Consider the following 70,589-nt stretch of genomic DNA (forward strand, 5'->3'; position numbering starts at 1 on the left):
CTGCTGTTTTCTAAGAAAAAAGTTAACTGATGACATGAACTGCTTACAGTCAGAGCAGAGGGGATGCTTTATTTACAAGAACAACTAATTATGTGAGTTTCTTTGGAAGAGCCTGATGGGTTCATCTTTTGATGAATTGCAAATCATCCCACTATCATGACTTAAAGAAAAAGAAAAAAAAATCGTGCAGCAACCAATACAGTATCTCTACTACAGGAGGTATCTTTTTTACAAAACAAGAAAAGATGACAAAGCAAAACCTCATCAGGAGTTTGCTGATCAAATCAGTTTTCTGTTACTGCTTCAACTCCTCCACTTGCAACCTGGGGGTAATATCCGTTCTCTGTGCCTTCACAGGAAGCATTGCCTCGTGGAATTGTGTAAGGTGACAAGTACCAGGAACTTTCCTCTAACACCCTCTTCACTGCAGGCCCTGGGCATTTGTTTCCTCTGCCCCACAAGGGCATCAACACTTAAGTTCAAGTTTGCTGGGGTCGCCAAGTAACCTCCAGGAAAAGGAATCCCGTGCCTTCTGTATCACTGGCTCGGCCTGGTAAACTCAGTATCTCATTCCCTCTCAACAGCTTTGAACAGGCTGACCCCTGCCTCCTTGAAACACTTTGCTCTGTGGTTGCTGTGACAGCCTGCTCCTCCGCCAAGCCCCTGCTCCTCGGAGCCTGCCGCCTCCCCTGCAAGTCCCAAAGTGCCCTCTTTCTCGAGGTGAGCTCCTCCCATTCCATGGCTTTGAAGGCCATCCAAATGCTGCCTTCCAACTACGCATCTTCAACTTGAACCTGTGCACCAAGCTCCAAACTCATTTATCAGTGCCACTCAAAAGATAGTGCTTGGATTGGGGCCAGTCCGTGAGCTGTTCATCGCCTGGCTGCAGTGACGTCAGTGCAGACATTGAAGGTGAGCATTTAGAGCACGTTATAGCAATCTGACCTTGCCATGACACGCAAGTACAAGGCCATCGGAGTCATCCCTTGAACAAGGGATGGGTTGTTAGATGAGCTGCATGTTACGGGACTTATGCAATAGTTTTTGAGGTCACTTTTTCAACTTTAACTCAAACATGTATTTTAAAAAACTAAGAATGGGGTGGGTGTTTGGCAAAGCAGTTAAGTCACCACTTGGCACATAGGTGTTCCATATGGAGTGCTTGGTTCAGCTTCCAGCTCATGGGCACCCTGGGAGGCGGCAGTTACGGCTCAAGTACTTGGTCCCTGTGGGAGACCTGGATGAAGCTCTGGGCACCCGGCTCTGGGCTGGCCCAGCCCTGACTGTTGCGGGCATTTAGGGAGTGAACCAGCACAACTTCCCTGTCTTTCTCTCTGCCCTTCAAATAAAATGAAAATAAGTAAACAACAACAACAAAAAATTTAAAGAGGCAGATACAGCAGTTAAACAGCCACTTAGGACACCGCATCCCAGGTCCAGAATGCCAGGGACTGAGTCAGGCCTCCACTGCTGATCCATCTTCCTGCCGCTGTGTACCCTGGGAGGCAGCAGGTGAGTGATCAGATTCCTATCACTCACATGGGAGACCCTGATGGAGATCCCGGCTCCTGGCTTCAGCCTGGCCCAGTCTTGTCCATTGCAGGCTTTGAGGGGTGAACCAGCAGATGAAAGATCTCTCTCTCCATCCGTCTGTCTCTTTCAAATAAATGAAAATTAATTAATTTAAATGGGGGGAAGGAAATGTTCGTAAACTGCTGCTTAAAACCAGAAAAAAAATTGATCAATTGTTTCTAAAATACGGTCATTTTGATTAGCAGATTTGTATCTACTAAGTAAGGAAATAAATATGCCTATTTATCTTTAATGTCAATTAACTGGTGGTGCAAAAAGACTGTTTTTGTCAAGAAAATGCACCCCTCTTCTGAATTAAGCACTGGAAGTGAACAGATGATAATGATGGAAGTGAAATGAAGAACAGAACTTCATACGAGTTTTCCTCCAAAATATGATCCCTCATAAGTTGAGATCAGATTTGAGGCCTGAAATATGGAATGCTGAGACCTCAGCGTTGTATTTGGAGATGTGAGCTACTGGCCATGAATCCCAGAAGCCATCACCACTAAAGTAGCAGAGTGGGCATTTAGCCTAGTGGCTGGGACATCGGCTAAGCCAGAGTGCACGGGTTCGATGCCCGGCTGCGGCTCCTGACTCCAGCCTTCTATCAATGCAGACCTTGGGAGGCAGTGATGACAGCTCACATAGCTGGGTTCCCTGCTGTCCATGTGCGAGACCTGGACTGTGTTCCTGGCTCCTGGCTTTGGCCTGGCCGGATCCCCCTCACTGTGGGCATTTGTGAACCAGAGGATGAGAGCTCTCCGTCGGTTGCTCTACCTCTCAAATAAATAATTCAATAGCTTTTTCAAAACCTAAAGCAGGGTACGCATACAAAACATGAAGATGTGCAAAACCAAAGGAATTCTTTAAAAGAATATTGAAGTAGCATCGTCCACGTCATGACGGACCTAGCTCCGAGAAATGCATCGTTAGGCAATTTCACTGTTGTGCAAACATCCCGCAACATGTTCACACAAACCTAGGTGGTTTAGCTCAATCACTGACTGATGTGGCCTTTTGATACAATCAAGCGACACTGCAAACAGGAGCTGGACGAGGTGACCACTGGCAGGACCTGGCCTGATGATGTAAAGTATCATCTAGTAATGACATGAGCCAGGAACATGGTCATCCATTATCATCATCAAGTATGATGGGCTGTACTTTATAGAGCTGACAACCCCAGCGCACAAACACATGGGCAGTCATTGTGCTATGGGGTTAGGATGGCTATAGCATCATTAGGTGACAGGAATATTTAGCTCCATTATAATTTTTATGGTTTATTTATTTATTCAAAAGTCTGAGATACAAATAGAGGGGGAGAGGGAAGGGGAGGAGGAGGGGGAGAGGGAGAATCTTCCATCCACTGGTTCACTGCGCAGATGGGACCAGGCCAGGCTGAAGCCAGGAGCCAGGAGCTTCTTCTGGGTCACCCACATGGGTGGCAGGGGCCACTTGGGCCACCTTCTGCTGCTTTCCCAGGCCACCAGCAGGGAGCTGGAGCAGAAGTGGAGCAGCCAGGACATGACGCAGCACCCATATGGGATGCTGGCATTGCAGGCGGCAGCTTTACCTGCTTTGACATCACAATACAGCCCCTGGATCCATTATAATCTTATGGGACCAATGTCCTCCATGTGGTCTGCTGTTGACCAAAACATCTTTGTGCAATGCCTGACTATGTGACAGATGCTCCACACTTTGTACATAACCATTAGTGCTTTACTAGACTTTAATACCAAAAACAAAACAGAACTAAAAATATGATGGAATTAAATTTATGTACCATGTATAATACCAAGATAAGCCAATGCATGAATTAACAACTTCTCCCCCAAAGTAAGACAAAAAAATTTAAATGGCTCATTGGGTTAAGCCATCCTTTGAAACACCTGCATCCTCTATCAGTCGCAGTTCGAGTCCCGGTTCCTCTGCTTTCAATCCAGCATCCTGCTAATGCATCCTGGGAGACAGCAAACAATGGCTCGAGTGCTTGGGCCCCTGCCATCCCCTTGGGAGGCAGGGATGGAGTTCTGGGCTCCAGGCTTTGACCTGACCTGGCCCTGGCTGTTGGAATCATTTAGAGAGAATCAGAGAAAGATCTCTCTTGTTCTCTTTTCCCACCGCCTCCCCCATTCCATAGCTCTGCCTTTCAAGCAGTGAAAATAAGTAAACAATAAACAAATGGTAGCCGAGCTCCTCCTGTGTGAGGGACTGCTCCCAGGTCTCCCACGTGGGAGCTATGGGCGTCGAGGCCCCAGTGAGGAGCAGAACAGCTCAGGTGGCCCGTTTACACCCTCCCGAGAGGAGCAGCAAGGGGTGAACACAAGTTCAACACAGAAAACCAGGCCGAGTGAGGGGCCAGACGGACAAGCCGAGGGAATGGAAGGCGCTCTACTCAGAGAAGGTCTCTCCTGGGTGCATAAGGTGCGATATTTAGGTGCACAAAGAGCCACTGAGTTCTGTAACCAATGAGCTATTGACTTCATATTCTTTATTTGAAAATATCACTTTTTGGGGTTTTCAGGTATAAAGTTATCTCTTTCAAATAGTGGTGATTTGGATTTTTTAAAAAATTCATTTATTTATTTTACAGAGAGGCAGATACAGAGAGGTCTTCCATCTGACAGCTCACTCCCCAAATGGCCAAAACAAGTAGAGCTGGGCCAATCTGAAGTCAGGAGCCTCTTCCAGGTCTCCCACGAGGGTACAGGGGCCCAAGGACCTGGGCCATCTTCCACTGCTTTCCCAGGCCATAGCAGAGAGCTGGATGGGAAGAGGAGCAGCTGGGCTTTGAACTGGCGCCCATTTGGGATGCCAGCACTGCTGGTGGCAGCTTTACCCAATATGCTACAGTGCTGGTCCTGGGTTGCTTTTTTCTAACATGTATCTGTATGTTCACTGTTTCTACTTTCAATGTCAACCTTTCCAGAACAGTGTTAAATAAAAGGGGAGCTAGTCAGCACCCTGCTCTATTTTGTGTTCAATGGGAATCCTCCAGCACATGACGGTCAGAGCGTGCAGCCTCCACGTTAGGGAAACAGACACCTGTTCCATCAAGAACCTTGGCTTCTCATTTCTGCAGTGAATCTCAGCTGGCAGCGTGCATGATATCTTTGTTCTTAAGATTCCGACATCCATGAATTCAGCCTGTGGTTGACTTTTGTGTGGGAGGGGTGTATCCCAGTCAGGGTAGGCAGGGTGATGCGGTGACAAGAATTTCAAAATGGGCTTGAGTTGCAAGGCTCTAACTCCTGGCCCCACCCATGTGGTGGTATCACCTTCCCTGTCCTCTTGCCTCTGGACTGGGGGGGACACTGCTGGTCATCAGGGCAGAGGGGAGAGCATGAACCACGAGCTGCAGTTTAAGCCTCTGCTCCATTGCAGCTGCCTCATTTCACCAGCACAGCGTTCCTAACTGCAACAGGGTGGGGATATAGATTCCTGCCACAGGGGGGCGCCGCAGCCTGAGGGCAGGCCAGACCCGGAGCGGGATCTCAGGACCCCTGCACCAAACGCTCTGAACAGGCTTGGCAGGTGGATACTCTCGCTTTGCTGCTTGAGAAAACGCTGCTGCAGGGTTTCTTCTCCAGCTTCCAGACCGGTGTAAAGGGCACTAGAATTGTCTGGTCCTTGCAAGTCTGGAAGAATTCGCTAAGCCATAGCTTCCTCCCTGCCTTCTCCACACTTTCTTGGATCTGTGGTCTGTTTCAATGTCCTCTTTGGGGCCTATCTGTTCCTTTGTATTTTTCAGAAAAGCATCCATATAGCCTAACTTTTAAAATACATTTGTATAAAGTTGTCATCTAATAAATGGTTTACATTTCCTCTGTATCTAGGTTACTTCCTATTACTTGTTTCTGATTGTGTTTATTTTCATTAACCTACATAGTATAGAAATATGAGGGTACTTCAAAAAAAATCGTGGGAAATCACAAGCATTTAGCTTAGGAGTTAAGGTGCTGATTAAGATGTGCACATCCCATGAGTGACCAGGTTCCATCCACACCCGGCTCTGGCTCCTGATGCCAGGTTCCTGCTAAAGCAGCTGCTGATGGTTCCCGCCACCCCTGTGGGAGCTGAGGATTGAATTCCTGACGCTCGACTCTGTCCGGGCCCAGTGCCACCAACGTGGGTATTTGGCAGTGAGCCAGTGAATGAGCTCTTGTGCTCTCTCCCAACTCTCTATCTGGAATAAATTAAAAAAGGACATTTATTTTGTTGCAATTTTTAAAAATTGATTTTATCTATTTGAAAGGCAGAGTTAGAGGGTGGGAGAGAGACATCTGCCATCCACTGGTTCACTCCCTACATGGTCACAATGGCCAGGGCTGGGCCAGATCAAAACCAGGAACCAGGAGCTTCTTCTCCCACTTCTCCCCCAGGGGTGCAAGGGCCCAAGCACCTGGACCATCCTCCGTGGCCTTCCCAGGCCATTAGTAGAGAACTGGATCAGAAGTGGAGCAGCCAGGACTCCAAGCAGCACCCATATGGGACACAGGCACCCAGACACAGCTTCACCCACAACACCACAGCGCCAGCCCTACCCTTTACTTTCAAAATTCTTGGCTGCCGGCGCCGCGGCTCAATAGGCTAATCCTCCGCCTGTGGCACCGGCACCCCGGGTTCTAGTCCCTGTCAGGGCGCCAGATTCTGTCCCGGTTGCTCCTCTTCCAGTCCAACTCTCTGCTGTGGCCCGGGAAGGCAGTGGAGGATAGCCCAGGTCCTTGGGCCCTGCACCCGCATGGGAGACCAGGAGCAGCACCTGGCTCCTGGCTTTGGATCGGCGTGGTGCGCCAGCCGCAGCGGCCATTGAGGGGTGAACCACCAGAAAAGGAAGACCTTTTTCTCTGTCTCTCTCTCTTACTGTCCACTCTGCCTGTCAAAAATAAAATAAAATAAAATAATAAAAAAATACAAAATTCTTGGAAGCAGTCATGTTAAATTAGTAATACCCTCACTACATTATTTTAGGAAATTAATTAAGAAAGTATCTTTAATAATACATGTAAAAGAAAACCTCAACTTCACACTGACTTAAGTGACCACAGTGCTATTACTCACTAGGTAAGCTAAGAGAAGCTGCTCATTGCCCCAGCAGAAGTCACCTTTGCATAATCACAAACGTGATACACACAGGACAGCAGGTGAGGCCCGTTCCATTCAGCGTCGCCTTTGTTCTCCCAACAATACCCCAAGGGAGGGCATCTTTGCCCCAGTGACAGATGTGGAAGCTGCTGCCCAGAGCAGCTGGGTCTTTCCCCAGTGTCTAATACAGCTCATGTTCTTTCCATGATTCCATACTGTTGAAAAGTTTAACCTTTACTTCAAATAGAGCCGTGGTGAGATTTACTTCCATATTTTTGCATAGCATCTAAAAATAGCAATAACCAAATACCTTCCTTTTTGTTCTGGGAGAACTCTCATTACTCCCTGGGACACCAGTTTGATCCAAGAAAGGACTGAGGAAAAGCAGGCTTCTCACGGTTGTCAAACATAACACTGCCACCTAGTGTACCATCGGGGCATTTGGGGAGTCAACCAATGGGTGGAAGCTCACCTTCTCTCTCTGCCTAATAAAATGTAAACCAGTATTAAAAAAAAAATGTTCAACTGTCACCCAGCGACGCCCCAACAACTCCATTTAAAACTGCAATCCAGTTCCCATCCCCAGCGCTGCCCACCAAGCGGGCTGACATTATGCAGCACCACCTGACAGCTACATCACAGCTCCTTCACCAAACATCTGTCCCAACTAGATTACTTCCAAGAGAGCACAGAGTATTGTCTATTTTGTTCCTTGCTATAACCCCAAGTTCTTGGTCTCTAACGTGTGTGTCTCAGTAAATATCAGGATTAACTGTCTTCCAAGTTATCTGGTTGGGAACATAAGAAACCCACTCACATTCAACTAAGCAAATTTATTACAAAGATTCCAAAGAAATTCTCAGACTGCCAGGGGAGGAGGTACAGCCAAGACAAAGGACACAGAAAGCCATCAGGACGAGATGGCTTTTTCCCCTCAGTCTGATCTGCCCAGCATGCTGAACTGTTCCTGTGTACTTAGCTTTCAATCTTTCTTTGCAGACCCAAAACAGCATTTTCCCAGATCATGAATTTGACTGTAAATCCCAATCATGAAGGCCCGTTTAGAGAAAGCTTGAGTCAGAGGTACTGTGCTGGCCCAGTTAACTATGGCCAAAAGAATGGGAATGAAGCCATCTCCTTAACAGTAAGCGGTTTTCTTACAGGGTCTCTGAGGGCATTCTGCTCATAGAACAGACCAAATATAGTTGCTTGTTAAAGTGAAGCTGTTTCAAGCTTTCCTTAAGCTTTTCAGCTAAACTTACAAATATTCCATTTAGAACAAATATTCCATTTAGTACATCTTAATAGTCACTTTCAAGGGAGTCTTCAATCAACGTTTGGTAGAATTCATTTAAACTGAACAGACTACATTCCTTGTAACACCCACCTGCATTTAAAATTCAGATTCCTTCAACAACTTAATAGTATTTACACATTTGAGAAATTTCTCCTTTAAACAGCACTTCAAATGCTTGACCCAGCAAAGCAAAACCTTCCCAAGTGCTCAATTCTTATAATAAATTAAACATGTAGTGACTTTCTAAGTTCTCTGAAACATTTCAGTATTTTTGCAGGCTTAGTAACATTTCAAAAATACCTCTCAATTAAGAATCCCAAGTCTAAAACTCCTGTTAGGCACTTTAAAGTTAGAAAAAAGCCAATGCCACATACTGTAAAATGCCAATCTTGTCTAAATATGTATCTCAAACAGTATATAGTTTGTCTCGACAAATATAAAAACTACTTTCGGACTTAACATAAAAGCACTGGTGACCATGGGACCACAGGTAACTACCTTGGTTAATTCAGTGTTGAAGAATGCCAACCTTGGATGGTTGTGGTGAGAAACAAATGAAGTAACGTACAGAAAACTTCATGTCACATCACACGATTGACAGCAATTAAGTTTTAGGTAAAATTTCAATTTCTATCAGTATGCAAATCATCAGCAAGCTTATTATTTAAAAAAAATAACAAGCTTTTGAATATACATTTAATTTAAAAAAAACCTTCAACCTAAAAACACCACTTTGGGTCTTGACTCTTAACCAAGGAAACTGCTGGTTTCTTACGAGCCACTGTGCTGTACAACTGTTTAAACCAATTCATAAAAGGGAAACTAGAGCCTACCTTGGGGCATACGCCTTAACTAGAACATAAAAGTATCCTACTTTTCCCACTAAAAAAGCCCCCAAAATCTAAATTTACAGAACCAAAATCTTACAGTCTTCCTCTGAAGCTTCTTCCTGCTAATGACACACATTTTCTTACAATTAGCTGAGATGGCATGGGACTTGGAGGAAGGTGGGAGAGGTAGTAATTATGAAATCAGTGGAAATCAACTATCTATCAGGAACCGATACAACCAAGAAAGGAATAATCTCTTTATAAAAGAAGTCGGATTCACACCGAACTTTCCACAACACAACTGTTTCTCAAAGCAAGCCGCTCCAGTTTGAGGTTTTGAAACAGAAGATGATTGGGAATGACAGAAGAAATAATATAAATATAGATTAAACAGTTTCAGAAGGTTAGGTAGCTACAAGATAAACTCCAAACGTAAGTACAAGAGTCTGAAAGGCTATTTATTGTAAGAGAAGAGATAAATTTTATCAATCCCTTGAAGTAAGGCAAAAATTGTGTAGAAAAGCTACATCCTGAAGGGAAGAGACAGAGTGGCCTACCAATGGCTACTGTAGACCTTGCCGTGGTGAGGAGTCAGATGAAATACAAACCTGGGATGGAACACGCAGCTTTTAGCTGTCACATCTATCCTCATCACACTCTGAGCACCCAGCCAGCTAGGGCCAGCTACGGCTGACCACTGATACGCTACACAGGTGATCTACAACACAGAGGGGACGCAGAGGGGAAGCAAACCCCGAGGGCACCGACTGGAGTGGACAGAGCTTCTTGGTGTTGCCCTCTGTGCTGCTGTGTGCTTCTCCAGGACAGAAGTAAAGTGGCAGGCTCCGATCCTTTGGTAGGATTCCCAGCTGGAAAAGGCGTTCATATTTGAACTCCCCCATGAATGCCAAGTGTTGATACAGACCTTTGCTGTATTAAAACTTGCATCAGCTCGTCCAAGGTGGACATGTGACACTGACAACTGAGATCTTCAAGCCAAAGATGTCATAAAATAATTTAAACCATTTCACGGAAAAAAACATATTCTGAAACATGTACTTATTGCCCAATCACAATTATTCCAGTCTCTTTCATAGAACTGCTTCTGTAAATAGTTTTTAAAAATGTATCAAATAGGTTCTCTTCCTAATAATTAATAAGAGTCAAATCTATCCCAAGTTAGGAGTTCTTCTATAGTGTCTCATTAAGCAGACACTATGATTCTATCTTCTTGTTATCTAAAAACCCATCAGATGTGTGTTCCAATGTAGAAGTGCTTTCTTTCCTCGTCATGGTAGCAAAAAGCATATCCATCATCCCCAAGGTTTCCAGTAGTTCTCTTTGGTAATCAATCTCTTTTTCTACAAGTCCTTGAAGTATCAAAAACTTCTTATCAACTATGGGGGACTGACCAATCACAGGCAGATATATATCTAAAGAGAGAGAGAAACCACGTTAGCTAGAAACATCCTCCCACCCAGTAAGTAAAAAACAATCACTAGAAAAAACTGTAAAAATAGTAAATACAAAGACACGGAAAAAATCTACTTATTTTAGATATAACATGATTTATAAGGAGCATAGCAATCCCTCTGAATAAATCTACTTCAAAAAACAAGTAAAAGTAACTATAGAAGTACAGGATAGAGGCTCTGATTAATTTTCATTTTCCCACTAAAAAAAGTTAATGGTCAGTATAGATGTCCATGAGAAAGTTTTTGAAAAATAAACCTAGTCTCATGAACTGAAACTTACACCACTGTAAGCATTTTATTCCATTTTAAAATGCATTGATATATTGGTATTATTCTTGGAGTACTGATTAAAACCAGCTATTTCAATCTAACCAATTCCAAATTTGAGTTTATTTGATACCTCTACTTTTGCAAGTATGTTGGAGTTTTCAAGTTTTATCAACTACTTACCAATAATTATTTCAGCAGCATTGATTAAAACAGGGGCAAATCTTGGCTGAGACAGATTCCTATAAAGCAAAATTTCTATTTAATAAAACTTGCATGCTTAAAAAGTTCCTTAAAATAAACTGAATTTTTCCAGCAGCTCTCTGAAAGATCAAACTAAAATAAAAGTCTCCGCGCTGACACTGTGGCGTAGTAGGTCAATGCCCAGGCCTGAAGTGTCGGCATCCCACATGGGCACCGGTTCGAGACCCAGCTGCTCCACTTCCAATCCAGCTCTCTGCTATGGCCAGGGAAAGCAGTAGAAGATGGCACAGGTCCTTGGGCCCCTGCACCCGCGTGAGAGACCCGGAAGAAACTCCTGGCTCCTGGCTTCAGACTGGCACAGCTCTGGCCATTGTAGCCAACTGGGGACTGAACCCTCGGATGGAAGATCTCTCTCTCTCTCTCTCTCTGCCTCTCCTCTCTGTGTGTAACTCTTTCAATTAAATAAATAAATCTTTAAAAAAAAAAAAAAGAAAAAACAATAAAAGTCTCTTAGTGAGAAGACTTCAGACACAAAATACAAGCATTTCATAAAAATAAAACACACCTTATCAAAAAATTAAGAACACGGCTGATTTCCTTTTCATCCCGACCGGCCAGGGCATTGGCGAGCACTCCTCTTCGACTGAGTTCCTTTATGATGGAAACTGTAATCTCGGGTGTCTTTAAGGAACAACTGGGCTAGAAAAATTTTCAGAGCCAACATCAACAGGAAAGACAGCACAAGAAAACAGTCATTATTTGTTGAACAGGTTTTTACCTTCCCCTTTGCAAGTCACAGTAATGTACACAGCAAGGAATGAAGGAATGAATTCTTTTAAAAGTGCTCCTTACTTGGCATCATGCTGTAGCACAAGTGGGTTAACGCCCTGGCCTGAAGCACTGGCATCCCATATGGGCGCCGGTTCTAGTCCCGGCTGCTCCATTTCTGATCCAGCTCTCTGCTATGGCCTGGGAAAGCAGAAGATGGCCCAAGTCCTTGGGCCCCTGCACCCACGTGGGAGACCCGGAAGAAGCTCTGGCTCCTGGCTCCGGATCAGCACAGCTCTGGCCGTTGCGGCCAACTGGGGAGTGAACCCTCGGATGGAAAACCTCTCTCTCTCTGCCTCTCCTCTCTCTCTGTGTAACTCTTTCAAATAAATAAATAAATCTTAAAAAAAAAAAAAGTGCTCCTCACTCACCTCAAGGACTCGGTCAAGCGCTTTAGAGATCCGAAAATTCTTCAGATCCCTATCATACAATTCTAGGTGTTTCTTTGCTGGCCTGTTGATCGAAATGTCATCCTGTATGGAAAAGCAAATTCATAGTGGAGAAAAATCACTATTTGCATGAAGTTCCACTCAAACTAAACTTTCATAATAAAGTAGCATTTCTAAAAATCAGAGTGCCTCTAAACTATATCACATGTCCTTACTCTGTTAGGATTTTAATATACACAAAATACAGTTGCCTCAATTCTGGGCAAAAATGACTCAGTTTCAATCTCTACATGGCAGGCAGTGTGACTTGGTAGAAAGAGAAAAAATATGTTAAAAGACACTGAGATCTCATCCCAACAACTCTGGATACTAGCAACACACCTGGACCAATCACAACATCCTAGTATCTTCATCTTTTCAAGCACCAGATGGGGACATTATTGGCTCTGCCACTTTGCAGGGTTGTTGAGATCAAATCAGAAGGGATGTGAAAGGCACTAGTGTGAGTCTGGTAAAGCACTACAACATTATGCTATGACCCAATAAAGCAATCATATGCCCCATGATGCATCAGGAATGTCCCCAACTCAGCAATCTGTAGACAACTGTGATGTAGAGAAAAGCATCCTTTCCAGGAACATGCAGAGATGGAACTGGCTACACTAAGAAATTTCATTTTGTAAACAAATATGAGACAAACAAAGATACCCGCTGCTTCATGTAATTTTTTCCTTTAATAAAGGTTCGATACGCAGGCCGTCTTCTACTGGGCAGAGACTCCTTCTTTGCTTCAGATTTTCGATGTTTAACATTCAGAATTCCATTGGTCATTCCTACAACTATGGTCTCGTCTTCATGCTAATGGCAATGAGAAAAATTAGTTAGTGTATTCCTAACTCATAATTTGTACTGCCTTTACTTCAAAATAGTGTGTTTTCTGCTTATCTTAAACTGCACCAATAGTTCCATTCAGACAGGGAAACTCTGCCTAACAATGATCTACACAAAATGTTAGCAGAACCAGTTTTTCCTCTAGGATTCCCCTATGTTTTATAGAACTCTAATTATAATTGCTATACAATATCACTGGCAAAGTTTGTAAAACAGATAATATAGCATCTTGGAAAAGTTTCAAAATAATTTTTCTGCTTCCTCATATTAGAAAAAGAATAAAACAGTGGAAATTTTCCCTAGTCTTGTTAAAGAAAACATTTTTAAATTTTAAATTAGCTTTGCCACGGGGCCAGTGCTGTGGCGCAGCAGGTTGACACCCTGGCTTAAAGCGCCGGCATGCTATATGGGACCCGGTTCGAGACCCAGCTGCTCACTTCCGATCCAGCTCTCTGCTATGACCTGGGAAAGCAGTGGAAGATGGCCCAAGTGCTTGGGCTCCTGCACCAGCATGGGAGACCCGGAAGAAGCTCTTGGCTCCTGGCCCTGAATCGGCACAGCTGCAGCCACTGCGGCCAATTGGGGAGTGAATCATCAGATGGAAGACCTCTCTGTCTGTCTGTCTGTCTCTGTGTAACTCTGACTTTCAAATAAATAAGTGAATCTTTAAAAAAAAAAAAAAAAAAAAAGTTAGCTTTGCCTCTTTCCATACAGATTTCTATGAAAAATACGAAAATACCCTCCTGTGTGTAAGCGGCTCCTCACAAAACTTGACAGAAAGAAGTCAGAAAAGAAAAGCAGGTAATTTACTTTGTTGCCCCTCAACATCTCACCGTGGATTCTCGCTCAGTGTCTACTTGCCTTCCTGGAGTTTTACCACACCTGGAGTTAATGAACTGGAAACCCAAAGAAGCCCTAAAATGCCAGTTTTAACTGAAAAGGCTGGTAACATCTTTAAAAAGAGCTAAAGTACTTACCGAAAGTGCAAGGCTCAAAATTGAAGCTGCATAATCGAAACTGTGGACTACTTTGTAGGAAGTTGTGCTATACACTTTCACCTTCCTGATAAGAAAGAAAAGCTTTGTCACAAGTCATCTTGGAAATGAGCATAAAATGCAAAGTTCCTATTTTCTGAAAACTCAAGAATATTAAAATTTATACACTAATAAAAAATGATTAATAATTTTAATCCCAAATTATTTCATCACTAAATTCCCTAAAAAATGAACTGTATTTTAGCACTAACTATAAGATTTGTATTTAAAGATCTTAACTAGCTACTTATAAAAGAAACCAAATGCCGGCGCCGCGGCTCAATAGGCTAATCCTCCGCCTTGCGGCGCCGGCACACCAGGTTCTAGTCCCGGTTGGGGCACCGGATTCTGTCCCGGTTGCCCCTCTTCCAAGCCAGCTCTCTGCTGTGGCCTGGGAAGGCAGTGGAGGATGGCCCAAGTGCTTGGGCCCTGCACCCGCATGGGAGACCAGGAGAAACACCTGGCTCCTGGCTTCGGATCGGCGCAGCGCCGGCCGCAGCGACCATTGGAGGGTGAACCAATGGTAAAGGAAGACCTTTCTCTCTGTCTCTCTCTCTCACTGTCCACTCTGCCTGTCAAAAAATAAAATAAATAAAAAATAAAAAAATAAAAGAAACCAAAGGACACACCAGGAACCACTGAACCACTGTCACTTGGAGATAAAATTCTGGTCTAAAAAAAAGTTTCGGGGCTGGTGCTGAGGTACAGTGGGTTAATGCCCTGGCCTGAAGCCCCGGCATTCCATATGGGCGCCGGTTCGAGACTCAGCTGTTCCACTTCCAATCCAGCTCTCTGCTATGGCCTGGGAAAGCAGTAGAAGATGGCCCAAGTGCTTGGACCCCTGCACCCATGTGGGAGACCCGGAAGAAGCTCCTGGCTCCTGGCTTCAGATCAGTGCAGCTCTGGCCTTTGTGGCAAATTGGGGAGTGAACCAGCAAATGGAAAACCTGTCTCTCTCTCTCTCGCTCTCGCTCTGCCTCTCCTCTCTCTGTAACTCTTGACTTTCAAATAAATAAATAAAGTTTCGATGAAAGCACCCTGGGAAGTCAAAAGAGCAGTGTTTCTCTACCCCAGCACTTAAGACATTTTCAGAGAATTCTTTGTTCATAGGAATCTATTCTGTGTACTGTAGGGCATTTAGCATCATCCCTGGTCTCATAAGCTCAAGTTGTGACAAAACCAAAAATGTCTCCAAATATTGCTCTGGGGAACAGAAACCACTCTGGTTTGAGAACCACTGCAAACAGAGTCAACTAACACTTAGCTTTTTAGGGACACTTCTAAAAACCAAGTCCCAAATCACTAACACTATTTCAGAGAATCTGCCGTATATTTACACAACAAATTCCTAAGAATGATAAAAATTTTCTAGCTTTTAGAATATTTACATTTTTTAATAAACATGCTGAAATCAAATCTTTTCCCAACAGCGGAAAATAAAATAAAATGATTAATAAATGAATATAAGTAAATCCTAGAAGTATGCTATAGTTCTTGCCAAATTGTGGCTACCAGCACTTAAACTTGACTAGCGAGGAAGAGGAACTGAATTTATTTTAATTAAATTTTAAAACTGAAAAAATATAATAGTATAAATTATTATACTTGTTTTAGATACCTAATTTCTATTTTACACTGATTTCATATTGAAATGATATTTTATATATTATACTTATCTTTATATGAGATATTGGGCTAACCCAAATACATTACTGGAATCAATTTTACCTAGATTTTTTTTAATCGTTGTGAATGTGGCTACTAAATGACTTATGTGACTCACATTTTATTTCTACTGGGCTGCACTATTCTAGAATATTAACTAATGGAATAGGAAATGTCTATTTAAAATAGTAAAATCTGTACCACATTAATGTACATAAATATTCACATGAAGTTTTAAATTTTAAACAATATAAACTAGTATACTTGCACTCACAATACAAATTTTAAAATACATACACAATAATTTAAAAAATAGAATAGTTTATTTAAAAAAAGCTCACTGTTCAAATAGTTCAATATCATTGCTTAAGTACATACGTTAAAGCAATGAATTATGCCAAGGAAGGAAACTACTGACTACTTGAAAATGAAAGGTCAAAACTTTTCATCTGAACCTTTTTGCCCCTGGTGGAAATCATCAGAACATTTATCACAAATACTGATGAAATTATTCATTCTCTCAAGCAGTAAATACCTGTACACTAGGAATGCTGAACAAAGAAAATTAAACTGCTAACCTATCCAGCGAGCCAGAGAGCAATCTCTGTCCGGAGCTGCTCAGACATAAGCATGTCACAGTCTTGTGATGATTTTTCAAAGATACTAACAACTGTCCTCCTTTCAGCATGTCCCAGACTTTAACATAACGACCTCCTAGAGAACAAAAGAGCAAGCATTAGTTCAATATTCTGCACATATGTTCAAATTGTGAAAACCTGAAAAGTGGATTCTTCACTGGGCACGCCACAGCACGTGGCTGAGTCAGGGTCTCCCAAGCTGTCCCGCCTATCCCTTGCTGGGTGTGTCAATAACAATAATGATAGCCCCACCTCACAGAAGAAATTCTATAAAGATATGGAAATGATTAATGTAGATCTTATTTACTAAACATTTTGTGAATCCCAACAAAACTGAGAACTTCCCTATAATTTTACTCTGAGTTAGAAGGGTTGTTTCAGGCAATTTAATGCAATGATTTCCAAAGAAGTTTTAAGTTTGCATCTTCTCTCAACAAAATACCAGGTAGAAGTCTGGTAGTAAAAACAGCAAAAGGGGAAAAGAGGAAAGTGAAGTTCTTATCTTCTGTTCTTGGGGGACAGGGACTAGACCAATTCACAATTTGCACTCTCAAACTCACACATACAGTTCAGAGGGATGACAGTCTGAAACCACTGGTCTAGTCTACTCTCTCATTTCTGACACCTAGACACTAAGGATTGCCCATGATCACACAGTTAGGTAGTGGCACAGTGGAGAGCAGCATACAGGTAACTATCTCCCTGTTCAACTCAGTCTTATCTCCATTTCTCAAAATAACAGTAAGAAAGATACATCTGACATTATCAATGTATTTGTAAATCAAACAGGTACTTGGTAATAGAAAAAAACAGGGTAAGCAAAAAGAGAGGGGACACGCAAAGTCATGTATGTAAGTACCAAGTCCACACACTACCCTTACTTTGTTCTAATGTCAACACATTTTTACTTTATTGACAAACAAAAAGTCAAACTTCTGGTTCTGTTACGAATATGAAAATGCACTAATGTTAAACAGAGCAATAACAAAACACTCTTAGTTCCAATCTGAAGAGAGATGAATCAAGCCTTCTTTTGACTGCACATTATCTCCTCCTCTTGCACCACTGGCTATTTGCTGGGTAAGGGCATTTCAATCAAGGAAGTCACACAAAAAAACCCAGCCTGAGTCTAGATCTGAAAGAACCTGCTTTCACAAGCTGCTGCAGATCCCTCAGGCAGGAATACAGAAGGAGCACATACATTTCTGAAGTCAAAAATGACGGCACAGGGGTCAGTACATAACGTAGGTTCTTACAGTTTGGGATATTTCACATCTGCCACTTAGTCTTGGACAAACTAGTTAAAACTTTTTATTGTCTTAGTTGTAAAATTGGACATCTACCTCATGATTGTCTAGAGCATTAGAGAGAATATATATGTAACAGTACAGTCTCTGGCTTAGGTTGGGTACTCAATAAACGTTTCCCTGTACCTTTTATCAGTTGTTTATATATAACACATGCAAGTTAGGTATACACTGAGAAACTATAAATAGTAACTGGTAAGGACTTATCTGATTCAAGACCAACGATACTGATGAAAGCCACTTTTAAAAGAAATACCTGAAGATACAAGAAGACCTCCAGAAGGGAAAAGCAGAACACTCTCCACTGGCTGCCCGTGCTCCACAGAGAGAACACTCTCATTTGTTCGTGCATCAAATATCTTCACAGTATGATCATATGACCCTAAAACAACAATTTTGGTATGATGTGAGTTTCCCTGTTTAAAACAACAAAAATAACACTTGTGTGTATCCAGATAAAAACTTTATTTTTTTAAGATTTATTTATTTGAAAAGCAGAATTAAAAAGAGAGGAACACATACAGAGATCTTCCATCAGCTTGTTTACTCCCCAAATGGCCACAATGCCAGGGATGGACAAGGCCAAAGCCAGGAGCCTGGAACTCTACCCAGATCTCCTAAGTGGGTGGCAGGGACCCAGCACTCAGGCCATCCTCCACTGCCCTCCCAGGTGCATTAGCAGGAAGCTGGATCAGAAGTGGAGCAACCAGCACTTGAACCAGTGTTCATAAAAAATGTTGGCATCAGAGGTGGTAACTTAACCTGCTATGCCACAATGCTAGCCCCAAGATAAAAATTTTGTTTATTTTTACCATTGTTTTTTATTATTAATATATAACACTGCTTCTTAAAAACTTTTTAGTTAGTTTTTAACATTCAATATAGTTCACAGATACAATTTTTTTAAAAAGATTTATTTATTCACTTGAAAGGCACAATTAAGAGAAAGAGAGACAGAGAGATCTTCCACTCACTGGTTCACTCCCCAATGGCCTCAATGACTAAAGCTGGGCCAGGCATGTTGGGGCAGGGGTCCAAGGACTTGGGCCATCCTGCACTGCCCTCCCAGGCATACCAGCAGGGAGTCAGATTGGAAGTGGAGCAGCTGGGACCAGAACTGGCAGCCCACCCAAATGGGTGATGGCGCCGCAGCCATAACCCATTGCACTATAGTGCCAGTCCACATAAATACAATTCTAAGAATACAACGATATTCCTTTCTTCTACCCTCTCTCTTTTTCCCTTTTTTAGTTTTTGAGATAATATAAATTTACCTTACAGTAAAAAGGCTTAAAGCTTCACCTGATATGAAGTTTAACAAGCAGAAAGCAAAAAAGACTTGAGTTTAGGGGGACTATGGACAATGGCTATAAATAATAAGTGAATGGAAAAATGACCATTTCATCCATATACAGTAAATTTTAAAGTAATCACAGATCATTAAAACTATTGTAGTATAACACTGTTAACCACTGGTTTGACAAAGGTATAAAACAAAGGTTTCTTTTTTTTTTTTTTTTAAGATTTATTTTATTTATTTCAAAGACAGAGTTACAGAGAGGGAGAGGGAGAGGGAGAGGGAGAGGGAGAGGGAGAGGGAGAGGGAGAGGGAGAGGGAGAGGGAGAGGGAGAGGGAGAGGGAGAGGGAGAGGGAGAGGGAGAGGGAGAGGGAGAGGGAGAGGGAGAGGGAGAGGGAGAGGGAGAGGGAGAGGGAGAGGGAGAGGGAGAGGGAGAGGGAGAGGGAGAGGGAGAGGGAGAGGGAGAGGGAGAGGGAGAGGGAGAGGGAGAGGGAGAGGGAGAGGGAGAGGGAGAGGGAGAGGGAGAGGGAGAGGGAGAGGGAGAGGGAGAGGGAGAGGGAGAGGGAGAGGGAGAGGGAGAGGGAGAGGGAGAGGGAGAGGGAGAGGGAGAGGGAGAGGGAGAGGGAGAGGGAGAGGGAGAGGGAGAGGGAGAGGGAGAGGGAGAGGGAGAGGGAGAGGGAGAGGGAGAAAGAGGTCTTCCATCCACTGGTTCATTCCCCCAAATGACCGCAACAGCCAGAGCTGAGCTGATCTGAAGCCAGGAGCCAGGAGCTTCTTCCAGGTCTCCCATGTGGGTGCAGGGGCCCAAGGACTTGGTCCATCTTCTACTGCTTTTCCAGGCCATAGCAGAGGGCTGGGTCAAAAAGTTGAGCAGCCAACACTTGAACCAGAGCCCATATGGGATGCTAGCACTGCAGGACATGGCTTTAACCTGCTGGGCACAGCACCGGCCCCCAACTAAGCTTTCTACAAAACTATATTTGCAGCAATACTGATACATACAGGTATTTCTTTATTTTATTTTTATTTTTGTTTTCTTTTTGCTTTTTTAAAAAATTTTAGCTCCCACATATAAGAGAGAACATGTAGTATTTGTGTTGAGTCTGTTTCACTCAAAACGATGTCCTCTAGTTGCATCCATTTTAACGCAAATGGTCAAATTTCATTCTTTTTTAATAGCTCAATAATATTCCAATGTGTATATATACCACATTTTCTTTATTCATCCATCTGATAATGGGCACCTTGGCTGATTCCACATTTTGGCTACTGTAAAGAGTGCTGCTACAAACATGGTGGTGCTGGGGCCAGCGCTGTGGCACAGTGGGTAAAGCTGCCACTTGTGGTGCTGGCATCCCATATGGGTGTCAGTTCCTATCCTGGCTGCTCCACTTCCAGTTCAGCTCCCTGTTAATGGCCTGGGAAAAGCAGTGGAAGATGGCCCACGTACTTGGGACCCTTGTCAAACACATGGGAAATGTAGATGAAGCTCCTGGCTCAGCCCTGGCCAATATGGCCAATTGAGGAGTGAACTGGTAGATGGAAGACTTCTCTCCCTCTGTGTAACTCCTTGAACTAAACAAAATATTCTTCAAAAAATAATACAAATAAAAATAAACATGGTGGTAAAGGCATCTCTTTGATACAATGTGCTCATGTACTTTGGGTATATACCCAGTAGTGGGGTTGCTGCATCAAACAGCATGTCCACTTCTAGTTTTTTAAGAAATCTCCAGTGTTGCAGCAAGTTAAGCTGCCACCTGCAGTGCCACCATCCTAAATGAACACCAATTTAAATCCTGGCTACTCCATTTCTGACCCAGCTCCCTGCTGGATGTGCCTGGGAAAGCAGTGGAGGATGCCCCAAGTGCTTGGATCCCTGCTACCCCTGCCACCCATGTGGGAGACCTGAATGAAGCTCTTGGCTCCTGGCTTAGGTCTGGCTCAGCCCCATTTATTGCAGCCATTTGGGGAGTAAACCAGCAGATGAAGATCTCTCTCTCTCTCTCCTTCTCTCTAACTCTGCCTTCCAAAGAAACAAGTAAGTTAAAAAAAAGGGGGGGGGGGGGATCTCCATACTATTTTCCACAGTGGCTACACTAATTTAAATTTCCAAAAGAAAACCTTCCATGGAATTTTAAAGACACACATATACCCATGAAGACAGAGTACCTCCAAATGTAAAAGCACTGAACTTTACTCCAGAATCTATCCTGCTCTGATCTTAAACTATTCCTCTCGGGCCGGCGCCACGGCTCAATAGGCTAATCCTCCACCTAGCGGCACCGGCACACCGGGTTCTAGTCCCGGTCGGGGCGCTGGATTCTGTCCCGGTTGCCCCTCTTCCAGGCCAGCTCTCTGCTGTGGCCCGGGAGGGCAGTGGAGGATGGCCCAAATGCTTGGGCCCTGCACCCCATGGGAGACCAGAAGCACCTGGCTCCTGGCTTCGGATCAGCGCGGTGCACCGGCTGCAGCGTGCCGGCCGCGGTGGCATTGGAAGACCTTTCTCTCTGTCTCTTACTGTCCACTCTGCCTGTATAAAAAAAAAAAAAAAGAAAGAAAAAAAAAACTATTCCTCTCTTCAGACTACCATCCCTGCTAAATCACGGGTAAGCACAGGCACTCAGAAAGACCGTGATGTCTGCTTCCCGGCTGCTAGAACCAGGGTCCTAAGCTGTTAGGTTCTGATAGTCTATGAAGTCTTCAAGACAGCCTCAGGTTTCCAAAGACATCTGGTGGACAAGAATCACCACCAAGAGGAGAATATGAAAAACTACATGGATAATTAATCAAAAACATATTCCTTTGTAAAAACAACTGCAAAGCCTTCCACCCAAGAGTCCCATAGCTGCATTCAAGTGTATCCTTATGAGATTATCTACTTCAGGAGGGAAGAGTTCACCAACCTGTCACAAAGAGATCTGGATTCAGTTTACTGGCACAGCCACATCTCACATAATCAGAATGTTCTCTGAATGTCAGGATTTCTTTGGAGTTTGGAATATCCCATAATTTGACTGTATAGTCATCCGCCCCAGAGATCACATGGTATTTGTCAGCCGTAAAATCTACAGTATGAACTGCTCTGAAAGATCAAGGATCAGCGTATTAAAAAGCAAGAAAAAATTATAGTTCTGAAGCCGCCTAACATAGAACACTTCTTTTTCCCAAATAACTAAAAACATAGCTCAGTTTCCATAAGTGTTTATAGAGAGAAAGTATGAGAGAAAAGAAAAATCTTTAAAATGGATGTTTCTCCAGAGCCAATTAAGAAAGGTTCAATGAAGTTATTAAGAATACTAAAGAGTAGGGCCGGCGCTGTGGCTCACTTGGCTAATTCTCCGCCTGCGGCGCCGGCACCCGGGGTTCTAGTTCCGGTTGGGGTGCCGGATTCTGTCCTGGCTGCTCCTCTTCCAGTCCAGCTCTCTGCTGTGGCCCGGGAGGGCAGTGGAAGATGGCCCAAGTGCTTGGGCCCTGCACCCACATGGGAGACCAGGAGGAAGCACCTGGCTCCTGGCTTCGGATCGGCGCAGCGCTGGCCATAGTGGCCACTTGGGGGGTGAACCAACGGAAGGAAGACCTTTCTCTCTGTCTCTCTCTCTCACTGTCTAACTCTGCCTGTCAAAAAAAAAAAAAGAATACTAAACAGTAGCCTTAGAATTGTATTTTCTAACACGTTATTAATTCTACTTAGCTGTTTAATGAAAGTAAATGTTCTAAATGCTGTAGCAAAGTCACTTTTAATTTAAAAAAAAATTTTTTTTGAGTGAACTAACGGAAGGAAGACCTTTCTCTCTGACTCTTACTCTCACTATCTAACTCTGTCAAATAATAAAAAAATAGAAACAGAAAATCCAGCTTCTACAGTGACTTCCACCTGAGAGCCTCTCTGACAGCCCCAGCCTGACAGAGAGCTCATTCCTACAGGAGGGTGCTGCCCCTTCAGATCAGCGAGTCACAGCCTCAACTGCACCACGGGCCCACTGGGAAGTTAACCAAAGTGACACATTTCTCTAAATGTCCATTTCCAAAAATGCCGCATACAATTCTAGAGAATTCGTGTGTCCCATGAAACTGAACCACAAAGTTAAAAGCTGTCTTCGGACAACCAGGGAATCAAGTATAAGTAGGCACAGAACCTGCACTGAGCTGCGTTTATGCTTTTACTCACAGCCCAAACAAGAGAGCTTACAACAGAACACACAAGAGCACATGAAAACCAGCTGCCTCATACTTTGTGTGGCCTTCAAACTGTCTGAGCGGAGCCCTCCCACCGATGTCAAACAGCTGAACTCCACCGTCTTCGCCGCCAGCCACCAGCAACCTGCCGTCCTGCCGAAAAGTGGCACAGTAGGCTGTGTCTTTAAATCGGGAAAAAGTTTTTATGGGTTCTTGGGAATATCGGCCATAAATGTGTATCTACAAGATAAAAAAGCAGTATGTCATCAGACGGCTCAAGACAGGTAGTGAATACACAAAAGAAAAGAAATGGAAATGGAATACGGTACTTACTCTCGAGGAAGCCGTGACAGCATAATTATACGGAGGCTGCGGAGAAAAGTCTACTTTTGTCACTGCACCAAACTCCTTAATCTGAACAGGGGTCTTAATGAAAAAGAACAGAGTATTAAGAGAATTGCAGCTGCTAAGACCTATTCAGACATTATATAATTTCTCACTGACCATTCCTTTTGGTTCTTAGTAATATTTATTAAGTGGTATTTAAGTACAGAATGAAAGCAAAAAGGTTCATATCCCATCATCCAGACCATCCCTACTGCCATTAAAGCAAATTTTAAAATGGCTAGAAAGCCACACCCAATTGTCTCTTCAGCTGTTGAGCTTTCTGCAATCCCTACCAGACCAAGAAGCAATTCCTACCAGACCAAGAAAATGTTATGCCCATACCAGTGTACATTTAAACACGCATTTTTTTTCTTGTTATTTATGGATTTGAAAGTCAGAGTTACAGAGAGTGAGAGAGAGAGACAGAGAGAGGTCCTCCATCCACTGGTTCATTCACCAGATGGCCACAACTGCCAGGGTTGGGCCAAGCCAGAGCCAGGAGCCAGGATCTTCTTCTAGGTCTCCCATGTGGGTGACAGGGGCCCAAGCACTTGAGCCATCTGCTGCTGCTTTTCCAGGCACATTAGTAGGGAGCTCGACTAGAAGAGGAGTAGCTGGGACAGGAACGGGCACCCATATTGGATGCCAGCACTGCAGGCAGCGGCTTAACCTGCTATGCCACAATACCAGTCCTAAACACACATTTTTAAATGACAAAAAATGATTGCCTCATGCAGACCATTGCACATCTTGCATCTTTTTGTAACTTAATAACATGTCTCAGCTAATTTTTCATATGCGCAAGAGATTCCCCACTGTGACACATCATCAATCCACTACCAATGAACATAGATTTTTCAAGATTTCTATTACAAGTAACACCTCAATGAACATTTTTACACATACATTTTAGCAAACTTGGAGAGTATATCCACTGAATATATTTCAAGTTGTGAAAGGAGAAGGCCTAAGTGTATGTGCCTCTTAAAATCCTGACACATATTGCCAAACTGCCTCTCCACAGTCTGTATGAATTGCCCTCTGTCAGGTAACGATTAAAATGTTTCAATTATGCCACTAAGATAGATGCAAAATAGTATCTGAATTATTGTCTTAACTTGCATGTCTTTATTTGTGAGTGAAGTTGAGGCTTTTTCAATATATTTATTGGTCATTTATGTTTCTTTTCTTTTTTTTTTCACAAACCTATCAGTCCTAAGCTTTGTCCATTTTTCTACTGAAATGTTCACTTTTCAAAAAAAATTATTTGTAAGGCTTTTTAGATGCTAAGAACTGGGGCCGGCATTCTGATGTGAAGGTTAAGCCACGGCCTGCAATGTCAGCATCCCATATGGGTGCTGGTTCAAGTCCCTGCTGTTCCACTTCTGATCCAGCTCCCTGCTAATTTGCCTAGGAAAGCAGAGGAAGATGGCCCAAGTGCTTGGGCCTCTGTACCCACGTGGGAGACCCAGAAGAAGCTCTGAGCTCCTGGCTTTGGAATGGCCTAGCCCCAGCTGGCCATTTGGTGAGTGAACCCAGCAGATGAAAGATCTGTCTGTCTCTCCCTCTCTGTAACTCTGCCTTTCAAATAAATAAAATAAATCTTAAAAAAGAAAAAAAATGCTAAGAACTAATTCTACACCACTTCTTCATTTCTTCCTTAGATTAACAAAGGCTTGAAAATATCTTCTTACAAAGATTCAAATTCTAAAATGTAATTCACTTGGCACTGTTTAATCATCCGTTCTGTGTCAGGTACTTATATGGTTAAACTGATCAGGCAGTTTGGACTTATATATAAAATTCCAGGAAAAACAGGTATCAAATTATCTGCCCCAACTATAAGCTGATAGACTGCTTTTAATAACCCATTCTGTCAGAGCACCCAAAGCATGGAATACTGCTGAGGAACTGCATAAACACAAACCCCCTCTTCCTTCATCACCTCCCGTACTCACCTTATAGTTGTTCCAGTACAGGGTGTCCTGAGTGATTTTTTCACCAAGTATAGGGTAAGTCTGAATAGCTACAGGCTTATAACCAGCCATGATTTCATATATCTGCACTGTTGTCCAGGGTCAATAGTTTGGAACTAATGTTAGAAATAATTATAGTGATTGCCTTAAGTCTGAAAGAGAAGACAATTTATATGAACATATTATTTATAAACTTTTACAGTTACAATATTCACTATGCCTTCCTTCACCTCTGAATGGAAGTTTACAGATGAGTACCCACAAACCATTTCAGCATAGCCCAGAAGAGACTGTCTGCAGCTGGAAGCGGGAATAATACAAGCAAGGGCTACCACACGGCATCATCTACTCAGTCACACACTGAGGCTGCACACAGCGTTCTCACCTAACAACCAGCTTACAACACTTGAGAACAAGGCTGGCTCAACCTTGCAGCAGCTAAACTAGAGAGAAGCACACTGGATTACTGTTCACTTTTTTTTAGTTTTTATTTAACTATTTGGAAGCAGAATGAAACACAGAAAGAGAGAGAGAGATAAAGACAGGGAGAGAGTGCGCCACCATCCACTGTCTTCCAGGTGTATTAGCAGGAAGCAGGAGCAGAGGGGAGGCAGGACTGGACCTCAGGCACTGAGGTAAGGGATGCTGGTATGCAGCAGCTTAACTCACTGTACCACAACATCTGCCCCTACTGTTCATAGTTTTGACAACAGGAAACATTGAGGTAAAGCTGCAAATACAAAAACATCCCGAAACTAAGCTAAAGATGGCATTTAATCTGTAAGAGGATGGTCCAGGACTTGATTTACCAAAAATCTAAAGATGGTACAAGAGGAAAGCAAAGTTAATATTCTTTTTTTTTTTTTTTTTAAGATCTATTTTATTTATTTCAAAGAGTTACAGAGAGATGTAGAGAGAGGTCTTCCATCTGCTGGTTCACTCCCCAGAGAGCCACAACAGCCAGAGCTGGGTAGATCCAAAGCCAGGAGCCTCTTCTGGGTCTTCCACATGGGTGCAGGGACCCAAGGGCTTGGGCCAACTTGCACAGCTTTCCCAGGCCATAGCAGAGAGCTTGATCGGAAGTGGAGCAGCTGGGACACAAACCAGTGTCCACATGGGATGCCAGTGCCACAGGCAGAGCCTTAACCTACTATGCCACAGCACCCGACCTGCAGGGTCAATATTCTAATGTAGATGTTTAAATTAAATTTAAGGATCCAGCACTTGTGGTGCAGGGGGTTAAGCTGCTGCTTTCAAAGTCAGCATCCGATACTGAGTCACAGTTGCTCTGCTTCCTACCCAGCTCCCTGCTAACACACCTGGGGAAGGCAGTGGAAGATGGCCCAAGTGCTTGGACCCCTGCCATCCATGTGGGAAATCAGGGTAGTAGTTCCTGGCTCCTGGCTTCAGCCTGGTCCAGATCTGGCTTTTGCAGCCACTTGGCAGTAAACCAACAGATGGAAGATTTCTCTCTCTCTCTCACTCTGCCTTTCAAATTAATAAATATGTTTTTAAAATAAAATTTCAAGCTTAAAATGAAAAGGTAATGTTTTGCTATAGGACCTTAAAACTAGGTTAATTTAAAAATAGGACACAAAACAGTAATAAAGCAATTCTGAAATTAAATTCTAAATTAAAGTGACAGAATAGGATAAAAATAAAACTTTGAACAAATGTGTAATTAAGTCAAATCATCTTTCAGAACTATTTGATTGCAAAAGAGATTCAATGTTATCAAGTAAATAATTGCAATGATGCTACTCCTCATCTATTCCCAAAAGCCTGAAAAGATCAGTAACATCAAAACAGGGGCCGCCGCCTGCAGTGCTGGCATACCATATGGGCGTCAGTTCAAGTCCCAGCTGCTCCACTTCCGATCCAGCTCTCTGCTATGTCCTGGGAAAGCAGTAGAGAATGGTCCAAGTTCTTGGGCCCCTGCATCCATGTGGGAGACCCAGAAGAATCTCCTGTCTCCTGGCTTCAGATCGGCACAGTTCCAGCCGCTGTGGCCAACTGGGGAGTGAACCAGTGGATGGAAGACCTCCACCTCTCTGCCTCTCTGTAACTCTGCCTTTCAAATAAATAAAATAAACCTTTGGGAAAAAAAATCAAAACAGCAGGCAGTTGAGTTTTTGACCATTCAAGCACCTGTAACATGCAGGACACACCAGTCTAGGCTCTAGGGATACAATGGTGAGGGAGAGACCGGCGGGTACACTCACACTCCACAGTAGACTCCGAGCCAGGCATCTAGACTCAGCTTTGACCTCCTCAGCCCTAGCAGCCAGAGTGCTAACAAGATCTGCTAATTTCACCTCCTGACTTCCTCTCTCCTGCCAGGGCCTTAACTCAGTGGAACTGCACATCCACTGGAACAGCACAAGGCCACTGCAAGGTCTCCCGGACTCCTCCATCTGCCTTCCACAGTCACCACTTGGCCTCTGCTTTGTTACAAAATCTACCACTGCTCAGAAAAACGGGCCAAGCCCTCAACATGACGCTAAGGCCCTCTGTGGCCCGGCCCTGGCTGCACTTCCCAGCCTCATGTCTTCTTCCCAACAGATTACAGTTCCCTTTACACAGAGCATTCTTTCTGATCTCATGTCTTTGCTCACCTGTGGCTCTCTGCCAGGAATGTCCTTTCCTTTCCTTTGTATCATCTAAGGTCCCATTCAGGGTCACATCCTCCAGGAAACCACCTTGGACCCATAGTAAATATTATAGACCTTGCCAACAAGCAAAATGGAGAATATTGGGAAATTATCCATATGGCAAGAAAGGAAAAAAATCTTTCTGAATCTTTATTAATGACCTCCCTAAAATAAGTAATTTATGACGGAGAATGAATTCTTTTAGGGAAAAGGATAACATTTTACTTAACTCAAGTTCAAAGTCAGTGTTTTCTTTCCTTTTCTAAGATTTACCCATTCATTTGAAAGCAGAGTTACAGAGAGGCAGAGAGAGAGAGAGAGAGAGAGAGAGGTCTTCCATCCGCTGGTTCACTCCCCAACTGGCCACAACGGACATAGCTGTGCCGATCTTAAGCCAGGAGCCAGGAGCTTCCTCCAGGTATCACACGCGGGTGCAGGGGCCCAAGGACTTGGACCATCTTCTGCATTCCCAGGCCATAGTAAAACTGGTTCGGAAGTGGAGCAGCTGGGACCCAACCCGGCGCCCATATGGGATGCCGACACTGCAGGCGGCGGCCCCCAAAGTTAGTGTTTTCCATCATCAAACAGATTACAAAAGCTCGTCTTTAATTTCATTCTTGGCTCACTGGACACACAGAAAACACTCACCGGGCCAGACCTGCGCCCCCTCCATCTCCACCCGGCCTGTCACTGTAGAAAGTGGATAAACAACGGGCACCTAACTGCCTGGTGAGAAGTACTTGAAGACTTCCCAGGAACAAGTGAGAAGCGGGAGCAGCGGTCTGCAGGTTACAACGCCACGATCAGGAGCGGGGACGGGAGGACCGCACAGTGCAAACAGCAGGATCGGGGAGCGGTCCACACAAGGCAGCACCGAACACAAGCCGTGAGGAACCAACTCAAAGTGCAGAAGAGGAAGGTTTTTAATTCTACCGCACAGGCTTCCGAAAACCGGACCTGGAAGTATCACAGGGAAACCGTCTCATCTCATCGGCGCGAGGGCAGGGAAGGGGCCATTCGCAACTCAAGGACCTCCCAAGCCAAGATAGGAAACTATCCCGTGCCTCGAAGAAGTGCCGACTGCTCCAGGGACTAAGAACGATGGACGAGACGGCGTGATAGCGGAGGAAAACCTAGGTCCAAGCTAAACTGCAAGGGTTCCCAGAAGCCGGGGAAGGAGTGCGAGCTGCTCTCGTGCGCCGCCTCGGAAGCCCCAGGGGAGCATGCCAGATGCCACAGCAAGGCCCGGGGTACATCTGGGCTACTCTCGATGGCAGCCGCCTTCACCTACCTCCGCTGGGCCCCCACGGTCCGCCGACGCACCCGGGCTCCAAAGACAACTTTTCGGTCCCTGCAAGTTCCCTACCCGAACGGTTCTGGAGAGCTTGCGCAAAATCACGCGGATCCACCAGGAGTCGCCGACACGCACGGCACACCCGGCGTCGCGCGAAGATGACGTAAGCGGCGCATGCTCCCGAGCAGCTCGCAGGCCGCCAGACGCGGAGGCGGGGCGGGGAGGCGGGGCGATCGGGAGGAGGAGGCGTAACCGGAGGCCGAGACGGAGGCCTGGCGCTGGCGACCCAGAGTCGCCTCCCGAAGTGACCCTGGCTCCGTAGCATTGTAGCGGGACGGAGCGCGGAGCTGAAAGGCCGCGTAACCACAGCAAAACCCGGACCTCCTTCAGGCTCCACTGATGCGGAACATGCTTTTGCCAGAAGGCGAAGGAAGAATTCGGAAGTGACGTCGCGGCCAAAACAAGCCGGAGCCTGCCCTGGCTCCGTGGCCGCAGATGGAAAGGCCCAACTTGCTGTCTGCCGTCGAAGGCGGTCGCGAGGCCCTGCGCGCACCCCCGCTCGGCCTCCCGCCCCTGTCCCCGGCGTCCGCTCGCCGCGGATGAGCGAGCGTTTCCCCCCAGGACTCTCGGAGCACTGCTGGCCGCGGCGACGGAGCGGACGTCCTCTCCCGCGAGTGTGCCCTGCAGCGAGTTCCTGGCCCGGGACGCCCGCCGCCTGTGAGGCTTCATTCATCTGCTGAGCACCTTGCTCTCTCCCTGTGGGACAATTCCAGGAGCGGGAGGACTCGGGGGCTTCCGTGGCTGGCGTCCCCCGGGAACCAGCGGGCTTGCTCGCTTCGCCTTTCTCGGGGCGCGCGCGTTCTCTCTGTGCCTGGGTCTGGCAGGTGGGGTGACCCGAGCACCCTCTTATGGGTCAAGTCCTTTCCCCGCCCCTATCTCTGCTATTCAAAATGTTGGTCTACCTGTCAGCTTCCTTCTCCGCTCTGCCTTCCCACCCCCAGCACGTGTGCTGCTGTTCTCTCCTCTGAAACCCTAATTTGCAATGTTCAAGCTGTAGCGGGCTGGAATTAGTATTAGAGACGCCTTCATTGATGACTGAATCTCGGAGAGTGTACGCGAGCCGTGCATCCGGGATTGCACAGCTCGGTGTTGGGAATGGGATGCCAGTGAGGAGTAGGAAGGAATGTGAAAAAAGTTGCCGGAGTTCCATCAGAAAACATTTGACGGAACCTGGTAGTACTGTGCGGTGGGCAGAGATGGGTGTGAGCGGGTCCCCATCCTGGAGTTACCAACTTCAGAGTCTAAATGGAAAATCTCAGGAGCGTTGTTCCTGCCCGATAAAGATCTATGCAGGCTGCTGGGAGCGCTCTGGGTGTTGCGGGGAGCCCGCGCTTGGCTGGGAGAATGAAGGAGGTGTTTCGTGCTTGCCATCTCGGGGAGCTCCCTTTGACTCGCTGAACTAATTTCCTGCCCTCTTTTCCTTTGCTAAAATCTGTGATTGTTTTCTTACCATGTGTCATTTCTTCCAACTCTTTCTTCGGTGGGAGTTTTGGATGTGTTGAGTACCATCGCTTTTCTTTGGTTCTTTTATAATTTTTATTTGACAGCAGAAACAGAGAGACAGAGATCTTCCCAGATGCCTTGCAACAGCCAGGGCTGGGCCAGGCTGAAGCCAGGAGCTCAGAACTCCATCCAGGTCTCCCTCCTGGGTGACAGGAACCCAAGAACTTGAGCCATCATCTGCTGCCTGATGCTCCGTACGTCGGCAGGGCCTCAGACCAGGCACTCTGATATGGGGTGTGGGTGCCCCAAGCCGCATCTTAACCATTGTGCCAGGTGCTCGCCCCTGCTGCTGCTGACTTTAATTGGTCAGGATGATGGAGTCAGAAGTGCACGCCTTTTTCTCTTCTCTATGGTGGGCTTAATGATCACCTGCTCTGCCTACTCAAAGAACTGTAAAAAGGATCAGTCTTTGGAAATGTTTTTGAAACTGTAAACAGTGCTTATCGATAAATGTGTGGTCCTCCAATCCCTGCTCCACTGTGCTCTCAGTGCATTTTTTTCTCTTTTACTTCCAGTTAATTCCAATTTTAAAACATCCTGCACCCTCTCAAAATTTCTAAGAGGCAGTAAACCATAGCATGAGAAAATTAACTAGATGCTAATTTTCTCTCTGTCTCAAATTGATTTTATATCTGAAAGTTACATATCTTGGGAAGCCAATCAATCTGCATACTTTATTTTTCATTTAAAAAACCTACATTTAAGTTGCTATTGCTTGATCTGAACAAAAACTGATAAATATAAAGTCTTTCAGTACCTAGGAGTCACAGGTGTTATAGGTAACAATGCTAATAAACTTGGGTACAATAGGAATTATGTTTCTTCTTAAATTCAAACTGAGGGCCGCTTAAATGAACATAACATGTTAAAGAAATGAACCTTAAGTGAAAGATTAAAGTTTTAAAATGGGAGAGTTTATTTTCATTATTTCTTTGATCTTTTATCCACTTGACAATATTTGGATGTAGGAAAGGGCAGTTAATGGGTACAAGGTGGTGACTGTGAGAATGTTGCTCTTTTCCTTCTGCTCTTTACCAGGGTCTTGAACGGTTGGTGGTGGTAGCCAGGTATCCATAGTTTACAGCTGAGACTGAGGCACAGAGAGGTTGAATAACTCGTCTGCGTTTGTGTTTATACTCAGGTTTTCCTGCCTCTGGAAATTGTATGTGTTGCTGTCTTTCATGTGTAGGAACATTTGTAGGTGTGTAAAAACATTGTTTGAACACTTGACCAAAAAGTTTTTTTAATGCTTAAGTCGATGTAATACTTTCTTCTGTTTTTTTTCTTTCAGATTTTTTAAAAATCCAAATTTCCAGAATACACTGGATATCACTCATCATGAAGAAATGTTTTAACTAGTGAAACTACAGTTGGAATCATGGCCACATCAGCAAATCTGGATATTGGAGCACAGCTGGTAGTGGAAGAGTGTCCCAGCAGTTACAGTCTCCCAAGCATGCCAGACATTAAGCTAGAACATCCACTGGACCCAAACTCAGAAGAGGGGTCCGCTCAGGGTGTTGCCATGGGAATGAAATTCATTTTGCCAAACCGATTTGATATGAATGTGTGTTCCCGATTTGTGAAGTCCTTAAATGAAGAGGATAGTAAAAATATTCAAGATCAAGTTAATTCTGACCTGGAAGTGGCATCTGTCCTATTTAAAGGTTGAAAGTTATGGTATAAATATATCTGCATTTGTTTTAGTTTATTTGGGTGTGTGTGTGTGTGTTCGTTCGTGTGTTCCATCATGAGATTTTCAGTTTGGAAGTCATCTCAAACTGATTTTCTAGAGTCACGCAAAAACCAAAATTAAATAACTTTATATAATATCCATCTTAAAGGAAGTGCATGTTGACTTTTTAGAATTTCTTGCCTGTTGTTTTTTTAATTTACAAATTCACTAATGAAGTTCTTTACTTTTTTAAATGAGAGGAGAAAAATGTCCTTGGCCTTTTAGAAGCAAATCAGCTTCATATAAGGGTACTTCAGATAGTTCCTAGAGGTGCTGGTGCCATGGCACAGTAGGTTAATCCTCCGCCTGTGGCGCCGGTATCCCATATGGGCGCCAGTTCGAGTCCCGGCTGTTCCACTTCAGACCCAGCTCTCCGCCATGGCCTGGGAAAGCAGTAGAAGTTGGCCCAAGTTCTTGGGCTGCCGCACCCGCATGGGAGACGAGGAGGAAGCTCCTGGCTCCTGGCTTTGGATTGGTGGCCAGTTGGGGAGTGAACCAATGGAAGGAAGACCTTTCTCTCTGTCTCTTCCTCTCACTGTAACTCTACCTCTCAAATAGTTCCTGGATAAATGAAACCAGAGGAGTTTATTTTGGTGCAAAAAAATTTTGAATTTGTGGTTTTTCTTAATGTGGATGTTCCATGAACTTTTTGAAAAGATTTATTTATTTACTTAAACGACAGAGTTACAGATAAGAGGCAAAGGGAGAGAGAGAGGGGTCTTCTGTTCACTGGTTCACTCCCCAGGTGGCCGCAACGCCCAGAGCTGCTTGGATCAGGAGCCAGGAGCCTCCCTTGGGTCTCCCGCATGGGTGCAGGGGCTCAAGCACTGGGGCCTTCTTCTACTGCTTTTACCACAGGGGAGCTGGATCAGAGTGGAGCAGCTGGGATGGTGCCCGCATGGATGATGGCTCTGCAGGTGGCAGCTTCATCCACTTTGCCACAGCACCAGCCCCTCAAGAACTTTTTAAAGACCTCATATATTCTGTATTCCATAACTATTTAATCTGCATTAGTTTCTTATGTTACAATATAATAAAGTCTTTCACCATGCTGCAGATTTGCTTTTATGATGCCTGTTAATGATAAAATATTATCCTAGGATATTATTAGGAGATATTAGGATAATATCACTCAAGGTAAATACATTTCTGGAACTTTCATTATGGTAGTGTAGACTTTATGACAAAAACAATATCATTTGATAGTTACAAGTTGAAGCTGTTATACCTCACATTTCCTTTTTATTGTCAATATTAAGATAGAGTTTTTATTGGAAAGCTTTGTCATTAAAATACTGTTACTGTGTTTAAATTTGTTTGCCCTAGCCGAATGCAATATCCACACATCTGCTTCTCCGGGAATTCAAGTAAGGCACGTTTACACTCCCTCCACAACGAAGCATTTCTCACCCATAAAACAGTCAACCACGTTGACCAACAAACACAGAGGAAATGAGGTCTCGACCACACCTTTGTTAGCAAATTGTAAGTATTTGCTGCTGGTGCTTTAAAATGCTCCTACTAGTTTCACAAGTTTGGCTTTGAAATATTTTCATTAAATGCATATTCTTTGTGCAAGCTTAAATGATATCCTAGTAGTTGTAATAATTTAAAACTTTTTCATACACTATTGCATATTTAAATATTTCATGTCTTATGTTACTCTATTGAGGACCAATACAAATTGAAATATTAATAATCTTTATAATCTCATTGTAAAAACAATCTGTTCTTCTGAACTTTTTGCAAATTAAGATAATGTCCATGTTTTTATGTTTTTGGTGTACAAAGCTTCTTGTTTTACTTGTAAACTGGATCACTGATCGACAAATGATTTTGTAACAGAAGCTGAGTGATTTATCTCACAGTGTTAAATTTGAACATAATATGAATATGAAACCACAGTTTTTCAAATTTGAATCCACAATTTTAAAAATGTAGACTCACTCTAGAGGAGATAAGATGAATTAAGTTTCTCTGCTTAAACTAGAAGACATTTTACATAATATGGGTGTATTAATGAAAGAAAACTGACTAGCAGTTTGATATTAGTAACTGCATTGGAGAATATTATGTAAATGTATCTCTATTCTATAGCATGGGGAAATCTCTGTCTTTAGGAAACACTGACTCCCTCCTGGTTTCTGAGTCATATGCTGTAACAGTTGAGCCTCTCTTCCTGTACAACTCTCACTCTGCCAGTTTTGGTCTACTACATAAATTTGCCCGTGCCTTCTCATTGGTTTCCTTTGTATATTAAAGCTACCCAATCATATTACTGAAGTCAATGACCAAGCAATACTAACTTTTTTTAAGAAGAACTCTGCTAAAACAATGAAATAATGAGATTATCCTAAAATATTCAATCAGAACTTGTGAGTTGAAAAGAAAGAGAGGGACAGGTGTTGTGGCATAATGGATTAAACCACCACCTGCAATACCAGCATCCCATATGGGTGCTGGTTTGAGTCCCAGCTGCTCCATTTTCAGTCCAGCTCCTTGGTGATGGCCTGGGAAAGCAGTGGAAGATGGCCCAAGTGCTTGGGGACCCACCACCCACATGGGAGCCCAGATGAAGCTCCTGCCTCCTGGCTTCAGCCTGGCCCAGCCCTGGCTATTGTGACCATCTGGGGAATGATCCCTCTCTCCCTCTCTCCCTCTAACTCTGCCTTTCACATAAATAAAATAATCTTTAAAAAACAAAAAAAGTAGAGATCGTCTGGTTTACATCCCTCATGTTAGAGAAATGTTTAATCCATCATCCGGGATCATGCAGCCAATTAGCCACAGCCAGGCCTAAACTCAAGAAGTTGCTTTCAAAGCCAGTTTTTCATTTACAACCTCACTCCTTCTAATGTTAGGAAAACCATGAAATCTTGAATAAAAATATTTAGGACTTTAATGGAGTCAAATAATCAGAAACAAAGGGAGTAGTATCTCTGTGTCTTTTGGGCCTGTCTTCCTCATATGTTTGGATACAGAGGTAGTATTTTAAAAATTAAATAGCTAAACCATTTCTTCAGAGTAAATTTCATTAATAATGACAAAAAATTTGAAAATGTTGAATTACCTTAAATATATGTATAAAAGTGAATTCTCTGATATGTAATGGGTTCTTGTAAAGTTAGGATGTACTTTGTTAGGCTTTTAAAATGATAGCATGCTTTTGAAAAAAGAACGTAGCTTCATGAACGTGAACCATGGGGCGATGAACATTACCTTTCCGATAGACATGAGCATTGATGTATTGTTTCAGCTTTGTCTGTTCACCAGTTGGCAGCTCAGGGAGAGATGCTCTATTTGGCTACTCGTATCGAACAAGGTAATAGCCTATTTTTAAATATTTTGTTCAAAACTTTCAGTGGTATTTATTAGACTTGTTATTGTTTTTCTTTAATACAGGAAAGTATAAAGACAAAAACAAATAGTTGCATAATCTCACCAGGCAGATAACTCAACAGATAGCTCCAAAAATAAGATAAAGTGTTAAAGTTATAACTTCCTGTAACACCCTGTTCTTTCCTCCAGAAGCAAACATTATTTCCTGTTTTTCAGAAAAATTTTCTAGAAAGCATTTCTACAGTATTCTGGATTATGAGAAAGGATATGTTGCTTTTGTTATTTACATGAGGGAAAATGCTATACACACTGCATAGCACTTTATTTTTATTTTTTTACTTAATGTTCTGGAGACCTTTCCATATAAACACATAAAGATCTATTTCATTTCTTTTAATAATTCCATGATTTTGCGTTGTATCACATACATGGATAGTATGTTGTTTATTTTTTAACTCTGCCCTGTGGTTGCCATTGACAACTAACAGTATTGTTGACACCGTGGTATCAGTAGAGTAAATTTGTGCAGGTGGGTTTTCTGAGTCAAAGGCTATGTTAATTGTTGTTGTTCCAGGTGTTATCAGCTGCTTGTCCTCACGACACAGCTAGTGTTCTGATTTCCTCTTACCCTCATTCACACAAGATGTTATCAGTCTTCAATTTTTACTGATCTTTAAGTGAAAATGGTTTCTCATAGTAGTTTTATTTTTAATTTTTGAATTATGGTCTGTTCGAACTTTGTTGTGTGAACTGTCTTCCATAGATTGATTTATGTGAAGTCTGTGTGAATTAAGGAAATGAGCTTTTTGGATTTTATGTTGCACATAGTTTTTTCCCCTATTTTTGCTTTTTCCTTTGACTTTGTTTATAATATTTTCAAACAAAGGCTTAACATTTTTAAGTGCTAAATGTATTTTTTTCTTGGTATCTTTTGGGTTTTTTTTATTTTACTTAGAAAGGATTTCTCCAGGGTAATAGATAAATTTACCTGTTCCCTTATTATGGCACTTTTGTGGGTTTTTTTGCTTGTTTTTATATTTCAATCTGTGACTCACATGGAATATGTTTTGGTGTAATGATGTAAAGATCAGGTTTACTTTAATTTTAATTTTTTAAAAAGTTAGCCAGTTGTTCCAATATTGTTTATTGATTCCAGGGAGTTTTTTTTTTTTTAATCATGCTATTCTTTCATAAGAAAGCCATAATCATTATATCCTGATTGTCAATATATGGAGATTTCATTCTCACTCTAGTAAATAAATTCAAGGAAAATGCTGTGAGTTTTGGAACTATGGACGAAGCCCAGGAAACATAATGGGTTTCAAGTAGAATTGTGTGGTGCTTCTGTATTTCACACTATCCAGTCACATTGTATTGTTAGCCAGCCACAGGAATGGGAGAAATTCAAAGTCAGGAATGTTAGCTATAGAGTGGAAGATAGCTTTAGTAAGATTTTTGGAGTTTTATATATTTATGTAATGCTAAGGGCTCTCATGTAATCGTATTCTTTATTGTGGCATCCTCCTGCCTACACATCAAACTGAACAAAGTACTATTCATTGTATTGGAGAAATTGAAGGACTTGCCTGGTCACAACGCTGCAGAGTGACAGAGCAGGATTCAGACGCTGGTCCCTGGAGTCTGAGGCCAGTGTCCTGTGGACTGCCTGTGCTTGGCATTACACCCTGTCTGGTAGTGTCTGTGGTAAATAGCCTGCTCTGCGAGCCCAGCTGTGTGCGTTGAGGCACAGGTGCATACATTCAGACAGCCAGTGCAGCAACACACAGTAGTACTTCAGCAAACAAAACTCGCACCGAGAGAACTGCACTGCGTAATAGGATCAACTTTTTGGAATGCCAGTATTTTCATAGTGATATTAATATGTGGTTGTTAAATTAGATCACAAAAATTGCTTTTCTTTTAAATAGAAAATGTTATCAATCACACGGATGAAGAAGGATTTACCCCTCTGATGTGGGCTGCAGCACACGGGCAAATAGCTGTGGTAGAGTTTCTACTTCAGAATGTAAGGAAAATGCCTCAGAAACTGTATATGTAAAGTTACTTAAGTTCAGTTAAGTCCTCAATAAAGTTTTGATATCTCCAGCCAGCTAGATGTAATGATGGTGGATACAAAAAAAAAAAAAAATCAATGCTGTTCATATTCTGGTGGAACTTGGATCTTGTTAGGAAGACAGTGCTAATGGCCCCTGAAACAGTGGGAAATGATGTTATGTGCAGACACTTCTAAGTGCAGCAGGAACAGGAGCACTGTCAGCCCTGTAGGAGAAGTCTTCACGGAGGTGCTGTGACGCGACTGTGGAGGGAAAGCGTAGTCAGCCTTGAGGTAGACAGAGGGAGGAAAGAAGCAGCAGACGAGCTTGGTAACAAGAGCATCCATGGATAAAAGTTTCCACTGTGTGTGTTAACCCCAGAACGTGACCTGACTCCAGTGCTGACCTGTAGTTACTGCTGACAGATAGGACAGCAGGCTCCTTGCAAGTCATTTAAAGGTCTTTTTTCTCCACTCCTCGCACGGCAGGGTGCTGACCCCCAACTTTTAGGAAAAGGTCGAGAAAGCGCGCTGTCGCTGGCCTGCAGCAAGGGCTACACAGACATTGTCAAAATGCTGCTTGACTGTGGAGTTGATGTCAACGAGTATGACTGGGTGAGTCCGGGGCACGGAACTTAGAATCACTCGCATGGGGGGGTATTTCCCTAGCAGCTGACGCTTGTGTCCCTGTCGGAGTACCTGGGTTCCATGTCTGCCTCTGGAGGTAATTGGGTTCCTGCCACCCATCTGGGAGACCTGGATTAGGCTCCTGGCTCCTGGCTCCTGGCTCCCTCCTGGCCTCGTCCCAGGCATTGTAGGTATCTGGGGACTGAACTAGCAGATGGGAGTGCACTCTTGCCCGCTCTCCACCTCCCTCATTAGCTCTGTCTGTGTCTGTCGCTCAAGTAAATATTTTAAAATTTTAATTACTGAAACATTCTATATTTGGTTTTGGGGAAACATAATGAATTGTGTTAAATACCAAGAAGATTCATTAATTTACTTAGAAGAAAAAGTTAATGTCATAAATTCAATTATTAGTTCTGATTTAAGTCTTCCTCACAAAATGTTAAAATTATCTTAAATTGCTTTCACAAGCCCAATTTGTGGTAAAACGTCTCACAGCAACATTAAATGGCTGACTCTTGCTCACCCTACGGAGCCCTAAGTGACGTTTTCCTCTTGCAGAATGGAGGGACACCTCTGCTGTACGCTGTCCATGGAAATCATGTGAAGTGCGTAAAGATGCTCTTAGGTAAGCGGGTAGAAGTCACATTGCAGAAGGTGCCACGTCAGGTCGTCACATGGTGAGCCCGGCCTTCCCGTTCTGTCTCAGGAGAGTCGGCGACGTGTTAAACACTCAGGCGTGCTGCTCTTCCCCACAGCACCGGCAGCTGTGGAGCTGCCCGTGTGGAAAGCAGCTCCATCGCTCGCTGGACCCCTAGTGGCGTGTTCATCCTTGGTGCTTTCGTTTTGGGGTCACGCCTGTCCTCTCCGCCTATAATGTCTTTATGCGTGAGTTTTGTCCTTAGCTGTTTATGAATTTCAGCTGCTGTAAAGGACCCCTGTTTGTTGCCGGTGGCCTCCTTCCAGCCCAGCAGAGCGGGTTCTGTGCCCTCCGTGTCCTCTGCGTTTGGTTTTGCCTCAAACACCGCTCTCCACATTTGCTGAAAATCTGCCTGTGGTTTGCACTTGAGCCAGCGATAGGCAAACACATGCATGTTTTCCCTGTATTTATATAGATCTTTCTATTCTGGTGTAGAAAATGGAGCTGACCCGACAATTGAAACTGACTCTGGATATAATTCTATGGATTTAGCTGTAGCCCTGGGCTATAGAAGTGGTGAGTATTTTAAAACACTCGGGTTTCATTTTAGTGAAGATTTATAAATAGTATAGGCCAGTGGCCCAAGCCATTTTCATCACTTAGAGTCATAAAACAGTGTGTTATCCTGACTCCTGACATGCTTATTAACTGTGGGCAGACAGGTTCCTGCACAGTCCGGAAGTGACTTTGTTACTATGCTTTCCATCAAATACAGTGACGGTAGGATAAGCAGACCCCTGTTTACAAGGTTTATTTAATGTTCCCATAGCAAACTACTGTACTGTGGACTCTCCCCATTTTCAAAAATATAAAAACCAAGATCTTTGGGTAATTGCTAAGATGGACCCAGGTTTTGTTTTTGAAGTACTGCATTTTATTACTGCCCCCAGCCCGTGAGCATATACTGTTAGAAATAATATAAAGAAAGTTTCCTCAAATAAATTTAGAAAAAAAATTGGGACGCTGAATTGAGTTTGATCATTTTTAAATTTTGTTGTCATTGGCTGTGATGTTGATGACCTGTCTGTTCTAGTCCAACAGGTTATTGAGTCCCATTTGTTGAAGCTGCTTCAAAATATCAAGGAGTGACGCAGCCCTCAGAGAATGTCTCCTGCCCTTCCGTTTACTTCTTGGTCCTTATAAATGATAGTTTTGTTTACTTATAAATTTTTACCTCAGTTGCAATATTTACTGATTTTTAGTAAATTTTAATAAATATTCCTTGAGTAACTCACTGGTTTATAATAAAATTAATGTTGATGCTTTTTTTTTATAAATGTGTATACTGTATATTTAAAATTATAAATTAATGTTTCATGGCATGTACATTTTTATGGTACAGATGGTTATATGTCTTTGTATCGAGTGTTGTAATTTTGACATTTGCATAAATTCTTCTCTCTTCATCTTCATTCTTGTTTTAACTCATTGACTTTACATAAAGTTTGGGGAAAAGCTTGTTGTTGTTGAATTAAAAAGTGCACAGTGTGATTGTTTACGAGATGATATTAAGTAAATAAGTACTTTTTCTGTCAGTTTACATGCCAGTCTTAAGATTATATAAGATTATTAAAAAAATTTTAGAACTTTTGGTTTAATCCATCTGTCCAGCTAGGACACTTCATTATATTAAACAGTATAATTGAAATAAATTAAATATAACTAAATCAATGAAGACTGATTGATTGTCATTTTTAGAAGTATATCTAGAATATTTTTCTTTTTTTTAAGAGTTATTTTATTTGAAAGGCAGAGTTACAGAGAGAGAGGGAGGGAGAGACACAGAGAGGTCTTCCATCCACTAGTTCACTCCCCAGATGGCCACAATGGCCAGGGCTGGGCCAAACCAAAGCCAGGAGTCAAGATCTTCTTCTGGATCGCCCATGTGGTGCAGGGGAAGCATCCTCTATGAAAGAGAAGTCAGTTCTTCAGTCTAAATGAGATGCTCTTTAATTCTTCTAAAGGAGCACAGTAAACTCATGTTTCACCAGACTGTAGAAGGGAGAGCCACAGGGCAGAAGTTAACTTTAGCAGTGTGGGACTTGAATCACTTCATCTGGAAAACCAGAGTTCTGTCAGTCGCGATACTTTAGGTATAAGCCACCCAAGTCTGGGTAGATGCAGAATGGAAGGCACAGCTGAAGGAGCAGACAGTCCGAGGAATGGAAGGTGGCTGGGATCTCGACCAGGAGAACATTGTGCCATTTGGGGCGCTGCTGTCAGGTTAAGCTTCAGATCCTTGTTTATCATTTTGCCCAGGCTTTAGACTCCCAGATGGCAGAAGTCTGTTTATCAGGGGATATAAATGTGTTGTTATGCAGAGTTAGGGGTGTAAGGGATGGCTGGATTGAACAACCATCAGTCAGACTGCCTAAAAGAAAACCAGAGAGGAGAGAAACATGACAGATGTTCACTCCAGATGCAACCCAGGCACTACAGTATAGGAGACAGTACTAAGGAGGTCATACACGTGAGATGATTTTTTAGATTTCTTTTTTATACTTTTAGAAGATTTTATTTGAAAGGTGGGAATGGGGGTGTATGAGAAGAGATAGGTATCTTCCACCTGCGTATACTTCTCAAATGGCTGCTGGGGCTGGACCAGGCTGAAGCCAGGATCCAGGAGCTCCACCCAGGTCTCTCTCATGGGTGGCCAGGGCCCAAGTACTTGGGTCATCTTCAGCTGCTTTCCAGGTGCATTAGTAGGAGCTGCGTTGGAGGCAAACTGGAGCTCAAAGCAGCAGTCCAGTATGGGTTGCCAGTGTTGCAAGCAGTGGCTTAACTCACCGACTGGACCACAACACTGGACTCAGATTTTTTTTTTTTTTTTAGATTTTTATTTATTTACTTGAAAGAGTTACACACACACACAGAGAGAGAGAGAGAGAGAGAGAGAGCGCGCTTTTATTGGCTGGTTCACTCCCTAATTGGCCAGAGCTGTGCTGATCTGAAGCCAGGAACCAGGAGCTTCTTCTGGGTCTCCCACATGGGCGCAGGGGCCCAAGGACCTGTGCCATCTTCTATTGCTTTCCCAGGCCATAGCAGAGAGCTGGATTTGAAGTAGAGCAGCCAGGACTAGAACCGGCGCCCATTTGGGATACCGGCACTGCAGGTGGCTAGCTGCTTTACCCGCTACACCACAGCGCTGGCCCCTGGTCTCAGATTTGATAGATATTTAGGTGGACAGTGGATGGGTTGGACAGGTGGGTTTTAGAGGTTCCTGGGTAGCTGATAAGCAGACATTAAAATTTTTGTATTTGTGTCGCTCCCCCTCTTTGTGGAGGAACGACACAGGACCCTGCGCTGTTCTTTCATCTGCTCGGCCCTCCCCGGGTTTGCTGCTGGTTCTTCCCGGGTTGGCTACTATCCCTTCCACCTCCGTGGAAGGGCAGTTCCCCCTGGCCACATTCCCCACTTCCGCAGGGGAGCGGCACACCGCCGGCCGGGTCTCTCGGGGGCTGCACGGGTGTTCCTTCAGCTAGATGTTCCCCTTAGATGTTCCTGGTGCATGCCGTCTCTCTCCTCCTTTATAGTCCTCCTCCGCCAATCCCAACTCGGCTGCCCACACGCCGAGTACGCTGCTCTCCTCCAATCAGGAGCAAGTCCTACAGTTTATTAGCTGAACTGGAGGCAGCTGTGTGGAAGCTGTTTACTTCTCTCCCAGCGCCATATTGTGGGAGAGCAGATGCATAGAATAAGTCTTAATTCCAGTAACTCAGTCCAGTCCGGGCTGCTCCCCACAATTTGTACAGTGAATTTGGGTTGTACCCCCTTAGGACACAGTGTTATATTCCAATATATACCTAGGATAGTTTTCCCAACTGAGGCAAACAGATTTTCTAGTACTCTTGATGGATTTACCTCGAACCATTCACCTATTTGGTTCCTTGTCACCAGTTGCAAATCCCTTATCCAAAAAGCTTGGGACCAGATGTGTTTCAGATTTCAGATTTATTTGGACTTTGAAATATCTGCACGAACATAATGAGATATCCTGGGGATGGGACCCAAATGAAAACAAGAAATTCATTTATATTTCATAGATACCTTACACACATAGAGGCAATTTTATATAATTATATAATATTTTTAATACTTTTATACGTGAAACAATTTCACACATGAAGTCAGGCGTGGCATTTTCCATTTGTGGTCTGACTGCTTAAACTATTTTCAGTTTTAGAATATTTTGGATTTCAGGTTTGCAGAATTGTGCTGCTGGTATATATCCATGAAGTGTTCAGAAAGTGAGCTGTTTAAAGTTCATCTGGACTGAAAAGAATGGGATCTTTGAATCTACAAATTCTGACTGAGCCTTTGCCTGCGGAGGGGCCCAAGGCTCTTGCTGTGGTCCACGGTGTCGGGAATCGGCAGTGTCTGGTTCCCACCACTTTTCCACCTCTCGGAAGCTGAGACATCTGTAGGCTCTGAGCTTAGAGAATTACCCTCAGCCAAGAGCCCAATAGAAGTAGAGATGATAATGAGACTGAAAATGCATTAAAATTCTTCTAATATTAAAAAGGAAGAGAGCCAAATTCTGTCTTGTATTCTACATATTTCATTAAAAAAAACTATCAATATTTTCCCCTAGGGGTAAGAGTGTATTAATAGAGTGTATTTACAAATCTCTGGGGCCTTTCCATAAGTTTCTAATATCTGAAGTAGTGCATTAATTTCTTACCCACACACTTCACCTCAGGAAGGCTGAGCATCAGTTCCTCGCCTGCTCCTCCTCCAGGGAGACTGAGCTACTGAGACAGAGAGCGCCACGCAGGCCTGCCTGTGTGGGCCTCCCCTGCTTCACAAGTGAAACCACGGATCTCTGCGAGCTTCCAAGTGCTCCCTGGGACATCTCAGAGATCGACGTAGGTACACATACGTTTCTAAAATAAAACGATCAGAGAAGTTAGAGACGTGTTGGTTGCCTTTTTAGCCAAAATGACAGTAAAATATTCTGAGATACACATGGAAGACAGCACAGTTTTAAGAAACTTGGCTCTTGCAACTGAGGAGACTTTGTGTGTTTTCACATAATCAAGGGCATGATAAAGGCAACACAAAGCAGAGAAGGTATTCTGGTGAGACGTGGAACTTTCTACAGATCACACAAATGATACAGAAGGAACGTTTCCTGGGGTGAGAGCTCCAAGACCCACTTAGTATTTTAACAGAAAGAAAGCCACACTCTAACTTTGTCCTTTTTTTAAAAAGATTTATTTATTTATTTGAAAGTCAGAGTTACACAGAGAGAGAAGGAGAAGCAGAGAGAGAGGTCTTCCATCTGCTGGTTCACTCCCCAAAGAGCTGCGATGGCGAGAGCTGCACAGATCCAAAGCCAGGATCCAGGAGCTTCCTGGGGGTCTTCCCACGTGGAGCAGCCTGGACTCGAACTGGCGCCCACATCGGATGCCAGCACTGCAGGCTGCAGCTTTACTTGCTATGCCACAGCGCTGGCCCCATAGCTTTGTCTTAATGTAAAATGTATTAGTAAAGCTTTTGTGGGCTCCTTTATTTTCTCTCAAATCACCTCGTATTAGGCGTCTTTAAAAAATTCATGGACAGGGGCCGGCATTGTGGCGTGGCAGGTTAAAGCCCTGGCCTGAAGCGCTGGCATCCCATATGGACACCGGTTCTAGTCATGGCTGCTCCACTTCTGATCCAGCTCTCTGCTGTGGCCTGGGAAAGCAGTGGAAGATGGCCCAAGTCCTCGGGCCCCTCTGCACCCATGTGGGAGACCCGGAAGAAGCTCCTGGCTCCTGGCTTCGGATCAGCGCAGCTCTGGCTGTTGCGGCCATCTGGGGAGTGAACCAGTAGATGGAAGACCTCTCACTGTGTCTCTACCCCTCTCTGTAACTCTGTCTTTCAAATAAATAAAATAAATCTTTAAAAAAAATTCATGGACAATACACATTATGAATAAACCATGCCTGGATTCCAATTTTTTTTGCAGCAAAATAAGCTTTTCTTTTATTCCATGTTTCCATAACCTTTCTAAAGTATCCTCTTATATAAGACCATCAAAACAGAGAGGGACCAGCACTGTGGCACAGTAGATTACACTGCCACTTGGGATGCCAGCATCCCATATCAGATCTCGGGTTCGAATCCCAGAGCACAGGTTCGAATCCTGGCTGCTCTGCTTTAGATCCAGCTTCCTGCTAATGGCCTGGGAAAGCAGCTGAAGATGGCCCAAGTGCTTGGGTCTGTGCCACCCATGTGGGAGAAAGATAGAAGTCCTGGCTCCTGGATTTGGCTTAGCTCAACCCCAGCCATTGTGGCCATTTAGGGAGTGAACCAGCAGATAGAAAATCTCTCTGTCTCTCTGTCTCTCTGTGTCTCTCTCACTCTGCCTTTCAAATGAACCAGAAGAAGGAGAAGAGAAGGAGAAGGAGAAAAGGGAAAGAGGTTTTCCCAAATTCTACCACGCTTGTATAGCTTCTTTTCAGACTGAGGTGCTATTAAACCCAAAGAATTTAGGAGAGGAATTTGATTCCCTCACCTCCTTCCCTCTCCAATTCTACGCCCTCTAGGTTTATATTTCCCTCTGTTATTTCATATTCTGAAACAAGCTGACAATTTAGTTTAGGTCAAAACTATTGTCATTTCTTTTAAAAAAAATGGCATGTACACAGTTGCATTTCTCTGCCATTAATTTTAATATAATTTCAATCAGCATATTACAATTTTAACTACTAACTCCATCTTATGATGTAAGCTTGAAGGTGAGAATTGTCTGTCATATACAATCGTTTTAGCATAGTTTAGAAGGTCATGAATAAACATACAAGTTTTGATAGTGACATACATTCCTTTTATTCACTAAAGTAAACACGAACACTCATTTATAATGTATACCAAAAATGTGGCAAATTATAGCAAACGAAAATGAGAAGTGAGGGGCCTCATGTTGTGGCACAGTGGGTGAAACTGCCACCTGCTTACTGGCATCGGGCGCTGGTTGGAGCCCCAGCTGCTCTACTTCTGATGCAGCTCCCTGCTAATGCACCTGGGAAAGCAGCAGAGGATGGTCCAAGTACTTGGGTCCCTGCACCCATGTGGGAGACCTAGAAGAAGCTCCTGGCTCCCAGCTCCAGCCTGGCCCAGTCCTGGCTGTTGTGGCCATTTGGAGAGGGAACCAGCAGATGGAAGATCTTTTCTATGAAACAGGAATGTGATGTCGCTAAGCCTGGGACCTCTCACAACCAGAAAATACTGAATCAGACTCTTCTTCGGAGAGTCTTTGTCTCCCGTGACATGGAAAGAACGTGTCCCCACCACGGCCTGGCTGGGGTTCAGGCGATCGCCCTGTCATTAGCCTCTCTCCTGCCATCAGCTGAGAAGTAAACTCACGCAGAGTTGGTGACAACGCTTTGCTCACAGCACCCTGCTGTCCAGACCACACCGTTCATCCGGAGTCGCCCCCAGCGAGCAAGCTAGACCCGGACACCTGCAGGAGAAAGTTTCATGCGTTTAACTTTCTTGATTTTTACAACAGTGCCAACGCCTTAGATGAAAGTCTGTGTTTTAAAGAGAAATGTAATGAATGCTGAACAATAAACATTTTTTCAAGTCCGTAGATTTTAACTTTCTCTGGAATGCAGCTTAGCTTCCTGGTCTTTAGTAAGATTTTGCTGCCACGCCTGTTTATTTTCAGATAAGGGTCCTGCAGAACATTGGTGGAAAACAGGTTAAAAGATCATTCTATTTTGGTGCAAAAAGATTCAAAATCCATGCACACAAGAAGTCTTCAACAAGCTTAAAAAAATGCATGTGATGAAAAACTATGCATGGATTTCAAACTTTTTGCACATATATATATATATATTTAAAGATTTATTTCTTTATTTGAAAATCAGAGTTACACAGAAGGAGAAGGAGAGGCAGAGAAAGAGAGAGAGAGAGAGCAAAGGCCTCTATCTGCGGTTCACTCCCCAGCTGGCCACAACAGCCGGAGCTTCTTCGGGTCTCTCACGTGGGTGCAGGGGCCCAAGGACTTGGGCCATCTTCCACTGCTTTCCCAGGCTGTAGCAGAGAGCTGGATCAGAAGTGGAGTAGCCGGGACTCGAACCAGTGCCCATATGGGATGTTGGCACTGTAGGCAACACCTTTACTGACTATAACCACAGTGCCGGTCCCTAAACTTATATTTTAATTTCATGTTCCCACAAACCTTTAGACGTACCCTCATATATATATATATAAATATATATAATATATTATATATAAAGTTATTTTACATTCTTCCATTACACTAACAACATGACTCTGTATACATCTCCCTTATATATGTAGGTAAGTTTTGTGCAAGTTATATCATTGAGTGTTTATGTTTCCATAGGTGGCATTGAATGTATTCATATCTTTTAAATGATTTGCTGTGTGATACATAAAATGTTTACAAATCTGAGTGTTCTAAACTGGCTAAAATGAGAACAACAGGAAGAACAAACTCTGCCTATACAAAAGTCTTGAATTAGGTATACTTTTTTTTTTAACTTTTATTTAACGAATATAAATTTCCAAAGTATGGCTTATGGATTACAATGGCTTCCCCCCCATAACGTCCCTCCCACCCGCAACCCTCCCCTTTCCCACTCCCTCTCCCCTTCCATTCACATCAAGATTCATTTTTGATTCTCTTTATATACAGAAGATCAGTTTAGCATACATTAAGTAAAGATTTCAACAGTTTGCTCCCACACAGAAACATAAAGTGAAAAATAATAGATGATTTTTTAAATGATGATGAAATCAGATCAGACCTATTGTCATGTTTAATCCCAGTGAGAGTCAAGTTGGGAATTGATAATTTCTTTTTTTTTTTTTTTTACAGAAGATCAGTTTAGTATACATTAAGTAAAGATTTCAACAGTTTGCACCTCCATAGAAACACAAAGTGAAATATACTGTTTGAGTACTCGTTATAGCATTAAGTCTCAATGTACAGCATATTAAGGACAGAGATCCTACATGAGGAGTAAGTGCACAGTGACTCCTGTTGTTGACTTTACAAATTGACACTCCTGTTTATGGCATCAGTAATCTCCCTATGCTCCAGTCATGAGTTTCCAAGGCTATGGAAGCCTTTTGAGTTCTACGACTCTTCTCTTGTTTAGACAAGGTCATAGTCAAAGTGGAGGTTCTCTCCTCCCTTCAGAGAAAGGTAGAATTAGGTATACTTTTTAACATTTAAATGTTTCTTTTGGGGCTGGTGAGTAAAGCCAATGCCTTCATCCCACATGGGCACTGGTTTTGAGTCCTGGCTGCTCCACTTCCGATCCAGTTCCCTGCTGATGGCCTGGGAAAACCAACAGAAGATGGCCCAAGGGCTTGGGACCCTGCACCCATGTGGGAAACCCAGAAGCAGCTCCTGGCTGCTGGCTTCAGCTTGGTCATCCCTGGCCATCGTGGCCATTTGGGGAGGGATCCAACAGAAGGAAGAGCTCTCTCTCTCTCTCTCTTTCTCTCTCTCTCTCTGTCTCTCTCTCTTCTCTCCTTGTAAAAGTAACTTTCAAATAAATAAATCTTTAAAATTTTTTTCTTTGGTAGGCCTTCCGTTGTCATGTTTATATACCTAACAAGAGCTTGAGAAGTTTGCCACCATATTTCTTGCTGGTGGGTACTACTCATACAGTTCAAATGGTAGCAGAAGTCTTCCCATTTCCTACCATTCATAAGTGTTATGATGCGTGTATTTTGGTCTCATTATACAAAACAACAAAACAGCATGACAAGGATGTAAATGATTGTAACTGTTTTTAGGTGTACAGTTTTACAGGAAGTACAACCAATTAAGAAGAGGTACAACCCAAAGAGAATCGTGTGAGTAACCTTTGATTAAACTCCAAGTGTGTATTCTGTCCTTTTAAACTGTTATTTATTTATTCAGGAAAGAGAGAGAAAGAGAGAGAAAGAGAGAGAGAGAGAGAGAGATCCCATTTGCTGGTTTACTCCTCAAATTCTGGAAATGGCCGGGACGGGGCCAGGGCTGAAGCCAGGAGCCAGGAACCCAACCGAGGTCATCTGTGTGGGTGGAAGGAACCCAATACTTGAACCATCTCTGTGGCCTCCCAGAGTGGGAGTTCGCAGGAATCTGGGGGCAGGAGCCAGACGCAGATTCCCAGCCTTGGCACTCTGCTCCGGGACAAGGGTGTCCCAGCTGGCATCTCAGCAGCCAGGCCCAAGGCCTCCCCCGCACCCCCATTCTGTCTCCGGCACTGATTTCCTGCCTGGGGGTAAAGCCCTCTCCGTTGGAGCGACAGCCGTGTGATGCCAACCGCATGTCCAGGACCGCAGTCTGCCCAGGTACTGCCACTTCAGGGACCGGAAACATGAGGCGTTCCTGAGGGAAGCTATGCTTCATGGGATGGAAGTTAGAACTGGGTACAGAAATATGAGACTGGCAGGGCAGGGCCCGCGGAGCAACAGGCCAATGCATTATATGTCTGTGCCATGCCATACTTTTTAAAAAGTTTAAATTTTATTTATTTTCATTGTATTTCACAGAAATAGAATCTTTCATTGCATCCATGCCCCTAATGCTTGCTTCAGCCAGGGTGGATGAGGCCACAGCCAGAACTCATTCGGGGTTTCCACATGGGTGGCAAGGACCCATGTCCTTGTGTCTTCCAGAGCGCGCATTAGCAGGAAGCTGGAATCAGAACTGGAGTGAGACTCGCGTTAAGGCACTCCGATATGTGATGCAGGTGTCCCAGTGGCTTTTTAAAAGAAACCAACACAGTTATTTATTTATTTATTTGGCAAAGTAATAGAGAGAGAGGAAGAGATCTTCCATCTGCTGGTTTAGTCCCCAGATGGCCACAGTAAGCAGGACTGGTCAGGCTGAAGCTAGGAACCAGCAGCTTCATCTGCGTCTCCCAAGCACTTGGGCCATCTTCCACTGCTTTTCCCAGGCGCATCAGCAGGGAGCTGGATCAGAAATGGGAGCAGCCAGGACTCAAACTGGTGCCCATATGGGATGCTGGCATTGCAGGCGGCGGCTTCACCTGCTACCCCACGAAGCTGCTACCACCACCCTCCCCACAGCTGGCTTCTTAAGCAGTGTGACAAGCACCCACCTCTTTCACTTTTTAATCAGAAACTTACTGAGTTGTTCTCCGTTTGACAAATTCCGAATGTGATGCAAAGCAACAGACTTGCTCCTGCGATTTGTGCATCCGGGTGGGGGTGGGCAGTTCCATGTTTAACTATTTCTGTTCTCTGACCTCTTCCCACCCACGGAAGAGGGGTTGCAATCAGATGGATTCCATCTGCCACCGTCAGCCGTGGAGAGCGCCATCAGTTCCTTCCTGGTGCTCAGTTGATCTTCCGTTTACCCCTGCTGCTCTGAAAGGTTAAGGAGACTTCTCCCACAAGCCGCTCACTCCTTCCACACACACTTACAGAGCTCGTACTCTGGGCCTCCAACAGAGGGGGGCCTGGGAAAGCTGTGGATCCACGTGGGGGTGGCTCCTGTCCCCTGGCCTTACGTAGTCAGCCTGCTGCCCAGGCTACCGGATTGGCTCAGAATGGTCTCCCTTGGTCCATACCTCCTAGGGGCAAGTCTGCAGCTCTGACACACCCACAGCTGGGTTTCCTGCTCTACAACAGTCCTCTTGATTGACACAGCCGAAGCCCGTCTCCTGAGGGGACTCACAGGACCCAGGACCTTCGGGTGGTGCTCAGGAGCAACCAGTTCTCAGCGGAGGGTGCACAGTGGAACCATGCCAGAAGCCAGAAGGGAATAGATCACAAGGGTCTGATTTCATTAGCCTGGGTGGTCTCAATAAAAGGGGTGGTGGTCTCATGGGTGCTGGCAATAGCTTCCCTGGTGATTCTAAGGTGATGTCATGGCTGAGAACCATTGTTCTGGGAGCAAGTGGCTTTGGGTCGTAAGTCTGGGCCACATGCTAACATTTGCTTTTCGCTTTGTCGCCTTGTCTACCAAAAAACCTTTCAAAAGGATCAAGTCACTTATCCTTTGTCCCCGGCTTGTTGGTTCCTGCTACGATGCTGTTGTCACCATCCATGCCTACCCTGTAAGCCTAGATGGCAAAATAAAGAGATTTCAAAACACTGTGTGACCTTCTGAGAGTGGGCAATTCACCTTGCGTGACCAGCCTTTCTTCTCCTGTGTTGGGGAGTCGGAGCCGGCTTCCGAAGCCACGTGTGTTGGCTTAGCTTGTTTACCGTGAGGACAAAGAGGAGCGCTGATCACCCAGTAAAGCACCGCGCACCCACAGATGCTGGCGAGCTCGTCTTGCTCTCGCTTTGCCCCAAGGTTGCCCGGAACCCGAGCTGCGGGACTCATGCCGGCTCACAGGGTGCATCTGCGAGACCAGGTAACCCCTTCTCCACCACTCGGGTCTCTGGTGAAGTTTTCTTCTCTCTCCTCTTGCTTCAGTGTCCTGGTGTCTGTCCCTCAGCAACCGAGGTCAAGTGTTGGTGCCCCTGCCTCAGTGGTGCCCTGGCTGTGCTTAAGAAAGAACCAGGGGGCCGGCGCTGTGGCGTGGGGGGTAAAACCACCGCCTGCAGTGCCAGCATCCAATATGGGACTGGTTTGTGTCCCAGCTGCTCCACTTCTGATTCAGCTCTCTGCTGTGGCCTGGGAAAGCAGTAGAAGACGGCCCAAGTCCTTGGGCCCCTGCCCTCCTGTGGGAGACCCAGAGGAAGCTCCTGGCTCCTGGCTTTGGATGGGCACAGCTCTGGCTGTTGCGGCCAATTGGGGAGTGAACCCGAGGATGGAAGACCTCTCTCTCTCTCTCTCTCTCTCTCTCTCTGTCTCTGCTTCTCTGTAACTCTGCCTTTCAAATAAATAAATAAATCTTTGAAAAAAAAAAAAAAAAAGAACCAAACCACCCACTGAGCCAGAGTTTGGCTTCCCCGCCCACCCCTGAGGGCGAGCCACTCTGCACCCTTCTAGATTCATCCGTGGGGCCCTTCCTCCCCAGAGGGCACTGGACACTGGATCAGTTTTCTCGGTATCCTCCTTGGGTAGAAATCCAAACACCAACCGATGTGGTTACCTCCAAAAGCGGAGTGGTCTCCTGCCCGGAAAGGCACCAGAGGAAGCCTCCGAGGCCTGGAATGTTCTGGATTTTGAGCTGGGAGTGGTTACAAGGGTGTATACGTGTGCAGAAATCCCCCTAGCTGTACAGGTCAGATTGGTATGATGTACTATATGCGTATTTTTTAAAGATGTATTTATTTGACAGAGTTACAGAGAGAGATAGACACACTCAGAGACAAAGAGACAGAGAAAGGTCTTCCATCTGTTGGTTCACTCCCCAAGTGGCTGCAATGGGTGGAGTTGAGCCGATCTGAAGTCAGGAGCCAGGAGCTTCTGCCAGGTCTCCCACATGGGTGCAGGGGCCCGAGGACTTGGGCCATCTTCTACTGCTTTCCCAGGCCATAGCAGAGAGCTGGATCAGAAGTGGAGCAGCTGGATCTTGAACTGGCACCCATATGGGATACCGGCTCTGCAGACTGGGGCTTTAAGCTGCTGTGCCACAGCGCCAGCCTCTATACGCGTATTTTTGAAAGTAACTTTTTAATCAGAAACAAAATGAAAAGTAGTCATCCTCTGTAGCAGCTAGCACTACGGAAAACAGAGAGCTCATTGACAGTGGAGCTGCGACTTGGGCAATTCTGCAGCAGGCCATAGTAGAGTGGCCGCGACAAGGTGTTTGTTTAACTAACAGCAGCCAAGGGTCCTTTGGGTGGAGGCGAGGAGCCCAGCTCGTACCCAGAGCTTGTCTGGCCAGGTCCCCTCTGGGGAGCCAAGGAAACTGTACTGCACGTGCTTGGCCATTGGCTGGAGTTCCTCTGTGAGATAAATTCCTAGAAGAGGAATTGCCTGATCCTAGGATGTGGCTCCATGAAATCTTGGTTGGTTGCGCCAGCTGCTCTCCAGTGTAGGCTCTGTGACCCGCCGCCTGCACAGCGCTCTGCGCACGGCCCCTGCTCTTCAGTGACTTGTGCTTTCTCTCTTGGTCCTCATCCTTCCAACCGACAGTGGTGGCTCCTCCCACTCCTTCAATCTCCGCAGCACTGAACACCTTTGGACACGCGGAGAAGCCATTTCTGCTTAAGCAGTCATCCGTACTCTCTGTTCACGTCTATTAATTAGTGTCCTTTAACTTACTACTTTTTAAAAAGATTTACTTTATTTATGTGAAAGGCAGAGTTACACAGAGAGAGAAGGAGAGAGAGAGAGAGAGAGAGGTCTTCCACCTGCTGGTTCACTCCCCAGGTGACTGTGACAGCCGGGGCTGGGCCAAAGCCAGGAGCCAGGAGCTTCTTCCAGGTCTCCCAGGCAGGTGCAGTGGCCCAAGCACTTGAGCCATCTTCCGCTGCTTCCCCCTCCCCCGCAAAAATGAGTCACTGTGTCTCTGTGTAGCTAAGACTTTCTCTTCTCTCCTAGGTGACAGGCACCGCCTCTCTTCCCACCACAAAGGAAGTGCCTTCAGAGCAGAATCATAAAGGTGACACTTCTATTTTATTTCCTAAAGTAAATAAAAACCCTGCCAAGCAAGGCATGGTTGGGTCATGTCCCAGGACCCATCCTGGGACAGCTGCATCAGCTGCAGTCCAAAGGCGGCGACCATGCGGGTGGGCACCTCCGACGCTGGCTCAGGGAGTTCCGCGGGAGGCAGAAAAACTCCGAGCCTGGAGCCGGCGGGGGCAAAGCCTGCTTCCAGCGCTGCGCTCGCTCCTTCCACGTCCCCAGGGCACAGGCGGCCGGCAGTCACCTCGCACACACTCACATCCGCAGTTTCCAATGGCGATGAACAGGCTGCTTCTTAATTCCTGCCCCACCAATTCTAAATAGTCCAAACCATTCACACAAGTAAAATGCAGCATTTTCTTTGGTTTGTTTTAAAAAATATATATATATTTTAAATTTGGTGTGTGCTCTCCAATTTAAATTTGGTGGTTTGCTCTCCAATGCCGGCACCAGCTGGGGCTGAGCCAGTAGAACCCAGGTTCCAGGAACTCAACCCCTGTGTCCCACGTGGGTGGCAGGGAACTGCATGCTGAGCCGTCACTGCCCCTCAGGGCCTGCATTAGCAGGAATGCTGGGATTGGACTCACATCCAAACCGCGGATGCTGGCGTGCCAAGCAACAGCTTAATAATCTTTATTCCCGCTGAAGACCACTTTCTGGGACTTTTTTGGGGGGAGGGGAAAGATTTATTTATTTTAAAGTCAGCATTACACAGAGAGAGGAAGAGGGACAGAGAGAGAGGTCTTCCATCCGTTGGTTCACTCCTCAGATGGCCACAAAGGTCAGGGCTGGGCCAGGGGTAGCCAGGAGCTTCTTCCAGGTCTCCCACATGGGTGCAGGGGCCTCAGCAGTTGGGCCATCTTCCACTGCTTTCCCTGGTGCATTAGCAGGGAGCCGGAGGGAAAGTGCACCAGCCGGGACTGGAACCACAGGGGGAGGCTTAAGCCACTAACGCCACAGCACCAGCCCCTCGTCATCACTTTAAAAGCCTGAAAGTGAGCTAGGTTCTTTATCCTGCACAGATTCAGATCTAACCTTTTGATTTTGCTCCAAGATATGTAGAAGTTAAAGGAAAGGGGTGTGGGGGGTACCTGGAGGATTAGTCTCAGCCACAGCACAGGCCCGGGTGTCTCCAAGCATCCCTCCTGCGAATCACACCTGGCGCAGGTGCGGGGCTTGGTAGAGGCCTCCGCCAGGGGCGCCTTGGAGAGGCTCGGCGCGGGAAGCAGCCTGACAAGGGGGGAGCCCGGGAGCCGTGGGACCCGCATCGCGGGCCTCCAGCACTGCGCTCAGCTCAGGCTCAGGCACAGCAGCGAAGCCCGGAAGCTGAAAGGCTAACTCCCTCCCCCCACAAAAGCCACGGAGCCGCCCGTAGAACGCCTGCTTTTCATGTTTCAATTGAAAGCGAGGGTGCCAACTGCAGATAATTGTCTATTACCTGCATTTTCCAAACAGGAAAAGAAAAAAGTCAAAAAATAAAAGGACTAAATGCACGCGCGGGCGCAGGAACCCTGCGTGTCGGCCGCGTGCGCTGCAGCGGCGAGAACTGCCCCCTTGTGGCTGTCCTGTGTAACAGCGCTTTTCGTCCACACTGCGCCCGGAGCTCGGAAGCAAGGGCCAGTATCGAGATTTAAGTCCATACTATAAAATTTATGTAAAGAATTTATCCCCACTTTTGTTTTACTCAAGAAAAACCCCATGTCCGTAATTCTCAAGTGCTCTCTCATTTTAACCTCGCTGAAATCAGGATGCAGTCGATGCTGTCATACACTGAAACTCCACCAGGTGGCAGTCACTATGTGATAAAATAAAATCTCCATTGACACCCGTTAAATACAAAAGAGTCAACCGCAAAGCACTCAGGAGGTTGTTTTTTTTTTTTTTAAGATTTTATTTATTTATTTGAGAGGCAGATCTATAGAGAGAGTAAGAGCAACAGACAGAGACAAAGGCCTTCCATACACTGGTCCACTCCCCAATAGCCCAAATAGACTTGGGCCTATCTAAAACCAACAGCCAGGTGCTGCTTCTACGTGGGTGCAGGGGCCCACGGAGTTGGTCCATCGTTTGATGCTTTCCTAAGCCATCAGCGGAGAGTTGGATCGGGAGAGGAGCAGCCGGGACATAAAGCGGCTGGTGCCGCAGACGGAGGTTTACGCCATGACATGGATCCCAGCACCCAAGATTTTAGGGATTCTGTAGGGGCACATGCATCCAAATCGTAGCAAGTGCTGTGTTAACTGCAGAACAGTGCTGAAAATGGACACCTTAAAACATAAAATTCAGGTGTTTGATGCTTATTTAATGTGACAGGTCAACGCACCCCCTTGTTTTACCCAAACTCACTTCCCACCGCAGGGTAGACAATGTAGCCAGTTGAAGGTGCTTAAACAGCGTCATCGCATTTGGCAGGGACAAGTGGCTGGAGATGTACCTCCAGGCCCTTTCAGTATGCTGACCCGTCACCCTGAGTGGATGGGACACACAGGACTGCCTCCTGGCCCTTCCAGTCTGGACACTCCTGAGCCCGCAGCAGGGTGGCAGTGGGATGCTTCCTGGGGAGAGAGGAAAGAACCTGGCTGACCCAGGGCGCATTTGCGGCTCTCTGCTGCCCTCTCGAGGAAGGAAGTTGGCATTGCATCGAGTGGGGTCTCAGCAGCCAGGCTGGAAGCACAGCGCGCAGGTCCGCTGCTGGCGTGGGCAGCTCAGCTCAGCATCCCTCTACAGCCCTCTGTGTGTGCGTGCATGTGTGTGCTCCTCTGTCCCTGCCCAAAGATCGGAGAGTGAGGCCCTGCCCCCAATCCCTCCCAGTTTCCCAGCCCCGTCCCTCCTGGGGACTCCCTGGCCCAGCATGGTCTCCTACAACCTGCTTGGAAAAGCTGTGCCTTTGTGGCTGATGACTTGATGAAGAGGAATTTCAGGGCCAGACACCCCATCTGGTTTTCCCAAGGCTCCGACCTGCAGGCCCATGTTTCCACTGCGGTAACTAAGGCTGGCTTTGCTGAACTAACTCCGTGCTGCCGTCACAGGTCCATTTTAGTGTCCAAATCTATTTTAAGAGGTTGTTCTGTTTTAGTTACTAGTGCGTGCATTGGGATTTTGAACACCTGAGGGGCTGCGGTGCTCCGTGAGTGGTGACTTTGCAAATGCGGGCACCTTTCTCACCGGTAGACAAAGACAGCAATTTCCAAATGAACCGCATGGGGTGAAGGAGAGCACCTAGTAGGTTCAGGGAGAACACAGTAGGATCTCGACGTTTACCTAGTACACTTAACCTCACCCTGCTTAAATTTCAGCTTTGGACAAGATTTTTCAATATACCTGTCAACAGACTCACGCATAATATATAAATAGGAGTATTTCAGAAAGTTCGTGGGAGAATGGAATTAAAAGATGGTTATCTGGTGCAAAAAAAAGAAGTTTCAGATCCATGCATACAAAAGGCCTTTAAAAAGTTCACAGGAAGTGAGTGTTATGAAAAAGCTATGAAAAAAAAAGAAAAAGCTATGAGTAGTTTTCAAAAACAATTTTGTACCAACATAAATTTATCTTTTCATTCCTATTATTCACATATTGTGGAAGAATGCTAATAGTTCATTAGTTCCTTTGTTTCTGAAGGGATATGCACTCTCAAAAGTGTGGCGAGCTCTGCCCCGAAGAAGACTGTTTTCCTGGCTGTGTTTGCCCATCGCAAAGGGAAGATTTTTTTTTTTAAGATTTTATTTATTTAGTTGAGAGGTAGAGTCCAGACAGAGGGAAAGACAGAGAGAAAGGTCTTCCTTCCGTTGGTTCACTCTCCAGATGGCCACAACAGCCGGAGCTGCGCCAGTCCGAAGCCAGGAGCCAGGTGTTTCCTCCCAGTCTCCCATGTGGGTGCAGGGGGCCATCCTCCACTGCCTTCCTGGGCCACAGCAGAGAGCTGGACTGGAAGAGGGCAGCCAGGACTAGAACCCGGTGCCCATATGGGATGCTGGCGCTGCAGGTGGAGGATTAACACAGTGCTAGCCCTGGAAGATTTTTTTTTTTGACAGGCAGAGTGGACAGTGAGAGAGAGAGACAGAGAGAAAGGTCTTCCTTTGCCGTTGGTTCACCCTCCAATGGCCGCTGCGACCGGCGCACTGCGGCAGGTGCACCGCGCTGATCCGAAGGTGCTTATCCTGGGGTGCAGGGCCCAAGCACTTGGGCCATCCTCCACTGCCTTCCCAGGCCACAGCAGAGAGCTGGCCTGGAAGAGGGGCAGCCGGGACTAGAACCTGGTGCCCATATGGGATGCTGGCGCTGCAGGTGGAGGATTAACCTACTGCGCCACAGTGCTAGCCCTGGAAGATGGTTTTAAATATTACATCATGCCCCTCTCCGCACCAGGCTCCCAGGCGTGAGATATGGGACACTTTTTTTAACTGTAAAATGTTTTAAGAATATATTTGAGGGGGCAGGTGTTGTGGCACAGTGGCTTGTGCTGCCACCTGTGATGCTGGCATCCTATGTTGGAGTGATGGTTTGAGCCCCTGCTGCTCTGTTTTCTATCCAGCTCCCTGCCAGTGCACCTGGGAAACCAGCAGAAGATGGCTCAAGCACTCGGGCCCCATGTGGGAGATCCAAAATGGAGTTTAAGGCCCTGGCTTCAGCCTGGCCCAGCCCTGGCTGTTGCCACCATTTGGGAGAATGAACCCACAGATGGCAGATCTTGCCCTCTCTCTGTCTTTCTCTCTCTCTCTCTCTCTGTCATTCTGCCTTTCAAATAAATACATAAATCTTAAAAAAAAAAAAAAACAGAATAGAATCATTGTGTTAGGCTCTGCTAAGATAATAAAAAAAATTCTTACTCTTCTATGGCAGAGGGAAAAGATAAAAAATAAGCTAAGCTTAATTCAAAAAGGAGTCTGGATGCTGGTTCCTTAGGTGCGGACTCAAGAGATCCTCAGTTGCAGGGCCAGCCCCCGAGAGAAGTAAGGAGAGATTTGGGAACTCTGGCCGGTGAGTCACCGCAGAAACAGCCAAGGTGCACAGTCCCTCTTTCCAAAAGGCGGAGTCGCTGAGAAACCCCCATCACACGTGGTCTGGGCACTGCTTTTGTCTTCCTGGGAAACCAATAAAACTGGTCAGGTGAGTTCCTGCAGGGCCACAGTGAGGGCAGCCCCTCCTCCTTCCACACTGCTCCTCCAGTGCCCCTAGTGCCAGCCCAGGACCTTGCTCTGCGTCATCTCAGCCACAAGACTTCTCTAAGATGTTGGCGTGTGTGAGAACCACCCGTGGTGCTCACAAAAAGCAGTTGAAGATGGCCCAGATGCTTGGGCCCCTGCACCCGCGTGGGAGACCTGGATGGGACCCCTGGCTCTTGACTTTGGGCCGGCCCGGTCCTGGCCACTGGGGCCATTTGGGGAGTGAACCAGCCGATGGAAAATCTCTCTCTCTCTCTCTCTCTCTGTCTCTCCCTCTTTGTAATTCTGACTTTCAAATAAATAAATAAATCTTTAAAAAAAAAAAAAAAGGAATCTGTAGACAGGAAAAGCTTCCAACAATGAAAAGCGTTACATTTCAGGTTCTGAGATTTTGACTTCCGCTGTTCACACTGAGAAAGCCAGGAACTACACCTGTGTGGTTGGTCAGCACGGTGTCCCCGGCACAAGCCGCTGCTGAAGTCACGTTCTCTGTGTTTGTGTGTTTTGTGTGACAGATGGCAGCTGGCCTCCCACGCGGCGGTGTCTACTGGTTTCCTGCACGGTGTTCCTTGCGCTGGGAGTTGTCGCTGCTGCGATCGGTCTTGGGATCACCTTTGGAAGCCCAGTGAAGCCTGCAGGTGTGGGTGGCTCAGGGGTGACTGATCCCACCAGCTTTCACCCCACCAGCACGAGAGCTTCTGCACTCTGTGGATTTCCAGACTGGGTGCGTGGATCCCAGTCCGGGTGGGTGGCGAGTGCTGGGTGCCAGCGGTTGCTCTGAACGTCTTCCAGATCTCCAGATCACATCTTTATTCTTTTTTTTTTTTTGGACAGGCAGAGTGGACAGTGAGAGAGAGAGAGAGAGAGAGAGAGAGAAAGGTCTTCCTTTGCCGTTGGTTTACCCTCCAATGGCCGCCGCGGCCGGCACACCGCGCTGATCCGAAGGCAGGAGCCAGGTACTTATCCTGGTCTCCCATGGGGTGCAGGGCCCAAGGACTTGGGCCATCCTCCACTGCACTCCCTGGCCACAGCAGAGAGCTGGCCTGGAAGAGGCGCAACCGGGAAAGAATCCGGCGCCCCGACCGGGACTAGAACCCGGTGTGCCGGCGCCGCAAGGCGGAGGATTAGCCTAGTGAGCCGCGGCGCCGGCCTGATCACATCTTTATTCTTTGTGGTAGCTTTGCAGGGTGCTGTCACTATTATGGCAGAGACGCAGGGAAGCTAGCTGACTCGCGCAGGACCACGTGGCCAGTCTGTAGACAAGCCAGGTTTCCCATCCAGGCCAGCCTGACTCCGATGCAAATGAAGGTTGCGACTTCCACCTCGAAGGGACTTTGTAACCAGGGAGACCCGTGACATCGCAGCACACAATACTGAACAGCCTACACTGAGTTCAGTTGTCGGGCGAGATGGTAACTGCAGAGAGAGTAACGAGGGAGATGGGCCTGGGGCTGACGCTTGCAAGGCAGTTACGGATTTGGGACTGAGAGGGACACTGCATGCTCTGGGTGGGACATAAAGGGGAGGACGTGTCCTTGCATCACACTTGAGATACGTGCAGACGACGTGGGTAGCTCGGAGTTGGGGGTCAGGTAAAAGCTAAGGGGACTCCTGCGGCCCCCGCAGCACTGTCTGCAGTTACACACGCACATTTACACACACGTGCATGCACACACTCACATATACACATATGCAAGCACAAATGCTCATACACACACACATGCACCGTACACACGTGCACATACTGACACAATGTGCACACACTCACACATGCACACATACACATTCGACACATGTGCTCACACATTCACATATGCGCATACATATGCACACAAATTCACACATGGGCACACACATTCACATATGTGAACACACAGCAACCATGTTCTCTCTGTCCACCTCAAACCTGTGCTCTCCAGTTTGTTATACTTTTTAAAAAAGATTTTGGGCCCATGCTGTGGCATAACGGGTAAAGCCACCATCTTCAGTGCTGGCATCCCATATGGGTGCTGGTTCAAGTCCCGGCTGCTCCACTTCCAATCCAGCTCTCTGCTATGGCCTGGGAAAGCAGTAGAAGATGGCCCAAGTCCTTGGGCCCCTGCACCCACGTGGGAGACCTGGGAGAATCTCCTGGCTCCTGGCTTCAGATCAGCCCAGCTCTGGCCATTACAGTCATTCAGGGAGTGAACCAGCAGATGGAAGACCCTCTCTCTGTCTCTGCCTCTGTCTCTCTGTAACTCTGCCTTTCAAATAAATAAATAAATCTTTTTTTTATTTATGTATTTATTTGAAAAGCAGAGCATCAGAGAGGGAGAGAGAGTTCTTCCATTTGCTGATTCACTCCCCAAATAGCCTTGACACATGGGGTTGGGCCAGGCTGAAGCCAGGAGTTAGGAACCCCATCTGGCTCTCCCACATGAGTGGTAGGTGCCCTAAGCACTTGGGCCATCTTCTGCTGCCTTCCCAGACGCATTAGCAGGGAGCTGGATCTGAAGTGGAGCAGCTAGGACTAGAACTGGCACTCCAGTATAGGAAGTGGGTGTCTCAGGTGGTGGCCTAACCTGCTATGCTGTAACACAGACCCCTTGGGTGCCCTTCCGCCGTCACTCCTGTGGCTGACTTGTGAGGGGTTTAACACTACGCTCCAGTGCCCCAGACTGAGTGAGGCGTGCCCCCGCTGTGCTTCTGCAGGCCCAGTGTAAACTCCAACCCAGCTGTTAATCCCATTGTGTGATAATCTTTGGTTCTGGAATGTGCCTTGGAGGCGAGAATTGCGGCCCTGGTACACAGCTGGCCTTTTAACTACACAGCTTGGACAAGGCATTGAGGCTTGATGCTTCTAGAAGTGGAGCCACAGGGGACTCATGAGCAGGGAGATGAGAAAAGCAAGCAACCCTCGCGTGGTTTCAGTGAAGAAATGGGCCGGAGAGGAAGCCATAGGGAAACTAACTGATGAAGCTGTCGGGGAAGAAGTGGGACTTGGGGCCGCTCTGGATCACACAGTCCCTGCCAAGCTTCGCAGTTAGCACGCGAACAGTAGGAGGTTGCCTAATGACAGGATGTAAGGGCAGGATCTGGAGTCTCATGAACTCATCTGATTTTTCTCTTGCATGACCTGAGACAAACCTCTTTAACTGCAATGCTTCAAATACCGCGTGTGACTCAGCTTTCACTGCCTGTGGTCTATCAGCACGTGTATCTTAAATGCTCCCTGCCTCGTTGTTTGGAGCCAGAGTTTGGAAATGATCTAGTGCCAATAAGGGCAATGGTAAAACACACTGGGGCATGTCCACACCACGGGGTGCTAAGACACTGTGCGGCCTCTAGGAGGTGTAAGGCAAACCTTGAAGGATCAGTACGGAACCTCCAGACTCTCGGAAGAGTGAGTGACTAACCCAGCACCATGTGAGTGGCTGCGTGTAAAATACGTCTGTGGAGTAGCTGGGGAGGGTGAAGACACGCACACACCCCGTGGGAGCTACAGTGAAATGTGCCCTCCGAGGAAGCAGATTTTGATAAACACACACGCACTCAGGAAGTTCGTTGGGAAGTTCCTGGTACCAACACTGACCTTGTTGGCGTGAGGGAAGTGGGATGGTCAACGGAAGGCAGCAGCTGGGCTGCCACGGAGCCCCCACGAAGACCCGGGGCCGCCCCCATAGGGAGCCCGGGGAGCAGGGCTGGCCTGCAGAGTTGTTCCCACCTAAGATGCCAGAGTCAGACCTTTTAAATTCGCCATCTACCAATCACTGGATGTGGATTGCTGGGAAAGGAGTGTGGCTATGTTCAGCAAAGAGTTATTTCTCCATGGTTAAAGCTGGCCTGTTTGCTTTCTAAATAGATTCACCTTCTAAATGAGCCATACATGGTTTGTTACTCAATCTGGATCTTGTGACTGCCCACTCACTTGCTACAGATTAGAAAGTGACTCAGGTCAACATTCTACACTTCTACTACATTGGTATAAAGGACCAATCTAACCTATTATTTCCTTCCAAAAAAAAAAAAAAAAAAAAAAAAAAAAACCACAAGCGCAAGTGCTTGGGACCCTGCACCTGTGTGAGAGACCTGGCGGAAGCTCTGGCTCCTGGCTCCGGATCAGCACAGCTCCAGTAGTGGCTGCCAATTGTGGAGTGGAAGACTTCTCTTTCTCCCTCTGCTTCTCCTTATCTCTCTGTGTAACTCTGACTTTCAAATAAATAATAAATCTTAAAAAAAGAGAGAGAAAAAAAGAAAATGGCCCAAGTGTTTGGGTCCCTGCCAGCCATGTAGAAGACCCCAATGAAGCTCCTGGCTTTGTCCTGGCCCAGCCCTGGCCATTGCGACCATCTGGGGAGTGAACCCGTGGATGGAAGATCTCTGTCTCTTTTGTCTGTAGCTCTAGCTCTCAAATAAACAAATCTTTTTAACAAATCTATCTCTCCCTTTCTCTCTGTAACTCTGCCTTTCAAATAAACAAGTTAATTTTTTTTTTTTTTGACAGGCAGAGTGGATAGTGAGAGAGAGAGACAGAGAGAAAGGTCTTCCTTTTTGCCGTTGGTTCACCCTCCAATGGCTGCCACGGCTGGCGCGCTGTGGCCGGCACACCATGCTGATCCGAAGGCAGGAGCCAGGTGCTTCTCCTGGTCTCCCATAGGGTGCAGGGCCCAAGCACTTGGGCCATCCTCCACTGCCTTCCCAGGCCACAGGAGAGCTGGATTGGGAGAGGAGCAGCCAGGACTAGAACCGGCGCCCATATGGGATTCCAGCACTTCAGGCCAGGGCTTAACCCACCGTGCCACAGCACCAGCCCCTCCTTATGCTTTTTTAAAGATTTATTTATTTGAAAGGCAGAGGTACAGAAAGACATAATCTTCCATGTGCTAGTTCACTCCCCCCGAAATGGCCACAACAGTCAGGACTGGGCCAGGCTGAAGTCAGGAGCCAGGAGCTCCATCTGGGTCTCTCTCATGGTGGGTGGTAGCAGGGCCATCATCTGCTGCTTTCCCAGACACACTCTCAGGGAACTGGATCAGAAGTGGAGCAGCTGGGACTTGAACCAGCACTCCTGTATGGGAAGCTGGTGTCACAGCTGGTGGCTCAACCTGCTGCACCACAACGCCCGCCCCTCTTTCTCACTTTTCCTTTCACTCTCCAAGTTTTCCTGCCCACTCTGGCTTCCCCCTCTTTATCCTTCGTAGGCATTTCCCCCAAGCCATAACCCTTCCAAATTAGAATTACAGCCAATCCTCTCTTGGCACTGATTTCTCAGGGAATCTGCACATGCTGAGCCTAACAGGTGCTTTTCCTGAAAACCATGATGCTAAGCACCTTCTGAGATAGGGGACACCTGCTGTGGTGCTATTTGCTGACCACCAGCTCAGTCCTAACTACGAAACATTCAAGACACCAAGTGCACCTTCACCACGCCCTCGCCAACTCTCAACTAGGTACCACTCTACACACCAAGTAGGAATTTTGTAAGGATACTTATTTTTAGGCATAGATATATATCAGATACAGCTGCTACCAATATAGATGTACTCATATGTATATACACGAATTTAGATATATCTCAGATACAGCTGCTGTGAATTTGCTATTTACATCTTCCATCAAGTTTTTCTAACACTTCAAATTTTAAAAAATACCATCACCTTGGTATTTTTGCATCTGCCAGAGCAGTTAAGGTGCTATTTCAGGGGGGCTGATGCTGTGTTGCGGGCATCCCATATGCTCCTCTTCCAATCCAGCTCTCTGCTTATGGCCTGGGAAAGCAGTGGAAGATGGCCCAAGTGCTTGGGCCCCTGCTCCCAAGAGACCTGGATGAAGCACCGGGCTCCTGGCTTCAGATCGGCCCAGCTCTGCCCTTTGCAGCCATTTGAGGAGTGAACCAGCAGATGGAGGACCTTTCTCTCTGTCTCTCCCTTTCTCTGTCTCTGGCTCTACCTGTCAAGTACATAAGTGAAATCTTAAAAAAAAAAAAAATGCTACTTGGGATGCCCACATTCTTATTGGAGTGCCTGGGTTCAAGTTCCTGCTAACGCACACCATGGGAGACAACAGGTAGTAGTCGGATCCCTGCCACCTGTTAGTAAATTGGTGCCGTCTTATCTGTGGCGCCAGTCTATGCCCTGGACACCCTGCTAGGCTCTGGCCCGCACTGCCATTGCTGGAAGCCAGGTGACCGGATGGCCCAGCCACAGGTGTCAGCTCCACCCCCACCCTAATGGGATTTGCTGCTCCTACTTCCTCCCTCCCCCACTCCCCGTAAAAGTATAACAGGACCCGCTTTCCACACACTGCTCTCTCTCTTGATCTCTCTCTCTCTCTCAACCCCTCTCTCTCTCTCTTCTTCGCCCCTTCCCTCTGATGTATGGGACCCCCCACCCCCCACCCCACCCCCGGTCAACAAACCCTTTCCCTTAATTCCGGTGTTTGGTGTGGGAGACCCGGATTGAGTTCCAGGCTCCTGGCTTCCACCTGGTCCAGCATCAGTTGTTGCTGGGGTTGGGGGAGTGAACCAGTGATGACAGCTCCCTGTGTATCTTTCTGCCTTTCGAATAAAAAGGGAAAAAAAAATACTGTCATATTATTCTGACCATGTGCCATCACAGTTCTGAGAGGGTAGATTCATTGCACTTAATAAAATCGATTTAACTCACAGAATCCCCAAGACATGGGTGTGATAAGTCCCCTTCAATCTCCTTTCCAGCAAAACATATAAGGGAGGGGGCTCCATCCACACCTGCCCTGTGGACTCCCTCCCACACACCTTCTGTGCTGTCTCTCAACCAGAACATGTCCAGATGCCAGAGGTGTTGCCCCAAATGCAAGCTAAGAAAGCCTAGGAGAATGAGAGAGAATACAAAAGAAAAGGGGGAGATGAACTAATGGGGAAAGAACCATGGCAAGAAGCAGAGGAGGAAGGAGGGGGCCCGGTGGTCCATTAGTGAGGCTGGGAGTTCACTCTCCTGGGTGCGTGGGTGAACACGCGGCATTTGTCTCCTAAATCCTGCAGATGTACCACGCCGGCCGTGTAAAGCAGCTCCCCAGCTCCCAGGCTTCCTGTGCGAGGACCTCACTACGTGCCCACCCCCGTCCACACTTTGTAACGGCAAGGCAGATTGCAGTGACGGCGAGGATGAGTCTGCCACCTACTGCGGTGAGAGGGGCAGGTCGTCACAGTTACGGGAATAGCGGCCAGTGGTTAACAGTGGACATGCAGAATGGTCATTAAAACCTCATCATGCATCAGTGCTTTCTAGTAGCAATAATGCTTTTGTCCAAAAGAGGCCAAATGCCCAACAGTCTCCCGCAAAACTTCATATTCCAGTGTTCCAGCCATAAGACTTGGATATATGTGGACAAGGTGTGTGACACAAGAAATGACTGTGGCGATTGCTCGGATGAATCAGGTAAAAATGAATATGTGTAGCTGATTTTCTAAAGGGTTCTTAGAGGAGCTACCCTTACTCTTCAAGCACAGAAGTTGACTCAGAAAATTTCCTTACTAAATTTGCATTTGGGGCTGGGGTCATGGCACAGCAGGTTAAGCCCCCTGCTGCAGCACTGCCAGCATCCCATATGAGTGCTGGTTCGAGTCCCAGCTGCTCTACTTCCCCCAGTCCAGCTCCTGCTAATGTGCCTACTAAACAGTGGAAGATGGCCCAAGTGCTTGGACCCCTCCACCCACAGGGAGACCTAGATCTCTCTCAATCTCTCTCTCTCTCTCTTCCCTTCTCCTCTGTAACTGCCTTTCAAATACAATAAATCTTTTTAAAAATTAATATCTACAGCCCTGATTGAGCAATTCTATTACTTTCAGTAGTTTCTGAATGTATTTCAAGTGGGTGAGTTCTCTAGCTAAGAAGGAAATAAAGCCAGTTGTGCAAGGATTAACAAAGGAAACAACCTCTTGTGTACTGTCAGACTCCCCTTAGGTTTCTTTGGAAATTTTGGTAAAGATCAAAGAAAAGTCTGTTGAAAGCTTTGGCTCTCACAGATGTTCTAACCTTGGCATGGCCTTTCTCCTCCTTGCCCTGCCCCCACTGTTGGACAAGGAGCAGCACCCCTGATTCCCCTTACAACCTGGCAGGCAAGGCTGCATTACTAGGCTACCGTGGCAGCAGATCCAATTCCAAAGCCTCATGGCCCCAGCCCATACAGAAGACTTGTGAGAGGTACGCTCCATAGATCACTTCCTCCCTCTGAGGGTGACGACAGAAGTGCTTCCTCCCATCGCATTCAGCAGTGAGTGCTTTGACAATGAAGGCTCTATGCGCGAAGGGATCCTTAGCTGATCTCCCCCCCCACCCCCGTTTATGTCACTTAGTGTGTTTATCTGCAGGCTGCCGGGGTACTCGCGTTGGCTTTTCCAAGTACAAATTCCTTCACCCAAATATCTAGAATCTTTCACAAACATCTGCAGTTTTCCCTCTGAGCATTTTGGGATATTTTTAAGATCCAAAGAACTATTTCCACCCTGACATTTTAACAGCTCTGATTATAAAAACAAATAAAATCGTCTAGTTTTCCAGTGCCCTACGTGTCCAGGCTGGAGATGTGAGGCTGTTTCCTTTGCCGACTGCGACTGCATTCCCAGAACCCGCTGCAAAGATGGCCTTCAAGACTGTGCTGATTGGAGTGATGAAAAGTTCTGTGAATAGAGAACTTTGGTAATCATTGTTCTGGAAAAACTGAAACCGGTTATCAGATGCCTTCAGGCTTCTCTGGAAAAAAGTGACATACAAGTCTATCTACACAAATATCCTTCTAGGGGCTGGGGCCAGGGCAGAGCTACAAGAGCACAATCCAATGTTTATGGGGGGAAAAAATGACACATAGAGATCAGACTCAAGCTTCAGTCCATTTCTAAGTCTGTTTCCCAAGGCTACATGCAACTTTCTGTCTTGTGCAACACAGGGTTAGTATCCCCATAGTATGGGGATGACAACAGGCACTCATTGTTTCTACAAATAAAGGATCTTTATCCTAAGAGTTCTCAGATCAAAATAGATGTCTCTTCCTTCAGATCCAGCTGAAAACTGGTTTGATTCCAAGCTCATCTTGATAGTAAATAGCCGGTAATTATCAACCACAACAGAATCACCTGCCTCTAGCTGGCCCGCGCCTACCGTTCCACCCAGCAGATGGTGAGCTCCGCAGAGCAGAACTGGTTTTCAATCTCATTCTGCCACTCGTGGGGCTGTGTGATCTCAAGACACGAAGTTTCACTTCAAGATGGCTTCATCTGTAGTGTGGATCTTTTGGGGGATTATAATAATAAGACAAAGCAAAAGAATGTGATAGATTGTATTATTGTTGGAATAGACCTGCTACCCTGCACAGGAGGATTAGATGAGAAGCGTCATCTTCCTCAACCCCCTGCCATCCGACTCGCCTATCTGAATTGTTCCGGCTGATGAAATCTGATCATTAATGATGTGCATCACTTCCCAGCCTGAGTTGGAGGCGCCAGCTGGCTGTTCACCATCTTTCCGCGGCGATGTTCTAATTAGAGGCTGCTCTTGGAGCACAGTGGAGCCCAGCCACAAACTAAACATCAAGTGTGAGAAGCCTTTGCAGCAGCTCAATTACTTTGGTCACTTGTAACAGCAGCATAAGCCAGCCTACCTACCCTGACATTGAAGAGATTACAAAAGCATCCTGTCCTAATAACCTATAGCCACCCACATAATCATTTAAACAATGCACTTTAGAACAGAGCTCTTGAGTGTGGGTGTTAACAGGCTTAACCTCAGCCAGCTTCCGTCCCATAAGCAGGTTGCCCTGGGATAGGCCTGGCACGGAAACCCACTGCTCTTCTTTATGTAGTCTCTCCCTACTGTTTAGCCCAAACTGGAAAGAGATTCAGATAGTGACATTTTCCCACAAGCTTGCTGGTCTGTCTGGCATCCCAGTGTCTCGGGATGAACTGGGAGTATTTCCAATCATGCTACTCAATGCATGGCCACAGGGCAGGTATTTGGCATAGTCATTAAGATGCTGCTTGCTGTACCTGCATACCATACTGAAGCACCTGGGTTCTAGTCCCAGCTGCCATTCCAATTCCAGCTTCCTGCCCGTGTGCACCTTAAGAGGCAGCAGGTCCCTCCCTGACACCCACCTGGGAAACTCGGATTGAGTTCTGGGTTACTGACTTTAGCCTGGCTGGCCCAGGCCTAGCTGCTGTGGGTATCTGGGGAGTGAACCAGCAGATGGGAGCTCTCTGCCTCTCTGATTTCTTCACACAGTGAAAAAAATTAGGGAAATAAAAAGGAAAATTATCACACCCAGCAGCACTAGGGAGCTTAGCAGAAGGCAACCTCACAGGCTCAGCTGCTCAGCCCTCCATCTTAGCTGCTGTGGTCAGTTCTAGGCCAATGGGTTTGTGAGAACAGCTTTATTCCACCATGCACTCTGGCAGGAAGGCAGAGAGAAGAGTGGCCCAGGAGCTTGGGACCCAGAGGATGCATACAGCAGAGCCCAACCTGACCCAGAGGTGTCAGGAAACACCTACTTTCTTGTAATTCTGTAAAGGGTCATTGTTACTGTAGCAGTCCAAGGTAACAGGAAGCCACACATCCTTTGGAGAAAAACGACACAATGTAAAAGGGTGCAAGTACTGTTTCCACAGAACCTCTGTTTGTTTGGTATAGTTAATTAAACCACTACAAGACTTTTAGATGTACTATGGTATCTTTAAAAGGTACTTACAAATTGCAATGAAAACATAAATCCTTGACCTGGATGTGGATTACATATAATTATTTTAATTACTATTCGGAAAATCTTAAGTTTTAGCTGCTAAAACATGACTGTTAATAACAATTTTTTAGAAGTAGACCTATGTTGAGGAAGTTTTCTGGGGTGATGGAACTGTTTAGTATCCTATGGTGGCAGTTGAACAATTAAAAATTCTTACAACTGCGCACACACATATTCAATTTTATTGTATGTTAACATTAAAAAAAAAAAGAGCCGCCCTGGTCATTTTAAGAAAAAGACAAAGTGGCCTGAAGACATTCCTAGTACAAATGCTACTTTTTTTCCAAGTCCTTTTAGATATCCTATGAAAGGAGATTTGGAGATGAACTACTTTCACTGTTTTGAAAACTGAACTTCATGTCACACCTACAAAACAAACTACTAGTCCCTACTTCATAAATTCAGAATGAAATAAACCTGAGAGGAATAATACACAGGCCCCTAACTTATGATTATAATTTTAAAAAGTATTATCAAGAAAAAAAGGCTCTGGCTTACCTACTAGGGAATCCTGTTCTCATTTGCATGTACACCCACGACATAACCATGGGGGCCCTGAGGGCTGCAGTTTTCCAACATGAGAATGATACTACCTTTGTGACACCACACCACTACATACTGACTTTACACCTTTAATCTGATGCCATGAACTTTCTAAAGAAAAAAAAAAAACTTTTCTTACTGGGCACAAATCAGTTTCAATGAAATAAAGAAATAAAACCACATACTAGGCAAAGAAATTTATTAACCTTTGTTTCAAACTTTATTCCCAGGCTTCTTCAGCTTAATTAGCCGCAAAGAATGAAGTGTGTATAAGCAAAAACTGAAAAGAGCTGCACTGTCCAAGGGGCTTGAGCTTAAAAATATTAGAGATCTAGA

General features: G+C 45.6%; 3 protein-coding genes across 12 annotated transcripts in view; 1 reads left to right on the top strand and 2 right to left on the bottom strand.

The window, feature by feature from the left end:
- Positions 1-9,230: 9,230 nt before the first annotated feature.
- Positions 9,231-29,467, bottom strand: UTP15 (UTP15 small subunit processome component). Of its 5 annotated transcripts, XM_070056556.1 has the most exons (15): positions 29,274-29,441; positions 27,947-28,057; positions 27,168-27,424; positions 25,314-25,483; positions 23,302-23,394; positions 23,024-23,208; positions 21,696-21,874; positions 17,748-17,873; positions 16,125-16,260; positions 13,825-13,909; positions 12,665-12,814; positions 11,939-12,040; positions 11,305-11,438; positions 10,719-10,777; positions 9,231-10,226 (listed from the first exon to the last, which is right to left on the bottom strand). In XM_070056556.1, the coding sequence occupies exons 4-15, from the start codon at positions 25,401-25,403 to the stop codon at positions 10,009-10,011; spliced, it is 1,557 nt and encodes a 518-aa protein (XP_069912657.1). In that variant the 5' UTR covers positions 25,404-25,483; positions 27,168-27,424; positions 27,947-28,057; positions 29,274-29,441; the 3' UTR covers positions 9,231-10,008. The 5 variants fall into 5 exon arrangements, with proteins under 5 accessions (XP_069912657.1, XP_051689223.1, XP_051689224.1 ...); XM_051833263.2 differs by lacking the exon at positions 27,947-28,057 and having other exon boundaries at positions 29,274-29,445; XM_051833264.2 differs by lacking the exon at positions 27,168-27,424 and having other exon boundaries at positions 29,274-29,445.
- Positions 29,468-29,483: 16 nt separating this feature from the next.
- On the top strand, positions 29,484-40,964 carry ANKRA2 (ankyrin repeat family A member 2). Of its 5 annotated transcripts, none has more exons than XM_070056559.1 (10): positions 29,503-29,993; positions 31,981-32,040; positions 32,131-32,519; positions 33,901-34,059; positions 35,831-35,896; positions 37,842-37,939; positions 38,456-38,581; positions 39,155-39,221; positions 39,729-39,809; positions 40,327-40,964. In XM_070056559.1, exons 3-10 carry the CDS (start codon positions 32,435-32,437, stop codon positions 40,380-40,382), a joined length of 738 nt encoding a protein of 245 aa, XP_069912660.1. In that variant the 5' UTR covers positions 29,503-29,993; positions 31,981-32,040; positions 32,131-32,434; the 3' UTR covers positions 40,383-40,964. The 5 variants fall into 5 exon arrangements, with proteins under 5 accessions (XP_008272758.1, XP_069912660.1, XP_008272760.1 ...); XM_008274537.4 differs by having other exon boundaries at positions 29,508-29,993; positions 32,131-32,506; XM_008274536.4 differs by lacking the exon at positions 31,981-32,040 and having other exon boundaries at positions 29,484-29,993; positions 32,131-32,506.
- A 29,471-nt stretch (positions 40,965-70,435) lies between these two features.
- BTF3 (basic transcription factor 3) overlaps positions 70,436-70,589 on the bottom strand; it is a 7,067-nt gene continuing 6,913 nt past the window's right edge. For both annotated transcript variants that reach the window (XM_051830791.2, XM_051830790.2), the window contains exon 6: positions 70,436-70,589. This exon is cut by the window's right edge and continues 152 nt beyond it. The gene's annotated coding sequence lies outside the window, so the exon portion shown is untranslated.

The sequence above is a fragment of the Oryctolagus cuniculus genome, chromosome 14 (assembly GCF_964237555.1).
Source record: "Oryctolagus cuniculus chromosome 14, mOryCun1.1, whole genome shotgun sequence".
In the NCBI taxonomy this organism is placed as follows: Eukaryota; Metazoa; Chordata; class Mammalia; order Lagomorpha; family Leporidae; genus Oryctolagus; species Oryctolagus cuniculus.

Excerpts from the sequence above, each read along its gene's own strand:
- UTP15 (XM_051833262.2), bottom strand. The coding sequence starts at position 25,403 with ATGGCTGGTTATAAGCCTGTAGCTATTCAGACTTACCCTATACTTGGT. Across the intron at positions 23,395-25,313 it reads TGTACTGGAACAACTATAAG|ACCCCTGTTCAGATTAAGGA; the intron begins GTGAGTACGGGA and ends TTTTTCATTAAG. Across the intron at positions 17,874-21,695 it reads TCCAGATCTCTTTGTGACAG|GGTCATATGATCATACTGTG; the intron begins GTTGGTGAACTC and ends TTGTTGTTTTAG.
- ANKRA2 (XM_008274536.4), top strand. The coding sequence starts at position 32,218 with ATGGCCACATCAGCAAATCTGGATATTGGAGCACAGCTGGTAGTGGAA. Across the intron at positions 35,897-37,841 it reads GGCTACTCGTATCGAACAAG|AAAATGTTATCAATCACACG; the intron begins GTAATAGCCTAT and ends TCTTTTAAATAG. Across the intron at positions 39,810-40,326 it reads AGCCCTGGGCTATAGAAGTG|TCCAACAGGTTATTGAGTCC; the intron begins GTGAGTATTTTA and ends TGTCTGTTCTAG.